The 72089-nt window shown below is 42.7% G+C and overlaps 1 protein-coding gene and 1 long non-coding RNA gene across 2 annotated transcripts; both read left to right on the top strand.

The window, feature by feature from the left end:
• The first annotated feature begins 11638 nt into the window (after nt 1-11638).
• LOC133271515 (uncharacterized) lies at nt 11639-20723 on the top strand. Its single transcript, XR_009744171.1, has 2 exons — nt 11639-17812; nt 20629-20723. It is a non-coding gene; the product is annotated as an uncharacterized LOC133271515 (long non-coding RNA).
• A 1956-nt stretch (nt 20724-22679) lies between these two features.
• Nucleotides 22680-51755, top strand: FGF9 (fibroblast growth factor 9). Its single transcript, XM_061457688.1, has 3 exons — nt 22680-24256; nt 30638-30741; nt 48830-51755. Exons 1-3 carry the CDS (start codon nt 23980-23982, stop codon nt 49073-49075), a joined length of 627 nt encoding a protein of 208 aa, XP_061313672.1. The 5' UTR covers nt 22680-23979; the 3' UTR covers nt 49076-51755.
• Nucleotides 51756-72089: the final 20334 nt, after the last annotated feature.

The following is a 72089-nucleotide window of genomic DNA, read 5'->3' as shown; positions in this document are numbered from 1 at the left end:
CAAACAAATAACAAGATGATGAGAGATCATTTTCAAGGAAGCTGAAATGCCTTCCTCTGATTAAGAAGCCTTAAGATGACAATGTGCTGTTAGTTTATAGAAAGTCCAGTTATTGTATAACATTTGGAGGTGATGGAAATAGCCCTTCCTGAATCTTCGTTAGTGAAGACAAGCCTCTTCACAGGAGAAGGAAAGCTCCTATCTTCAAACCTTGGCAGATGGAGCTCGTCTAGCCTTGTAAGGTCTTCCATCTAGGAGAAGGACACTCTTACAAAACCTACTACCTGTGGACTTTGCTGTCACCGTCCTAGCTAGCTAGGCCGTGGCAGTTAAACCTCAGGTGTAAAGGGTGGGGCCAGTTCTGCACAAGCTACGCCTCACCTAAAAAATCCACTGCGCAGGCTGGAAGGGCTCACTCTCACTTGTCTGTATGGACAGGTGAGGGTCGAAATGGTAGGTGAAAAGGTGCATGGGAAGCTGCAGATCCAACCTTGCATGCGGGCGGACCGGCGCATGGGTAGCTCGAGATTGCTCAGGAGTTGACAGTCCTGGTCGGACACTTCCCGATTGCCTAAGAACCCTTTTTTTTTTCCCAACCAGATTTGCATATCGCACATGCTCTTGGTCATCGTCCTTGTAGTAAGCGTAGTTAAAGCCCTTCCCAAATCTGCGCTCGCGAAGCCAAGCCGTCAATTACAAGAGAGTCAACACTCATCCACTAGTGAGACTGAAAATAAATGTGAACATTTGTGGCTAGGTAACACTATTCAGCTCATAAATAAGAGTTCACAGCAATCTTTGCATTTGCTATAAATATAGCTTATCTTTAAATATTTTCAACTTGCTAAAGTTACTTGAAAGCTTATCATGATAGAGTCCATTTAAAAGGAAAAGAATTAAAATTTATCTAAGATATGTGTTCCCAAATACCTCTCACAGCATTAATTTATATTGACCTAACACACTGTCTTCTAACACTGTTCCTATGTAGTTAGCTGAAAAACACCTTGCTGGCATACATAACAAGTTCCCTTAAGCTTCAGAAGAACTGCTTTCTTAAGTCAAGTTGAAAATTCAGAGAAGCAAGGTGAAAGCAAAATTCTTATTAAAATGAAAAAAAAATAATTGAAGATACTAGTAATAGGAAAGATTTGAAATTTCAGTTTTTTAAGTTGGGAGTGACCTTCTTGTGGTAAATACATAATTCATAAGAGAAATGATATACAGACTGTTGAAATACTGCTTTTATATGAATAAAAAATGCAGGTCAACCGGTACTCTCTTTTGAAGGAACATGCATTTTTTTTTTTTTTTTTTTTATTTGAGAAGTATATTCGTTGCAGCTCTCCAGGTTAGGCTGTAGGTCCCAGTTCTGTGATGAGTTACATATAGTATGCCTAATTTTAAGCATTTGAAATGTTCTGTGGTCTGAAGCAAGACTATTCCTGCTGCATAAAATTAACTGTATAAATAAATCTGAAGACTGGGGACTTTCTTGCTATTAGATGAGAACTGTGGTTCAACTGCTGTTTTATCTTTTGATGATAAGATCCCATGGCACTTTTGGAACAATAATAGAGGTTCCCTGAAAACATTTTAAGTAATGGAATTACATTATGTGCTTTAGTGGTTAATATTTTCCTCATGGTTCCAGCTGAATAAGTTATACTTCATTTTTCTTCCCTTCCAAGGATTTTTCTTTAGTGTTGCTAGCACTGGTTGAAAAGATAGAACACATCTAAGTGAAATCCTTTTTACATGTGTCTTTATATACATACATGTATATACACACATTTATACATGTATTTTGCCTATACTGTATTAATCATAAGATTTCTTGAAATGTTATTACCAGTGCTTTCCATGTAAATATAAAATTCTATTGTGGGGGCCTTACTGTATTTCAGGGAGCGTTTCTTCTCTTTTCTTCCATTCTCTGAAATTAGTGTGAGCATTGCTGTCAATTTTAATTATACCACTATTTTGCTCTAAGTTTTATAGGAAGAGTTGGCAGCAATAACTATAGTTAAGGTTGCCTAACACTTTCCACTGTATAGATTCTGTACTTAATAAGAAAGAGGGATAGAAATTGCACATAAGGGTACAATAAAACAAGTCAAGATTAGCAAAGTTAATTTTATCTGTGTTACTTGAAAAACCAGAAGGATTTATTAGGGACTCTGACTCTATATTTTTAAATGCAATTTGACTGGTATAATTGTAAATAATTATTGTTATGTAGTTCAAAAAATAAGAGTGGCAAAGACATTACTTCACAGTATTACTAAAGAAACAATTATAGAATTATCAGTATTGTAAGCTGTAAAATATATTTAAAATATATGTTTTCTGGAAATGTTGAAGTAGAAGCAGCACTGTATACCTTCTTTCTTGTTTCTTTTCCCACACCACTGTCTAAAGTTACTTTTAATAATGCTTTGTAGTACTACTATGATTTATTAATGAAAGTAATCTTAAATTATAACATTTTTAATACCACTGAAGATGGTGAAGTGTATGTAATTATTTCTTTGAAAAAGGAAAGAATTATAAAATTCTAATTACTGTTTTCTTTAGTGTATTTCATTATTTTAAGTAGCATTTACTTCTTTTTCTGAGAGTACTATTTATCATCTTTGGTTGCACATATTTTTTTATAAGCAGTAGAAGGCATGATTATTTTCCAAATATGTGTGTTTAGTTGTGTAGTAGCCAAAATTAGTATTAGGGTCTGATCTAAGCTAATAGCACAAGTGTGTGGTGGACACATACCTTCACTATAAAAGGTTCTGCGATTCTTTCACGAAACAGTTGACAGTCCTAATACAAAGTTCATTGTGGTCAGCAGAGTCTGTTTCCATAGATGCATTTGGCTCTTACAGAGTTGAAAAACAGCTGTAATATTTATGTAAATATTGTGGGTATTCATGGTATATTTGCTAGCAAGGGATTCTTTAGACATCAAAAGGGACTGTTGGAGCCACTCGCAAAGGCATAGTGATAATGGCACTAATGAAAATCCTTGAAGCAACTGTGGACAAAGCTGCTCTTTAGGGAACAGTCCCAACTTGGCACTGTTCAGGCAGGAGCTCTTGGCTGAGAGGATTTCCAGTCCATTACAGGACCCTCTTCTAGAAAAGGGAAGGGTCTTGAGGGAACCTGGGGGAGTTGGTTCTCTGCAGTATCTGAATTGCATGTCTCCAAGGAGGCATAAGCTATACCAAGAGCAAAAAGTCAGGATACACAGACTGGATAATGTTCACAAGGCTTAGGGAGTCTCCTGTTCATATGGCATTTGAAGTGTTTATGGGTCTTGTGTTCCTGCAGCTTAGGTATAGCCTGTCTGTATCTGGTCTGTAATCGAGAGATTTAGTTGGAGGAGCCCACAGCACAGCCAGGGCACCCATGTGGTGCTGGTTCTGGTCCTTGAGCATTCTCCCTTTCATGCAGCGCAAAAGATGTACCCCTACAAGTATCAGTCAGGATCTAGGACTTAATTCCTGAGGAAAGGGGACTCAGTGTTACACATGGTGAGACTAAACCATGTGTAACAAAGGTTTGTGTAGAAAGGCAAAGGTATGTAAAACAGGCTAAGATTCTTCCAGCTACACATAAATGTCTACATATGGGTGTCTGCACCTGAATTAATTGCCTTATGCTCTCATTATAGTCAACAGGGAGAAGTATGCATCTCTGTCATGATTTGTCTTACCCTGAGATAAATGTTCAAAGTGGCTTAGATGAATCTCAGCCAAAGAAATACCCATTTCAGTCCTTTGGCTGTAGGAGGAACTGAAACGATTTTAGCTCAGCTGTAAATATCTACACTGTAAGCTGCTTTTATTTACTGCTTATGGCTGTTGCAGAGATTCTGGAAAAGGAACTCCTGCAGATCTGGATATCAGACTTGCTGGGTACATACGCACTATGCTGTCAGAATTGACAACAAAGGAGATAGTCAGACACAGTTTCATCATGGGGTGCCACAAGTGGAAGCATGGATGTGTTACTTCAGTGTGCCACTGAGGAAAGAATGTCTTATTGCTGCTGCATGGGAGAAGTGATGTCCTCTCCACCTAAGTACTAGGTTGTTACTAGGCTTATGAACATCCGTATTTGGGAAGGCTGGAATTTGCATCTCCTTCGTGTGTTGACTTGGATGAAAAATACACATATCCTCTGTCAGTTCAGATGTCACTCCTATCTGCTGCAGAGATCGCTCACAAAGGTAGATGGCCCAGTGTTCCAGAGTCTACCTGTCTACTTGTCCTTATGCTTAGCTGGGTGGGGCTTTAAGAGTAAGAAGGGAGCAACTGATGAGAGCAAGCTGTTTATTATTCTCCACAGCAGCAAGAGAGAGTGCCATTTTGACTCAGAGGACCAAAGGTCAGTTTGGAGTCTCTCACACTGTAAGCCCTGAGAAGCTTTGGAAAGCTGTGGCAGCAGTGGAGGACTGAGGACCACCAGCAGAGCCTATAGGTAACCTGCTGGAAACCAGAGATTGTGAATGGTGTGATCTTTCCCCATATCTACCCATGACTGCTGTCTGTTATGCCTGATAACATCCTGGCACCCAAAAGAGCCTGCTCATCTTAACAGACCTGGATGGATGAAGTGGAAGGCAAGTCTGAGGAATAAGTATTGCATTATTGTATTGAATAAATTATAGGTTAGCAGTTGTTGTTACAAGGTGGGATCTAAATGACTTAACGCCCATGCAATCTGTGTCTCTCTCCTTTCAGTCTACTCAGATCCTTAATGTCTTTTTATATAAGCTCCATTTTAGTCTAAGTGATACTGTGTGTATTCATCATCTAGCTTTAATTGCTGATCACCAGAAGTTCAGCTAGCACCGGTAGTTGATGAGGTACCAGAGTCCCTGCAGGAGACTCTACTGCTCTGAAGGGTTAATGTACCTCATTAAGATCTGGGTCTTACAGCATCTGTGGAGGACCAATAGAGGTTGATTGCCTTCTTTGGGTACCATGAAATGCCATAGGCTAAAATTATTTGTCTAACATCTTAAAGCAAGGCAGTGACAGACCTGGAGATAATTGTTGAAGGCAAAAGTTATTTGTAACATTTTCTGCAAATGCTGCATTATTTGGATGGTTTCCAGTTGGTTATTGCAAATTTAAAAAAAAAAATTCTGCATTACTGAACTTTTGGGTTCCACATTTGATTTTAAGTCCAAGGATATCTGTGTCTGTCTTACACTACTGCTTAGCCACTGCCTTACAGCCACTTTACATATAATTTTAAAATTTTCCTAACTGTAAGTCCATGGGTTCTAATTTGCTGCAATTTGCATTCTGAAGAAACAGAACAAACTATGGTCCAATAAAAGCGAGTAACAAGAAGGTGTAACAAAATTATGGCTAAAGAATGGTGGGCATCTCTACCGTTAACTTTATGCCTTATTTAGTGCATCTTATTCTAGTTCCTTTGTATCTAAATAAAACAAGTTAAAAGTCCCTTATAGTTAAATGACACAAGTTAAGATTCCCTAAGATTCTGAGACAATCTCTAAGATTTTAAGATTAAAGTTTTAATCTGGCAAAACTATTCTGGACTTCAGTCCAGAACTCACCTTTTGTACTTCTATGTACACTTGATAGTCTAAAACTTAACCTGCTTTACTAATCATCTTTGTACCCCAGCCTTAGAAATAGCTTACCCAGAACAAATAGTGAATGCCCTGCAGAAGTGGTTTTAGAGTCCATAAAGTTTTCTCCTTTCTGTGAAAACTGTGTTATCCTTAGTCATAACCTGAACCATGTTTTGACCCCAAACTAGTAAAATGCCAGATTACACAGTAACATTAAAAAAACCACTAGGCTGCAATTGCCTCTTAAGGATTATGTTGAACATTTTAATTAGTAAGCATTTCCTTTAGTAAATTACTTTTTTCAAAGCTGTAAGTTTGTTCATTAGCCAGCATACCCCATACCTGGCTAATTTGGATGCCCACATGTAATTGATATTATGGGTATCATGCAGACTTTTTTCATGCAGGCTTTAGGAATTTGGGCCAGTTCTCTTCAATGTGATGAGATAAGTGACTAGACTATATGCTTATAAATTTCAAAATTTATGTCAAGATGGAATAAGTTCAAAATAGACAGGAAAAAAAGGATCAGAATGGTAAAATGATCCTCCCAAGTTGCAGACATGGCTTAAAATCAACAAGTGCAACAGGTTCTTGTGCTGATGAAGGAGGAATCACAGAAAAGCAAGACAAAAAAAAATCCCCACCAAAAAAAAAAAAAACAAAATCCCCAAAAAAAACAAACCCAAAACCTTTTGTAGGAAAGGAATCTTGGGTGAGATGCTTTCCAGAAACCTGAACCAGTTTACTGTATCCAAATTGAGACATAAAACTTTAAAAAATACAAATAAATAGAAGCGAGTTCAGTGAAGTGCAACAGTGACATGAAGAAAAACTGCAATTTAGTTTAGTCTAGACAGCAGAAAATAGAGGAGGGAAGTGCTGACATCTTCCAGTATGGAAAAGACTTTTCTAAGTATAGTGATCAGTAGTTCTTGATTGGCCATTTAGGGAAAAGCAAGGAGAATCAGCTTAATTTCCAGGTTAGAAAAAGCTTTCTCATTATGAATGTAGGGAAGCAGTGGAACAAGCTATGTGGAAGGGCTGCAGAATATCCTTAATGGGAAATTTTCTTCTGGACAAATCAGGTAACAATCTGTTGGACTCTTCTTTACATATTTCATTCTGCCCCGGTGTTGTAGTTTCAGAAAATGATCTCTTGAGATCCCTCTAGCCCTAAATTTCTGTGATTTGATGAAACCTGTACATAGCTGTGCAAATGATTTGACATTGATCTTTAAAGATTTCTTCCCTAATGAAAATGAAAAGAGAAGATTCTGGATGATAGTCTAGCCCTTAGTTTCATTTCTTATATTAAATCTTGAAGTATGAAGATTATAGTATTAGTTTGGTTTGGGTTTGTTGGGTTTTGTTTGTTGTTGTTGTTGTTGCCAGATATAGTTGGGTTTTGTTTGATTGTTTGTTGGAATTTTGTTTATCTTAAGGTTTCTATCAAAATGGCATAAATAAAAAGTTGCTCCCCCTAGATCCGCTGTAAGTAATTCCAGAACATCCATAAACAGAAGTCATACAGTTTGGTTCAGGTGATTGAGTTCTCGGCCAAAAGACAAGAATGCCATTATTTGCACTTTACATCTCTACTGGTTTATCTGAGTCCTTTACTGTGTCATTAAAGTCATAATGCCCTGCCTTCTCCTATGAATCCTGGAGTTATAAGATTGATACCTACAATACACCACCCAATTGTCACGTAGGTAATAATATTATGTGTTAAGTTTATGGACACAAAGTATGGGTTTGCTGTCAGCCACATCTTTCATGCTAGCAAATCAGGGAAATGGTAAGATGTTTACTTAGAGAAGGTATCTTGCCTGGTTTCTCCATACTTGATATTACCTTGGCAGTTATGAAAGTAGAAATTACTGCTGATGTTTTACACAAAAACAGATTCTTCAAGAGAAAATTTTACATACTTTGGAACACTTTGTAGTCTTCAGAATCACGCATATTTTCCCTGCCACCCAGATTATTTTAAATTGTAAGTAGTTCTGCAAAGCTGTTAGCATTATTTTCTCAGCTCACCCAAATTTTTTTTCACAAAACTTTATATATGATGAATCACAGCATCTTTTGTTAATGTGGTTATAAGAGCATTAAAGCTGTCAGGTATCATTTGCAACTTTTTCTCCTTTAGATTCAGCACTCTTTCTGAAAAGCTAATTTTATAAGTAGGGAATCTTAAGTTACAATCAAATTTATTATGTTTACCAGGCTTGAATTTCAGATGAGATACCATTAAAATGTACTTGAAGAGGAAAGAATGGAACTGCCAGTGGACTTTGAATTAGCAGCCTGAAAAATGACTAACAATGTTGTGATCAAGAGTGTTATGATGATAAGAGAAGGAAAAGGAATTCTGTTTGTCTTTCTCTGTATCTTTTACATGTTGTGCAAGATGAAATGGGGACTAGAATTTTAGCCCAAAGCTTCAGTTGAGGGGAAGGAGTGTCCCCTTTTTAGATTTTTCCGTGACTGCAGTTCTACCTACAAATCTCTAAATTGCTGCTAGAGAAGTAACTGCTGTTGATTATCTGAATATGGAAGCACTTGCCTCTGTGCATTGCATACCAGATGCTGGGTGAGGTTTGTGCTTGAAAGGTTCTGAATCAAGGTTTTCATGTCAGAAGGAGCTCAATAAAAGGCCAAAACCAATGAACAAAAAAAAAACCCCAACAAAAAAAATCCCCAAACCAACAAAAAGCAATCTTTTCCTGGTGCCGACATTAGTCTGCTCTCAGTCTTGGTCCCCCAGCCCTCTTAACCAAGTCTGTAGCACAGATCATATTTTATTTACAGATGTATATTAAGGCAGCCTTTTATTTTGGGATCACATTACTTGCATTTGTACTGTAGAGATTTTTAATTCTGAAAGCTGCTGCCAGCTTTTGTGTACACACTTTAAGCAGAGTTTTTGTTTTTCCCAAGTACTTGTACTGACTTTCAGATATTTAATATCTGAAGTTGTGGTTCTCTTTGATTCATCAGCTGTTAAAGCATGTTGGCTATACTAAAACTGGCAAAGGGGTTAAACAAGAACAAAAAAGCAGTATTCCAGAGAACCAGGATATCAGAAAATATTCCTTTCTTGAAGGTACGTTACCACCTAGCAAATACTGAGAATAATGGTCACACAAATAGAAAAAAAGGAAATTCAAAAGGCCTGTGAAATTTTGCTTGATTTTGAAAAGCTTAATTGAAGAAAGCGCTTGAGATTTGAGCATTCCTACCAAGCTCTTTGTGCAAAGGGGATTGTCTCTGTATGGATGTGGCACATCATCGGCAGGACAGAATAAGTCAACTGTTCAGCTGGCTCTGCTGTAGCTCTAACCCTCCACAGCTGAGAATGTTCACATCAGGAAGGGGAGTAGAAGGATGATAAATTAACTCCTTCTGACATTTCAGAAGATGTGTATGCTGCAATGCAGAGCCCTTGGTGCTGAAAGTAGCTTAGACAAAGAGGTTATGGCACAGGGGCCATAGCTGGCATGAAGATAACAGGGTTTTGCTCTAGAATGACATGTTCTTTTAGTCTCTGTTTTACACACATAATTCTTTGAGGAATCTCATCTTTTGAGGATGATGAATTTGGTAAGAAAAATGGAAGAGGATCAGATTGTTACACAAGAAGAACTAAATGAGCTTTCACTAGAAGGCTACGAACAACATGAAATAATGTAATACCCAGTGCAAAGTTACTCGCATTATTGTTAAGGGCAAAATGCTAGAATTTCTGCTGTAAATACTGAGTGATTAAGAGCTTGAAAACTCCATTCATGAATGAGTATTTCTTGCTCCAGTCATCAGACATCTACACCAAAGCATAAGTAAGATGAAAGGAAAGGCTGTGATGTAATGTGGAGCTGATGAGATAGCTCCATACTGAGAGCAGAACTGAAGATGAAATCAAAGATGACTGAATTGCATTGACTGCACCTCCCTGAAAAGGTAAAGAAGCACAGACGGGTAGAGCCTTTCAATAATTATAAGAAATTAGACATAAAAAACAAGACCCAGAAGACAAAATGTGAAAACAGCTCACGTAACATTGCAATCTCATGGCTTATGCTGTCAGCAAAAAGAGACTGGATTAATTTCTGCAGACTCAACAGTAACTGCCATACGGCAGCAGTTAGTACTATTGAAATGCTGGATCTGATGGTAACCAACTAGGCTGTAGTGACTCGGAACAGATGTCCTCAGAAAAGCATGAGACAGCATTCTGCAATGTGAAAGAAATCCTTGCCTGTAAGTCTAAACTGATGGTTCGTTTTGTGGACTGGGACATGTATCTCTCCTGAGATAGGAATTTTAGCTTTTCCCTTGTTTTATGTCAATAGATACCCAGTCTGGTCCTTAGCGAAGCTGAAACAGTCTTCGTAAATGCATCCTAGAGGATATTAATTTTCAGCAGTTACATATGTTCTAAATACAAGCATTAGGACTAGCAGGGACTAGCCTGCATTTTTCACTATATTCAAAGAGCGTAGTGTCATGAACAGCTCCTCTTTAGCTCATTGTGGATTCCTGTTTTGTCATGATCTAGGCGTAACTGACCTTCAGCTGAGCTGTTTGTATTCCCTCTTGGAGTAAGACTGTTTAAGCTCATGCAGTTCTTTACCATTGTGCAGTTACAACTGAAGCCACTTACGTGAAGCTTACCTCAGAAAGTTTGAAGTTGCTGCCTAATATTTGTCCAGGGGACAGACGTAGGATTTGAACTTTCAGTCAGCCAAGAGTGGCTGAAGTCCTGAGGGTCAAAGAACCCACATTCAACCCCAGTGAGGAAGAATCCTGGAACACACAATAGCTGTAAACTTTATCCCCATGTTCCCCACCTAAAGTGAGGGGGAAGGAGGCAGACTGTGATCTCTGTGTTTAACAGGGGAAGGAGTAAAGACTGTGATCTCTATGCTTAAATGCTGTTCAAAAGATGCAAAAAAAAAATTGTCATTTTACAACCTTTAATCAGAAGTAGTTTATCTAAGGACTACTCTTGAAGGGAATTGCTAGTAAGGTCAGGCTGGAAGGCCAGATACAGGCAGAATTTAGTATTAAACTAATGTTCCTTCTCTTGTGTTGTATATTGCATACAGGTTTGCTGCTGTCTTGTCTGAACCAGCTTTTCTTCTCACTTTGCTTAAGAAGAATCATGTGAATAAAAAGGTACCATGAATAAAGTACCATGCTTACCAGCCTTCTTGGCAGCTCACGTCTGCTCTCCATAACCTGGCAGGGCTACCCCAGTGACTACCCAAATACTCTAAAGCAAAGATCATAACTTTATATCCTATGAAATAGGAAGCCTTTCATGATTTAGATTTGGGTGATGTCATTTTCAGAAGAGCTAAGGAGGTATGAAGTGATGTAAAGCAAGTATTTTAAATTTTCACATGTTAAAAAAAATGCCATAGATCAATGAAAGTGTCATATCCCTATGGAAAGATGAAGCCAGGAAATTAAAACAGTGGGAGCTTAAAATCAGGCACTGAAATCCTTACCCTTACTTAGGACATAAGTAAGTAAATAGTTAAAGACATTGAAGAGTCACAACAACCACATAAAACACTGCACAGAGGTGGAAAAGGACCTGGGAGTGCTGGTCAACAACCAACTGAATATGAGCCAGCAATGTGCTGATGTGGCCAAGAAGGCCAATAGCATCCTGCCTTGTATTGGCAGTAATGTGGCCAGCAGGACTAGTACAGTAATTGTCCCCCTGTACTCAGCACTGGTGAGGCTGCACCTTGAATACTGTATTCAGTTTTGGGCCCCTCACTACAAGAGAGACATTGGAGTGCTGGAGAAAGGCAACAAAGCCTGTGAAGGGCCTGGAGCACAAGTCTGCTGAGGAGTGGCTGAGGGAACTGGAGGTGTTTAGCCTGGAGAATGCTCAGGGGAGGCCTTACCACTCTCCACAACTACCTGAAAGAAGGTTGTAGTGAGGTGAGTGTGGTCTTTTCTTCCAACCAACAAACAATAGGACAAGAAGAAATGGCCTCAGGTTGCGCCAGGGGAAGTTTAGACTCGATATTAGGAAACATTTCTTCCCCAAAAGGGCTGTCAAGCATTGGAACAGTCTGCCCATGGAAGTGGGTGAGTCACCATTCCTGGAAGTATTTAAAAGATATATAGATGTGGTGCACTTAGGGACATGGTTTAGTGGTGGGCTTGGCAGTGCTGAGTTAATAGTTGGACTTGATGATCTTAAAGGTCTTTTCCAAATGAAATGATTCTATGATTCCATTAAGAGATCTAAATGGACCTAATTTTCCATATGTACTTTCTGAAGTTCACTTACTGAGCCCTCATATGAGGCATCTGTGGAGTTTTTGAATTTAATTGCCCAAAAAGAGACACCAAAGTGCAGTTCTGAGAATCTTAGCCTTTCAGTCTTAATTTAGGCTCTGGTTTGTTGTTTGGGTTTTTTTTAATACTTGGCCTTATAAAAAGCATAATTTCAAATCATTTTAGTAATGGAAGTTATTTGATTCTCTGTTCCTGAAGAGAGAGACTCCACTTATAAAACATCCTTATAAATGACCAATTCTTTTCAAGTATATTACCAGTATGCTGTTATTTTTCAAGTGTGGCATTTGTGTGTCTTAGATTTTTTTTTACCTTTCAGGAATGCTATGAAATAAGCTTCATTCTCACTGTTAATAGACAACTGTAATGCCTTAACTTTTTAATAGCTTTGGAATGCAGTACATTTGAAATATTTGATAGACTCTGCATTATATAGACTTTGCTTACACCCAAGGGAAATTGCAAATATAATAATAGCTACAAGATTCACTCTTCTTGTCTGAATACTTTACATAGATGTTTAAAATGACTAGACAAAAAATTATGAAAGCAGCATATGACTCAAAATGTAAATAAAATATGGGAACTACTGGACCAAAATCTGCATCCCAGAAAAACTTAGTGACAGTCAAGTCTCCAGAGAGGATAATTTAAAAACATTTAGTAAGGACTTAGTCCTCACACTTACACATCTGAGAGTCAAGTATTTTGAGCAGCTGGGCTGCAAACAGTCTTTCCAGAAATTCAGTGAGTGACTCTCTAAATGTTTAAGCAGTTCTCAGATATTATACTCATTTCCCTGTGCTTGGTCTACCTGGGCTTTTTTGTTAACTATCCATGATAGTGATTTCCACAGTTTTCCATCGCTATGGAAGCTGCAGCCAAGAATGGCCCACAAATTCTGAGGATTTGCAATGAAGAACTAACTGTAAGGGTTTGTTTTAGGTTTGGGGTTTTTTTACATGAGAGAAAAAATGACCCAAATGCATGCTTATCTTCTGCTCATATCAATTGCCAGAGCTCCAGCAATGGGGTAGTGTTGTGGCAGTTTACTTGAGCTGAGAATCTGCTCCGTTTTTTTCTTTGAGGAACTGGGTTTGCAGAGTTGTCACCATTACTTCACTGGAAGACACCACCGGAAAACACGTACTCTAAAGAAGGAGGCAAGCTTACAGACTCTGTATGTGAGAGCTCTACTTAGCAACCCTCAGCAGGGCAGCAGAACCAGGTCCCAGATACAGAGCTGAAACAAGCAGATAATTACAAGAATACAAGCTATGAATTCCAGAAAGTTCAAACAAATTCCTTCTGCTTGTTCATATCAAGATTTATACAAATAGCATAGCGTGAGACTTGGCAAGATAATTTTCCTTCAGTTTTGCCATGTGTTTCTTCACAAGCCTGTCCCCCATTTAAAAAAGCAGGATCGCTAATACTAGAGGTCTGTCTGATGTCTCAACATGTGCATGTGTAGTTCTGTTGGCTGCAGTGCTACTGCAGTAAGGGCAAGGTAGTCAGAGCCAGTTTGTCTGTATCTGCAGAAGTGAGTTCTCAGTGCTTGGTTGTGCTATAAAGCCAGTCCCTGAGAATCCCTGACAGTAAATGTAATTCTCCTCAAATCTAGAGCAGTGTTTAAAGCGGAGGAAGCACAGGAGCCTCCTGAACAGTTTCTTCCCCCGTTGCTTGTCAGTGATTTCACTGCAATGCCTAGAAAAAGCAAAGCAGTTCAGACATCTATTTCTGAAAAGCTAGTTGTGGATTCCCAGTGCTGATGTGTTTTTCAGACCCTCTGGTGAATTTCTAAGATCTCTTGGAATAACAGCTGCTGAGGGGGGCGGGGGTACTGGAAATCCCCACTGTGGATTTCAGGTTTACAGACTTTGATGAAATCTCTAAACAACAGGTTGGGAAAGCTGTTTTTTATCAAGAGCAGCTATGAAGGCAGAGAAGCAAACTCTTGTCAGTAAAGAGCTTTTCATCTCCTTGTCATATTTTTCTGAGAAATGAAGGGTAGGAGAGGAGTAGAGACTCTTTTCTGTTCAGCTTCTCCGTAGAGAGGTATGCCAATAAAGATACAGCCTGATACTCAGAAGTGTATTGGTGGCCCTCACAAAAGCAGTGCCTTGAGAGCCACAGAGTGGGAGGGAGAATCATGCTGAGGGCTGGGTAGTAGCTCAGAACTGCTGTTGTTTTTTTCTTCCTTTTCTTGAAAGCCTATTTTTTTCACATATTTGAAACCTAGAAGAGACTACTGTTACAATTGGTTAAATCCCTGTGTAACTTCAAACATAGTTTGCAGCTGTGCATGACAGAGATCTGGAGGAGAAAAACTCCTTATCTGAAACACCTTAGTAGTTCCTAGGTCATAGGCATTTTCAGTTCCTCACCAGCATATGGGATAATATATAAAATGCTTTTCATGCCTCAGGACAGCATGTGAACAGATTACACTGATGTCAATTTGTACAGTGCAGAACCTTCTCTCCACCTTCACCTTGCCAATGTAGTAATTCACTAAGAGTTGACAATGTTAGGACTACAGTCTGACCACTGAGGAAAGAGTGAATACCATCAAGCATAAAAAGTCTAACCAACATCATTTAATGGCTTGTGATGTCTGAGCATCAACACTCCTCCATGTTAATGTCTTAACTATCATTTGATTTTGTACTAGGGTCAAACATTTTAGTTGCACACAGCATTAGCGCAGTTAGCCAAGGGATCAAGACGAGATAAGCTTGTGATGCAGTCTCTATGGTTAAAACTGTGTTCACGAGAGCTATATAATGGTCAACACCTGGATACCTCTCTGGTACGCTACAAGATCCATTATATGAATGGTCCACTGCTTGCTGTATCTGTGGTGATGGTCACATTGCAGGTATGAATGAATTTAGCATTGATTGGTTCTACAACACATTTGACATACTGTACACAAAACGTAGGTTCCTTGATCAGTTCCTGGAGAACTGGCCTGACAGCAAATAAAAGCATGCCCCTGGGATTCTTCTGTCTGAAATAATTTTGATAACCTGCCTCATGTGAGCTGCACATAACACACTGCATAAGCCCATTCATTAAGCCCATTTTCTATCATCCTTTAGTTCAGGTTGATATTGCCTAAGTTTCCGGTAATGTTTGAAATGTGTATAATAATTATTGTCTCCTCAAGGAGAAAATAAGACTTTTGCACCTGCTGGGTGCCTGATGAGAGGCTACGTATATCGAGACTTCAGTTTGGAGAGAAGTCTGAGAGCAAAGAGTAAGGTTTACAAAATCATTAATGGAGTGTATCAAGTGAATGAGTAACTGTTGCTCACCTGTTATTCAACAGCAGAAGGATTAGGATGTTTCCAATGAAGCTAGTAGGAGATTGGTGTGAAACTGATAGAAGAAAGTTCATTTTTATACAGAGAGTAATGAACTCCCACAATTTGTTGTCATAGGAGACTGTGGAGGCAGGGTCAAAGCAGGGTTAAGCAAATTCAGGGGCACCAGGTCTATAAGCATATTAACAAAGTATGCATATGCAGGGCAGTACCTTCTAATATCCCTCTTCCAGTGGTTGTGGTTGCTGGATGGGAATGAGGGGATCAGACTGCACAAAGTGGCCAGGAACAGATGTGTTCGCTAGATGGTGTTTCCCACTGCAGCTATCATAAAGGTAGTGACATAGCTGTGTCCCAGTCTGCTATAACTGTGTTCTTATATCCTTATATTAACTGGAGAATCAAACAGGTCAGACACTCTCTCAAACCAAAAATATGGCGTGCATTTTCCATGACCTTCCACTCTGTCCAAATGTGAAGCATTCATTCTCACACTTTTGCCTGGTTCCTTTAGAAACTTATTCACAAATAACTTAAACATAAAATGGCAGTCCTCTATGGGGAATGGCTTAGTAATCTTACACTCCCTCAGCTCCCCACAGCTACTGACTTCTCCAGAGCAGCCCCTTTCCTTTCCATACAAGAGGGAAGGGTCTCTGGTCTTACTGTAAAAGCAGGAAGTTCAGAAGGAAGAAGCCGTGATTCTAGTCAGAGATGCTTTTGATTTGGTCAGTCAAAAGGAAAACATTAGTACTTACCTAAGGTAATTATTTGAAGAATACGGTTATATTATTTTCTGCCCCTGCACATCACTGAATCAGAGTGCAGTTACATACTGTTGAGTTATTGGTGGAACAGCAGCAGAATGATTAAGGAAATCAAAAGGCAAAACTATGCAAAATATGTTAGTTATCAACAAAGTAATTGGGTAGCATTTAAATGAACAAAACGGACATAGTCATGCAAAATATTACAAAGGATTATAATAACTGTAGCAGAGAGTGGAGGCTTCCAAGTGACTGCATTCCAAATGACCTGATTACATTCACTACTGGCAAACAGGACTTTCTCATCACTACCCTACTTCAGGGAACCCCAACAAGAGGGGAAGGTCACTCCAGAGGTGTCAGCGTTTCCCAAAGAATGGGAAATTATAAATGAGAGTGAGAGGAGAAAAGCTTTAGAGAGGAAGAAAACAAATTCTGAATTCTGTTAGATGGATAACAAGCTGTATGTCATAACAAGGATAACTTTTAAGCCCACTGTGGTTCAGTGGTTACACCACCAGTCAGAGCAAAAATCCAGTATATAGTACTGAAAATAATTTTTTAAATGGGGAGATCACAGAAGTATAAAATTGATTTACAAAATGGGGAAAGTGATAGATTGAAGCTGAAGACTACAGTAGAAAGACACTACAGGTTTATAATGAAATGCAAATTTCCTAAAATATACTTGTAAAGAAAGAATTTCTAGTGATGGTATAAGATGTTTCATTAGATGGAGATAATACATTTTAAATAATGTAGGAAAAGACCAAGTTTTTACTGTTTTGGATATGAGAAGATGATGGAGATAGTGAAACTGAAATATTTTCAAATGCATTAGTAAAAAAGGAGAATTTTTAGTAAACACAGACTAGACAATTTGAGAACTGGTCTTCCTATGGTGTGCCAGAGTACCCTACACAAGCATGGATGTCCTCTCTTCCCCAAGCACAGCCTCCAGCTCCATTTCTGTCCCCACTCGGCCGTGGGCTCACTGCAGAGCTGGCTTCAGGTTCCTGCGTGGGCAGTCCATGCCTGAAGCACCCTTGTCATCACCAGTAGCAGGCATGCAATATCTGCCTAGCAGCTGGGGGTGCATAGCCCATCTGTTCCTTGGCCAGCACTGCACAACAGGGACATTGTCAGCCACCATGACCAGCTGAGGGGATCACACCCATTAAAGACCAGTGGTGCCTCCGACTGCTCCATCATGGTCTTGCTTATCAGGCCTTCGTGCTGCTTGTTGGGGCCGTGGCGCAGTGTCCATCTCCGCACTGCTGGCGGACTGGTGGCGGCGGTATCCTGGAAGGGCGCTCTGCGTGTGGCACTCCATTTGCTCTGCTCCCCGCCAGGATGCCCACCACACGCAGCACGCCCAGCGCTGGCTCGGCCCCGGCCTCCTGCCCCGTCCGCCCGCTCGCCGCAGTAGGGTGGCTGGGCCGTCCCCTGTTCGGGAGCTCGGGGATCGCTCCCGCCATGCGGCGGCGGGGCCGCCCCGCTGGCTTTGCCCGCTAGAGGGCAAGAGAGCCCCGCACAAGCGCGGCGGGGCGCTGCCCCTGCCCCGCAGTGCTCGGTCCCACTCCTGCCCCGGGGTTCCGGCGGGGACCTGCCCTGGGGTGGCAGCTACAGGCGGCCTGAGCGGACCTGGGGAGCGGAGCCTCCGCGGACGTGCCTTCTGGAGGCGGCGACAGCCAGGGGCCCCGAGGCCTTCACCTGGGGTCTGGTGACCAGCATTTCCAGCAGGAGATGACCTGTATGGCTATGGTGCCCTAGATGAAGAGGTAATCACTTCCATCGGGAAAGCTAGTGAGGCCTTCGACCATTCCAGAAAGCAGGCATGAAGCCATCATGGAGCTGGCATAGTCACCTTCTCTATCGGAGCAAAGGCACACCAGAATGCTGTATCTGCTGCAGTGCATGCAGAGTGGTAAGCGAGGCACGCACCCGGCTCCTGCTGAGCTGGGCAAGCACCAGGAGGCATTTTCTCCTTGCCCCCGGGGAGGTGACACCAGCTGGTTGCTGGCATGGGAAGTAGCATCCAGCAGATGTTCTGGGTATGCCTTGGTTGGTATATGAATGTCACCTCCTCTTTCAACTGGTGGACTATCTACAAAGGAAGTCTGTCAGGCAAAGGAAGCCCCTCAGGAACACCCTGCAGCTTGCTAGCAAACCCTGCCGAGCCTGCAGTCACAAATGAGCACCAGCAGTATGGGAGCATGAAGAAAGAAACCTCTTTGATGAGACACTGTGCTTGGGCAAGAAAAGTGCACAAGGCAAGGGGTAAGCAGGGGCAGAGTTGTTCTCACAGTGAGCAGCTCTGTGAGCTGAGATACACGAATCATTTGCCACGCGGAGGCCTCTGTGGTCACCTACACACATGGCAACTCTGATCTTTTCCCCTTTTCTCCTTCCAAATGGTACTTTGGCTCTTGAGCAGGAGGGACTTGCAACATCATGGATTATCTATTCATTACTAAAATGCAGATACAAGCCATCTCAGATACAGGCATTGGAGAAATTTTAAACATTTGGCAGCTTTCACACTTACATCACCCTGTCTACCTCCAAGTGCCACCACCAAGGACCCGCATTTCAAAAGACTGTATCAACATCTGTGTCGATGCACTTCACTATCTGATCAATAATGGCATTATTAATTCTATACTTAAATTAAGATATCTTAACACATGTAATCTGATAACTTCCTCCCTAGGATGGTCAGAAAGATCTGCTAACACTTATTTAATGTAGATTCACCAGTTTCTGTATGTGGCAAAACACACTAATGCCCTAAGAAATCCAGGTCAGATACCCTGCTGTGGCTGTGTATCACGTGGTGACACTGATGATGGCATTTTCTTGGAGGTTTCCATTCAAACTGCATGTTTTACACTCCTCTGGCCTGAACATTTGGTGATGGGGGAAACAGGCCCTTTTATGTTGTCTTCTGGGATTCTTACAGGTATTTTTTTTTTTTTGTCATAAATACTGCTGATTTTTCAACAGTTTTTGAAGTGAGAAAGAAAATGCATTTCTCTAGCTCAAGTTTTCTGAACTTGTAGGCACTTCTTACATTAATCCAGTTAGTCTGAGTCACGTGGCTACAGGTTTTCACAAACATTTTATTTATTTCCAGGCAATATCGTGTTTCATAATCATGGCTTTCAGTACCTTTTCATTGCTGAGATGACATGAATTTTCCTTGGAGGATTAATTTGTGCAACTATATTAATAGTTTTGTGCTCTCAGCAGCCATTCTGGGGAAATGCTGAATCACATGTATAGTGCAGCAGGTGGGATCCATCCAGTCCTATCTAGACCTCTGTCATGTAAAAGTCTATATCTAATATAGGCTCCCTTCATACACGAGGGAGAATTAAGCATCTTCAGAGCATGAGTCACGTCATCCTAAAGTAGGTGCACAGAATAGGTCAGATGATTTGTGCCCTAAAATTGGTCCTATTTTTCTGTGTTAAAGAACAAGTAGTTTAGATCTTGATGTCTCCACTGCAACAGCCTTAAGTGAGGCAAGATGAATTAATAGTTATTGTACCCAGCTTTAAATTATGCTTCAAAGTACCCTAAAAGATCTTATTTTTAAAGAAAACTGTAAATAGCATCACTTTCTATATTATTGTCAATTTATTAAAAAGCTTTTAAAAGTTTGATGACTCAGCGTCTTAGTAAAAGTGGCAAATGCCATGTGTGTCAGGGGAAAGTCACAGCACCTGTCTTTTCAGTAATGTAAGTCTTCCAGTTCTGCATCTGTGAGGCTGGGAAATAAATGAGTTAGGCACTTTGGTGAAATCACACAGCATGGAGGAATGAAAAAAAACCAAACCCAACAACCAATATGCCCCCCAAACAATCATTTCTTATAGCAGGCTGATTTTTTTTTTTTTTAAATGACATTCAAAAATCAATATGTGAAAAGTTCCTGTAGAGCTGAACTGGTCGACACAGTACAGATGAATCAGTGTTTACAAAAAAGAAAGAAAGAAAAAAGTCATAATCTCTAAGCCTTGCCAGAGGTGTCACCCTAGTGAACCTGTGAGGAGCACGTGTGCCAGGAACTCCCCAAGAAATGCAGGCTCCTCCTGACCCAGCTCTGCTTGCAGGAGTTAAAATCCTGCATAAACTGATGAGTAAGCTCTTGGTGACTCACTGGGGCAGATGCAGCCTTTGATTCCAGGAGGGTATAAGGGAAGTGGGTGTGAACCTCGAGTGGAGGGGAGCAAGGAGTAGGGATCTTCCTGCCTCAGTGTCTTGGGGATAAAAGTGTAGGTTTTTAATGAAGCCCCAGCTATCAGTAATGCCAGACTTGTGCAACGGGTAAGTTTGACATTACACATCACACATAGATTTTATGTGAAGCAGGGTTGGAACACCACCTACTCACAGATGGGTATAATTTTGGGGATGTCCTGCATAATTCATGTGTGGCTTTGATACTTATGAGTAGTTCAGACATCAAAGCCTTAACTTAGATAACACTTTTATAACACTACAGTTCCTATAGCAAATAATCTGTGGGCTTTAAGTATCTTTAAAAAAAAAAAAAAGGCAACTGTACCAATACTTTCTTCTTCACCTTCAGGTATTTTTCATAAGGTATGTTGCTGGGGAGTACAAGATGCAAAATACTGAAGCCTGCACTAGAACGAAAAATAAAATTCCATATAATACTTTTCACTGGGACTAGAAATGTAAATTTTAAAGCACTGAAAAGGAATTGGGAGCCTTTTTCCCAGTTGTTTCTGGACCAAGAGCACACCAGATAGCAGGCCTTTCAGTCACTTTGCTATATTCCTTCCATTTTGCCAGTGGCACAAACCTTCAATTTTCAGCAATCCAAGTGCCTAACAAGCAATTTTATGTTCTTTTCCAAGTTAGCCAAATTAACGCATGGAAAAAACTCTTCCCATTAATAACCATACAGCTACTTTATTGTTCTCCTTCAAATCTCCTTAAAACTTCTTTCTGACACCAAACACTTGTCATTGGCCAGGCCTGTTGCTTTTTATTCTCAAGGCTGCTTTTCCCCTTATCCTTCCCCCATGGGTCTGTGGTATACACCTGTTGTCTTTCATCATGGGTTAAGATCATAAGCTCTTTGGGCATAGACCATCTCTCTTATTACGTTTGTCTACAGTATCCGACACAATAGGACTGTGAGCCCTGAATGGGGCCTCTGGGTACTGCCAGGATCCAGTTGATAAAGAATAATGATTTTTGACATGGTGAGTTCTGCAGTTTTTCCCAAGTCATTCTGCAGATGTTCATGCTGATATAAGCAGTGTGTGTAAGAGCAGTGTCCTTAAACCCAATATACAGGGTAAATGCTATGGAACCAGAGAACACTGGCTTTCCTCCTTTTTGTTGGAGGCTCGTCTGCTCTTACACATCAAAATGGATGGACTGACATGCAGCAACTGTTTCTTTCTGTGAGTTTGTACAGAACTACCACAATGGGACTCTGCTCTGAAGCTTCTCCATCCCATCCTTCAAAAAGCAGCAAAGACTGATGGAGTCAAATAAAGGGAGGTGGTTCATGCACTACTGACATGGACTGTGTCAGTTCTTGAAAGGTCTGTGGGGGTTCAGGATGCAGCCTTTCCCTGCTGCAGTTTCCCAACTAGACATGGAAACTAGAAGTCTCTTCCCCCCCCTCCCAAGCGTAAAGTCACAATGGCAGCTGGGGCGGGGGGGGGGGGGGGGGGGGGGGGGGGATGGGGATGCAGAAAGGCTGCACCAGTCAGACCTGAGCTGCCTTTTTTTGTTGTGGGGAAAGCGAGGAGAGCTGCCCCCTGTGCCTCGTGCCCACTGAGCAGGAGGACATGCAGAGAGTCAATTATTTTTAATCAACCCCTTGCAAAATTTTCCTCCCGAGCTCTCTCTCCACCAGTGACCTTCCTGGGCCCCACCACCTCAGTGATGCACATCATCATTCACACCATACAATCTCTCCCTCCAGCCCCCAAGATACTATGTTTCTTCTCCTTTTCTCCTTGCCTCGCTCACTCTCCTCACCCCACAAAAAAGCCTATCTTTGGGTTTTGCGCTTAACTCAAGGGGCTGCCAGAGCCGTCCTCTCCTTCACACAAGCCTCTGCATCGTGCCGGGTCCTTGAGCAACCTTCTGCAAAGGCAGGAAACCCTTCTGTCCCTTTGCTAATTAATGCAGCTATATCAAAGCAGCAAAACCTCCGTAACACGAATCCTCAGCATCTCAAGAAAAATCCTCTCTCCCCTCCTCCCGCCGCCGGGTCTCTCTTGGCGGTAACTCCTTTTTTTAGAGGGGGTGGAGGGACAACACGTACTTGGCACAGGCACCCCCGCCTCCCCCCCACCCCGCGACACCTCCCGCCCGCCTCTCCCCTCCACTGCGCTCTTATAGCCCTGGGCCGAGCCGGGAGCCGCGGTTCGCCCCCGGAGCGCCCCGGGCGGCGGCGGAGGCGGCGGGGTCCTAGCGCGACCCGCTGCCGCGGCGGCACCTCCAGCATTACACCCCGGGCCGCGCAGGGGCAGAGCGGCAGGGCTGCGGCGGGCCGGAGTGGAGAAGGGGAAAACCGCGGCGTGGCCGATAACCCTCCTCTGCCCCAGCTCCCAAACTTCACCCGCCCCCCAGGTTTGCCTGCCCGGAGCCGAGTTTCAACCCCGTCTGAGACAGCGGCAGCCGTTTACCTGAGCCGCGGGCCGGAGCCGCGCTGCGGGGCGGCCGCGCCTCCGCCTCCCCTGCGGCGGGGCAGAGCGGGGCGGCGGGGCCGGGCTCCGCTGGTTGGGCGCTGCCCGCCTCGCTCCCCCCGCCAATGTCAAGGGCGACTCGGGCTATGCGGGCATCTCCCGAGGAGCCCGCTTCCCGCAGCGGGCGGGCTCGGTATATTTAGCATCGCGCCGCTTTTTTCCTCCCCCAAAGTTTCGCCCACTTATTTATTTATTTGCTTGCGTGCGCCGCGCTGCCGCAGAGCAGCAAGAGCCGCTCCACGCCGTGCCTGGCGCTGGAAGCGGCTCTGTATTGCAGCAGGTAGGGCTGAGCGCTAGGACCTCGGAGAATCCTTCCAGCAGCAATCAGGACTACCTTAAACCCAGCCCAATGCCTCTTCCTGCGCCAGTCTGCGTGCTGGATGGAGATCCACAGTCAAGAGCTGCAGCTCAGTGCTGGAGTACAACATTTCAGAGGGAGCCCTGCAGAAGCAACACCTGTTCCGAGCCAGCCAAGAAAGACACAAGCACTTGTATGTTGCTGCTTTGCTTGTGGATCGTCAATAATTCTAAACCAGTGGACATCTGCTGAGCCTCCTGAGAATTCTGGATAATAGATTTGGACGTCAAAAGTTGTTTTTTTTTCCTTTTTCTTTTTTCCTTTTTTTTTTTTTTTTGGATTTATCTCAGCCAACAACGTGAGATTTCCCCCCTCCCCCTTTGCAGGATTCATGCTGATGTATGCAGTCTGTTATAGAGTAAAAACAGCGCATGCCTTTCTGGAGTCAGAATCCATAAATCCTGACGTAGCCTGTGCATCTTAAAAAAAAAAAAAAATCCCTATAACGCCTAGGTATTTAAGTTGCTATGGTCATTCTTATCTTAAACCAAATGGAGAAACTACGGATTTTTTTTTTTATTACACTTGGATGGGCTGAAGACCGTATTGCTTGCTAAGAGCTGGGGATATATGCATTTATATAGATATACACATCTATATGTTTATAAATATGTCAGTGTGTGAGTATAAAGTGGTGGTTTCTTAGACTAACTGGTTTGACCTTGAACCTGTACCAGTCAAAAGAGAATATTACTTTTATTTATGCGTTTAATGGATTGAAGAAAGAACATTTTCTCTGTAACTGCGCTAGGGAGGGGAGAGGAGTGGAATATACCTAATCTTATATCTCCTGGGTTTGGCACCATCATTATTGTTTATTCTTATTCTCTAAAAGCAGAATCTTCTGATGGCTCCCTTAGGTGAAGTTGGGAACTATTTCGGTGTGCAGGACGCAGTACCCTTTGGGAATGTGCCCGTTTTGCCGGTGGATAGCCCGGTTTTGTTAAGTGACCACCTGGGTCAGTCTGAGGCAGGTGGGCTGCCCAGGGGCCCTGCGGTCACGGACTTGGATCATTTAAAGGGGATCCTCAGGCGGAGGCAGCTATACTGCAGGACTGGATTTCATTTAGAAATCTTCCCCAATGGTACTATCCAGGGAACCAGGCAAGACCACAGCAGATTTGGTAGGTATTATCCTTAACCCTTTAGTGGCCATGTGATGAAATACGGGGGCAGAACTCCGGGCGGGGGGACGGCGGGGGGATGGCGAGGGTTGCGGGAACGTGTGGGGGATGCTGCTGGCTGAGCCGCGGAGGGGAACACGATGTGTCCGGGGTTGCGGGTGGACAACAGCTGCGGCGCGGGAGCCCCCGCCGGAGTCTCCAGGCTGGGGTAGCGATGCTGTGTAGCTCCAAGTTCTGCTTCAGAGCAGGCTCGTACCGGGAGGCGCTGGTGGCGGCGGTGGCATTTTTGCTCGGGACGTTTCTGCTGGATGATTTGATTTCGCGAGTTTAAAGGGGGTTTAATCATTAACCACTACAATTTAAAATTCACCGAGTTTCCTGAAGGGAGTGGCTGTCGTCCTGTACGCAAATTAACGAGGGCTTTTCTTTCGTTTTCTCTGCCGATTACCTGCCCTAGTAACTGCTCGAAATGCAAACCAAGCCTAGTTCGCTTCTCGGCGCGGCTTCACCGGCAGCGTCCGCCGACCTGCACCCCACGGCCGGTGCCCGGCGCCCCGGGAAGGAGGGAGCGCAGGTGGGGTTCGTACTCACCCAAAACCCGCCGGGTAGCCTGCGCTAAACGCGGCCTTTCCCGAGCTGTGTGGCGTGTCCAGCTGGCAGGGAGTTCGCAAGAGTGCTCCCTGGATCTCATTTCCAGGGGACGCTATTTGTGACTCAGCAGCCAGAGCTGGAGAGGTCGTGGCTCCGGCCGCTCTCCAGGGCCTGTGACCGCTCACCCAGGAACCCCAAACCCGAGGCAAGGGGGCCTGGAGTTTCTGCTGCCAGGGACCCTCTTTAAGGCCCTGCAGACGGAATGCACGAAAGTAACTAAACCAGCCTGAATAAGCTGATTCTTTGGGTTACTGTTGAGGGTTTTTTTTTTTTTAAGGAGGGGTGAGGAAAACATGCCAGGTTAGCTCGCCACGCTCCCAGCTGTTGGAAGGAGTTAACTTGTGAGAGAACGAACCTGACAGTACTTAGATTCGGTCGTAAAAACAAAGTCCTGTGGTGATTTTTTTTTTTCTGTCTTCGTATTTTAATGCCAGATGTTGGAACGATATCTAAGCTGTATTTTATTGCTTTGTGAAGCTGTTTAGATAACGCCGGTATGGTAGGAGACGGATCTCCAAAGGGCGCAGACGGGAAGGGACGGGGCGTGGAGGCAGAGGGCTGAGGCTCGCATGGGCGCAGGTTTATACTCCATCCGCCGCCGGCCGCTGCTCGCGGATACCCTCACACTGCTCCCAGGCTCTGTCTCATTCCCACGCCGTCCGCCCAGCGTTTCATGCGGAGTTTGGGGGGGCGTCGAGGCTGTCCCGGGGGCGCAACATCCACGCGTGCTGACGAGAGAAAGTGCAGAAAGTGTTTGAGGCAGCCACGGAGGGAGGGGAGTGGGGGAGTTTTCGCATCCAGACATTTTGCTTGACACACAGGCAGACGCTGTAGCACAGCCGCAGGTTTGCCTCCGCGGGTGCGGGCACACAGAGCGGGCGCAGTGCGGGGCCGGCGGCAGGTGTAGGGCTGCCACGGCGCTGTGCGCACCGGCAGCAGGGGCTGGGGGGGGCGACAGCCCCGGGGGAGGGCCGCCAGCTGCTCCCTTCACAAGGCGGCAGCGACCACGTTATTCGCGGCGTCTATTTTTACAAATGGCTTTCCAGCTGCAGTTGTAGGAGGCTGACAATTCCGAGGAGCAGCTATTCCAGCCCTTGCAGCGCCTTGGCTTTAAATAGATGTATTTTGTTTTTTTTTCCTTCCCTGTTTGTTCGCCTTCTCCTCCCCAGGACGCGCCCCTGTGATAACTCCTCTCTCACAGAGCGCGCCGGTGATGCCCCTGCTCGGTGCGGGTCGAGCAGACGGGGCAGGGCAAAGCCATGGCATGTGCTGGGGCTCCCGGCTTGTCTGGGGGCGGAGAAGGGATCACGGTGCTTTTATATGGGTGCCTTGGCATTGCTGTTGAGTTTGCCGGGAGGTCACCGAATAGCTGATGCTGTTTGGGTTTCGGTGATCGGAAGGTCTTCCAATGATCCTGGGAAGGTCGGCATCCCAACTCGGGAGCTACCTGGGGGAGCCCGGGCTGACTTGGTCTCCTCTCAGCGTGTGCGGGAAAGCTGCATGGGGGGAGAAGGCGGGGGGGTAGATCTGGGGGAGCGAGTCCGCAGAACTTTTCCTCCAGGAATAAAGAGGACAAAGAGAAAATCCCGGGGGCTGCGAGTAAACTCCTCCCTGGGCTCTGCCCTGTGGGAATCCCCCTCCCCGCACACACACACACACGCGCGCACACACACCTCTAGAGAGACATCAGATAAGAGTAATTCTTTTGTGATGCTATGTTGGATGTGTGCCTATTGCATACAATAAGCCGAGCCATATTGTGTGTCTATACTCGCCCGGTTCTGGGAGCCCTGGCATTTCGCAATTCTTGCAGCAAGATGCCCATCTCTCAAAGAAAAGCTCCCTGGGAGAGCCCGGCTCGGTCTCCCCCGTAATGCGATCGCAGGTGATCAAAGCCTTATCTCTCCCAGGTCACAAGAGAAAGATTTTTGAGGCAGTCTCCTTTAGTCTAGGGCATTTGGAATCATTGTAAATTCAGGAACCCTGTAACATTGGAGAGGCGTGTCTGTGCGTCAGCACAAGTACTGCATGCACAGCATTAAAAAAATAGGAGCATGCAGGAAAAGGAAATAAAAAAAAAGCTTGTCAGCAGGTGACCTCCGTTCCCCGGGACCTGCTGCTGCAAGGAAGCGATGCGTTCATCATCCGCGGGAGCCGCGCAGCCGCCCGCCCTCCCGCCACTCCAGCACGCCCTGCCCGCCCCGGCCCTCGGGTTGGCAAGAGGGTCGACCGCCGAGCAGAGCACGGGGCTTAGCTCCGGCAGGAGGGCCCTTCTGCCGATGGATGCTGGGAGCAGGGGCTGCACCTTCCACATCTCCCGCATCCCCAACCCGTTCTGTCTTCGGGGAGAGCCGGCAGACCAGGGCGAGGGGGGGGGGGTGATGCATGCAGAGGGCTCTGACCCCCGGGAGCGGGAATCGGGGGGGGCAGGTTTTGGAGGGGGGGCAGAGCCCCCAGCAGCTCCCACAGTCTCTTCTGCTATTGAGCGTTGCGGAGGGGAGGGGATGCGTGCGGGTGAGGGGGCGAGGGCGCTGGAAGAGCCTCCTGGGGGGCCATGGCTGTCTGCACTCCCGCCTCCTAATTGGCATCCTGCGGAGGAGCGGGCGGAGCAGTGGCAGCTGCGAGCGGCGGGACGTGTCCCCGCGGCGCGCTCTGAGCGGCCGAGCGCCGCAGCCGTGGGCGGGGGGAGCCGGGGAAGCCCCGGCCCAGGACTGGCCTCCCGCAGCTTCCCAGCCGCGAGGGGCTGTGCGTCCCTCGCCCCTCTGCTCTCACCCGGGTGGATGGCTGCCTGCCGAACACACGGCAGCACAGCCCCAGAGACCCGCTCCGCCTGCGGGCCCTCGCCGCTTTCTCTCCGCTTCCCCTGGAAGTCGTACAAAGAAGTGGCTGGCAGAGATGCTCGTTTACTGTATTCGTTGTCTTGGATGGTGTGTTAGGGTGCTCAGCGGAAGCTAAACTCCTTCAATCTAGCAATACAAAGACAGCCAAAGACAAAAATGTGCGAAGGGCGGAACAGCAACAACAAAAAGATGCATAGCTGTAGAGATGTCTGTTGGTTAAAACCAAGGCAAATGCTTCTGTAGGTCTGTTGTTCACCAGAGCTAGACCAGATGGAAGTTAAAATTTCACATTGTGTAAGCGACCCACCGCCTCTCTCCTGTGACCCTGGCAGAAGAGCGCGGCTACCTTCATGGCCACACTGCTGTCCTGCTGCCATTCAGCATTGTCAAAGCTGCGTCATGTGGAGGAAGGTGCATGAAGGGCTGATGGGGACATGTAAAGAATAACTTTCCCCAAAAGTTTCTTCCTAACCCCTTTGTGGAGGAGGAGATCTTTGCCTTGAAGTGGTTTCATTAAAGAAACAGTGTCTGACAGTGTCTGACAAGAAGATATTCTGCATACTAGGTACTGAGACAGTTATTTCCTCTCTACTTTTTTCTCTTCCCCATTGCTTATAAATAGGGCCTGAGCTTCTAAAGTTTGCAGCTGTCCTGATTTTTGTTTGGTTCATCCTCATTTTGAATAGGAATATCTATTTTAATATCTGGTTCAGGTCCTAAGTGCCATCTCTATATTGCAGAAACCCTGCAGTGAAAATATTCACTGGAGTGTTGGGCCACATCATGCAGTCCTTAAACTGGCAAGATTCATGTAAGACTGCATGCTTGGCCTCAGAAAATCTCTTGAAGGACTTAACAGCATGGCACACACAACTTGCTGTGAATAGGCTTTTGAATATTTCAAATTAAGAAGTCTCTATTCTGATCTCAAAGATCATACAATCATAGAATGGTTTGGGTTAGAAGGGACTTTAAAGATCATCTAGTTCCACGCCCCCTGCCCTGGGCAGGGACATGCTCTTGCTCTTTGCCAAGTACCATAAATTAATTTTCTGCGCTTACAATAAGATGTGACAATGCTTTTTGTGTTCTTTTGACATGCTAGAGCAGCATGCACCCAAATATTTGAAATGAGGACAGCATTTAAAGACTACATTTATACAGAGGTGAAAGATGCCAGACTTCCTAACTTAGCTATAGTATGGTATAATACACACTTCACGTAAGATTTAACCTCAGCTAAAATTGCTTGGTAATATGTATCAGGTAATATGATAGTTTGGTAAAAGCTTTACAGAAAAAGCCTTAGTAAGAAATCTGGAAGTATTGCATGTCCAGATATAATGGGAATGTTTAAGTAGTTTCAATGGAGCGATTGTATCTGAGATACTACATATACCAGATGAACAGCATGCTACCACTTTTTATTACTTAAAAAAAATTCCTTAATTACTAAATATTTCCTCCCAGTATTTTTTATTTGTGCATATGTAGAGAATAATTTAAGATGCCCAGGCCTAAAACCAGGGTTATCAAAACAGTAAGAATATGGTGTTTGTAGTACTGAATAATATATAAGGTAATGATCAATAGTCCCTTACAGGGAATACATTTCATCTTTACATTAGCTTGGCTATAAATTTTCCCTATTGGCTTCAACTTGTGCTGTGTTCAATTTATGTGATTCATGCCTGTTATTGATTACTGCACAACTATTTTGAGGAAGATGCCAAGTTAATTGTTCAAAAAAGCCATGAAAGTGTTTTTTTTTTAGTGGCCATGTGAGGCTCAACAAATACTACATGGCTGGTTTATTATTTAATCTAAATATAGTTTCCATTAAGCTTTAAAAATAGTTACATGGTGTGCTTAGACATGCAGATTCACAAAAACATATTGAAAATGCTACTCTAGGCTTTATTTTGTGGCTCAGAAAGTAGCGTAACGCAGGAGTGTTCTTCTGAGCATTGCTGGCTAACTCCTGTGGAATCATTAAAGTCCTACACAAGCATTCCCACATAGGAAGCAGTTTCCATTTTTTCCACACGACTTGCAGGCTTATGCAAGGCTTGGCTGGTAGCATCCTCATTGAAGACAGAAGGATGCCAAAAAATCCCCAAACCTTCTTTTTGATACAGATACTTGCTGTACCATGCACATTGATGCTGAACCTAGGAGCTTTGTAGAAGAAGGGCTTCTCTGCAAAACGTTCTTGTCTCTGATGCACAAATGTCCACGTGAGCTTGTTGTTATGTGCATGGAAAGAATTAATCATTTACACACTATTACTTACGTTTAGAATATATTAATTTTCAAACTTGAGATGAGTTAAAAATAACACCAGAGGGAAGAGTTACTATCTAGACAGAAATGTGTGAGACTATACTAAGGATTTTCAGTTCTCAAGCCTCTGGAAGGTTATACTGTGAGTAAATATTTCCTCATATTCATGATGCCTGGAAGTAGATCTTTTGGTTCCGTGTGTAACGTTCTTTATCTGACAATTCTGATTCAAATGTATTTTTTCAGAATTTATTTTGCAAGACAAATTTCACAGGTTCTTTAATACTATTTTTTCTTTGCATGTATGACTTGTGCAAACCAGAATATGACCGACATTTAGATCTGTGTTTAGAAATGATGAGAAGGACTGAGAGTAATTTTTTAATTTGGTATTCATGCTGTCTGCAATGCATCATTCTAGCAGAGACTCAAAGAACTTCACCGGTCAACTATTGTACTTAAAGATACATCTATTTGTTCCTCGTCTTCCTCCAAACAACTCTGAAAATGGGAAATGTGAAAATAGCTGCTTGTTGCTCAGGGATCAGAAATAAAGTCTTTCAATGGAAACAGTATGTACATTGTTTGTTTTTCCTGCTTTTTATAGGTATACTGGAATTTATCAGTATAGCAGTGGGCTTGGTCAGCATCCGAGGAGTCGACAGTGGACTCTACCTTGGAATGAATGAGAAAGGGGAACTGTACGGCTCGGTAAGTTCCTGATAGCCTTGGGCAGTTGTGATCCTTATATTCTATGGGAAAAATACTTGCCAGCTCCTACAAGCTCCCATTGCATTAGATGTTCTATGAGCACTGTTTCTGTTCTAAATATCTTGCAGTCTAATTCACAGCAAGACCCTGTGGGTGGTATAGCAAATATGGGAGAACAAAAAGGGGACAACATCAGGAATGAGTAATAATGCGGATGAGCAACAATTTAGATACAAGCAATGGAGACTGGTGGTCAGAGTTGGTCGCTGAAGTCAAAAGGAAGTATTGTAAGATTTGTAAACATGTCCTTTCAGTAAAGACCTGAAGTGAGACCTTTTGTGTGTAGGTGGAGAGCTTTCTGGGAACTGACGAAAGTAGAGGTGGAGATGAAGGGTGGCATATGTGGATGAGAAAATGAGAAATAGGAGTGGATAAAAGTTGTTAAAAGGTATAGGAATGAGGACAAAAATTGATGGTCTTGTCCTGAAAGTTTAGCTGGTGGTCTCTGAGGGATGGTGGCAGCAGGAGAGAGTAACGGGTGTGAGGGATGAATAAAACTCCCACTTTTAGACATGGGAGTTAGGCTGGCAAACCAGCCTACCTGCAGCTGATGTCTGACTGTTCTTAGCAACATGGCCTTGTGGCAGAAGGGGGTGTGTGTGTGACCCTTACCTGGCAATAGTTGAGACATCTGATGTATTACACTGGGGTTCACACCTTGAGTATCATCATGAGGTCATCATGTGCAGGGAGAATCTGAAATCTGCTGAAACAAAGCAGGCAACTCCCCAAATAGTAATGGGCAGGCTGCCTCTTCTACTAGCAATATATCAGCCTCCAAAGTTGACAAGGACTTGAGAAGGAGTTGTATTTGAGGAAGAGGATGGCAAGTTTGAAAAGTAAGCAAGTGCCTAGAGTGAAGGGAGGCTGTGTATCCACTGGGGTTCAGTAGAAACATGGAGGAGAAGGTGGCAATAGTCAACTGATTGTGGAAATTTTGCAAAAAGGCTAAGCATGTGTGGCTGAAGGTACCTGTGTCAGAGGGGAGTAATTGTAACTGGGAAAAGGGTGGGGAGGAAACTGAGTGGGGCAGCAGTGAGAGTGAGAGGAAATGAGATAACTGGACAGGTGAAAACAGAGAAAGAGGGAAGTTCAGCTTCTGTATACATGATCTGTGGTGGAACATGAAGCAAGATCAGGAAGGGCAGCAGAAGTGTTTTTATAGGGGTGTCCACGTTCACTGATCCCTTCCTAGTAACATTTTGTGTGAGAAAGGGAAGATAGAGAGGAGAAGGGGACTGTCTTCTGAGTGAAGAACCAGCTAGGGGAGTAAGCCAGGAGGTACAGATCATGACAGTGTATGTGGGAGGCAGAAGAATAGGTGGTAGAATGAAGGTCAAGGCTGGGATGAAGAATGTGTGGACAGGGGAGAAGGGGAGATGCAGAGATGGTGAGAGCCAGTGAGTGGGAAAGGCCAATGAAAAGCCTTTACTAAATGGCAATATGGAGGAGGAAAAGGTTGGAAAGATGGAGCGGAAGAGAGAAAGCAAATGAATGCAATGACAAATGTGAACAAGTTGCCTGTGAAGAGTGAGTAAGTTGTCGTAAGTCACAGTCCTTGTGCAGCTGATGAATGGGATAAAGAACTGGTGAAGTCACAAGTACTTTTATAGCTCAGGCAGCAAGAAGGCAGAACAGCAACAGTAATATGAATCAATAATGTTGATAATCATCAATAAGAGTAATAATCTAAACAGATAAACATAGTAAATCAGTTACTCTGCACTTCAGATATTCAGAAAAAGAAAATGTGGGTATTGATAGAACTCAAATGCATAGATTTGGAAAAGCAAATGTTACATTACTTTTCTGTGCAGTTTATATTTTGCGTTTGCAATATGGTTGACTGTCAGAGTGAATTACTCAAAGCATTCTTTGCCAGGAAATATGCACAAGAAATCATTTGTAAATTACTAAGCTTACTGTATTAACAAACTAGTTGTTTCATGAACAGCAGTTCTCAGGGAGCCTGCTTTCCTAGGATTTTGTGTCTCACAGTCCAAGATGTGGGTCTCCCTGACTTTCAGTCCCTGCAGAACACAAATTTCTCAGGCTTTTGTGTTTCTTGTATGAGAAATAGACAGTGTTAGCTGTCCCTGCACACTAGATTCTCAGTTTGCAGGGATTGCATATCTCACCACTCCCAAGTGGGACCTGCAAATGTCCCTCCTTTACTCTGGCTCTGATTAGTTGTAAAACTGATAGGAACTTAATTTTCTTAAAGACCTTTGCCTCCTGATTGAAACTGGTTGAAAAGCTAGGGAAGAACAGACAGGCAGGCAGATGGATGTATAATATAATTGGATAACCTTTTTTCCCTAAGAAATGACACTAGAAATATAAAGCCATTCATAATGGAGAACTGGCAATCTACAGGGCCAGAATGCAAAGTTCAGGTTAAAATCTGATGGATGATATGGATTATTGTCAGCCTCCAGAGATGGGACATACTAAAGAGTGATGGTAATTGAATTACATTACTTCAAATGAAATATAACCTCTAATGGCTACTCAGTGTGATGATGCTTTAAAGCCCTGTCAACACTAGGAATCCTAGTGCCTATATTTCAGCAACTGTCAGCTCTCATAGAAACACTGAGATAAGCAGGCCTCAGAGCAGATTTTCATGAAAATTGGCTGGACATTTTTAAGTGACAGTGTTTTGTGTTTGATTTCGGTCAAGAAAATGCAATTAATTGAAAATAAAGTCCTGTGATGGGAATACATGTTGTGGTTTGAACCAGAAGCAAGCACAATCCAACACAGAGTTACCTTTCTGGAGAGAGAGATCAGTTTAACTGAAATTAGTTTTGAGACTGATAAGTGATAAGCTGAGGTTTAAGTTTTTCACCTGAATTAAGTAGAGCAGTCACTCGAGTTGAACTGTTCTGTAGCCCCAGCAATCTGTCCTTGTGCTGCCTGTACCAGGAGTTGGGTCCCTGTGTCTTGGTTTCTTCACTCAGGGCTGTCAATAGCACCAGCTTTGTCATGGAGCAGGTACACTTAAGAGGCTCTAAACATGTTGTCTAAGGTGGGAAACTGTTTTCTTAGCAGCCTAAGAAATACCTGGTCCTGCTCTACAATAGCATTTTGGATCTAAACAGGTGTGTTTCTGCAAGCATTCTGTATTGCAGCACTTGATGCCGTCAGAATGAATGCCCTGTGTCTACGACACTATCATATTTATATTCAAATTGCTGTATGAAAAATATGTTAGGTGTGAATCAAACCAGCATCCTAAAAGACTTCTATATTCGTGGTTGAAACATTTGGCACAGGAAGATTTTTCCCAGCATATTTGTGGTACCACTGTAGATGGGACATATGGTGAAGCAGAGCAGCCAGGACGGGTGATTGCTGCCAATTTTCATGAAAGGCAACAGTAAAGACAGTTTCAGCATATCTTCATCCAGACGTGTTCCCATTGGCCTTCTCAAAGTGCTGCTTTCCTCCTAGATTAGATGCTTGACAGCCTCTTCCCAACTTGTCACTGTTATAGCAGTTCCTACTGCATTTTCTGATTAAAAGAGTACAGTGACACTCCTGCTGCTCTCAGGCAGTGATGTATAACATAGGGTGGCTGTTGTCAGGTTCCTCCTCATCCCACAGATTTAGCCAGGGAAAGCTGAAGGTACATGTATATGGTACTGCAGCGAAGCCAGTGGTAGCGACGTAGGGATGTCTTGGAGGCTGGTTAGTGACACCTTTCCCTCTTGTCTTGCTCTGTTCCTGCTCTCCCTTTACCTTGCCTTACCCTTGCAGTCTGCAGCCATGATGCATCATATTTCACAACAGCTACTGTGCTTGTCACTGGAGAAGAGGGAACTACAGATAGGAGCCGAAGGGTGTCAAGACAAGACACAAAGACCCTTTTCCTTCTAGGGTGCCAAATGATTCTTGCCGACATCTCTGGCAAAAGTTAGCAAATATGTCTTAACTATGCTTCTTGGTGCCATGCCATGGAGTGAGGGAGGTCTTTCTTATAAGTCCTAGGACTTTCGTGTGCTGTCCCACCCTCATGCTGCCCTGTACTGCTGCCCTTGGGAATATTAACAGCAGGCAGTGATGCTGGTGTCTCCATTGCTCCTTGGGTCCTTGGCAGGTGGCAAAAGGCAGCTCAAGCTAGATGCTCAGAAGGAAATAGGGAGTTGGAAGATCTGGAGCAGCTACAAGGGGAGCTGTGCAGAGAGGGATGAGGAAGGCAGGAGTGCATATGGTGGAGTTCTTGGGGAAGGGGAGAGGGCTAGCAGTGCTTGGAAGGAGAGGGGAGAGGACTGAAGAGGGAGAGGCTTCATGTTTCCATAGAGCAGCTGGGAAAGAGCCAAAGAGCCCAGATCTGGAGTCAAGGAAGGACGCTCCTCACCTCTGGGTTTCAGACTTACGGGGTGTGTGCAGCAAAGTGAAATTTAGGACTGCTTATAATAGGGTAATAAATTGCTGTCCTTCAAAAAATCAGTGGAAAACTTGTTTGTCCAAATGTTTTTGGGACACTAAATCCACCTTTTGCTCCTAAAACTACGGGGGAGAGCGTGGAGGAGACAGAAAGAGTACTGTCCTTGAAGAAACATGTTTTCCCAGTAAGAGTGCAGGGAGGTGATGATATGCTGCTTTATTGTCCCAGCAGGGCTGCACCTGCAGTGCTTTGTACTTTTGTTTGGGTCTCCACAGTCCTGGAAGGACTACACGGCTACAAAGACAGCCAAACAGAAATTCTTTTGACAAAAAAGGGACAATTTTTCATAGTTTACTGAAAATTGGTTGGTGTAGGTAAGGATTTGTTTAGCTGCATTCTAAAAATATCTTTTATGTTCCTGTGCAAATAAGGGAAGGAAATTGTTCAGCCCTTCAAATGGTAGGTCAAGGTGCACAGAAACAACGTGAAGAAAAAAACAGGTTGAAGGTGCATGTTGGGAACAGCATTTGGGTCAAGTATACAGTTGCTACAGATACCTAAGAATAGGATAGATAAATAAATTACCCTGCAGTGTTATTCACACTTCCCTGTTAAACACCTCTGACCTAAAGCAACTGAATATGCCTCAGATTGATTGGGTTTTTTTTAATAATCTGGAATATCTGTCAGTGTACACACATGTACCTATGGGTGAGATGAAGCATGACAGTTGCAGCACACAACTCCCTCCAAAGGGAGAATTAAGTGCAATTTTCCTGTGTGAAAGTGCAGACTTCTAGGCTGAGAATGGTCAGATCCCAAGAGGAGTAATTGTTACAGCAGCAGGTTTAACATCCTTCTACTTGTTTGTAAAATAATAAAGTGCCTTTTGGTAAATGGTACAAATGGTGAAGGGGCAGAGGGCAGTTCCTGGGGGTCTGGGCTTCCAAGAGTGGTCAGACTTTCCACATGAGCAGTGTTGCTCAGGAGAACCTGACCCTCCTGTGATCAAAAACCCAGTGGTGTCTTTTAGCAGAAATAGTGATTTGTGTCTTCCTGAGTAAATCTGCTTTAAGCAGACGAGTTGCAAGAAGGAGGCCTGTAGCTAATTCTAAAGGGCAGACTTTGAGGTCTGAAGAGGCCCAGTTCAAAAAGGTGCTTATGGTTCTGAATGTGAAGGAAATGTGAAACCTTGTCAGAGATGCAGAAATCCTGTGAAAATGGTATCCCAGCAAGGGTGAAACTGCTGGCAAGCATCTGGAGACTAACAGGCTGTGGGTACTTGGAAGAGAGTCTGTGAGGAATGGGAGACGGGCAGGTTGTAGAAAAGCACATCTTAGAGGTGTAAAAGTACTGGGTTAAAATGGAAATTGCGACAATAAAGCTGACTGGGGCCCTAAAATATACACTAAAATATAAGGCAAAAACTTTTTAAGGTATGTAATCGGAAAGGGAACAGGAGTCTTTACAAACATGGTGCATTCAGGTAGGAGTGTAAATGCAATATGGTCAGAACGTGGCTGCTAACTGGGCTAGCTGGTATTTCTGATAGACTCCTTGGTGGTAAGGTGGGGCTGGGGGATTCCCTGTCTTGTGATGAACAAAGGGAGCATGGGCAGCCAACATCACTGTTAAGAGGCTATTTTCCCTCCACCCATAAATCTCCTCCCTTCTGCTGTCACAAACATTTCTGTTGCTACTTGGTGAACTGAACTGGGGAACTGGAAAATAACTTGGCCAAACAGAAAGGCTGTCTTTGGCCACTGTGGTCCCCTCCTAGGTCACTGCAAGATGCAGTGCAGAGGTGGGAGCAAGCCTGGGAGAGGGAGGGCTTACTTCCCTCCAAGGCAATGCAGGTGTTTGCCAGCCTTGAGTGTTTGTCGTCCCATAGCTGTGTGGTTTGTGATTGGCTGGGGCACAACCTAGGAAGCTGGAGGGTTATCAGCCTGATGTGGATTGTGCCTGGGGCGTAAGAGCAAGAGTAGAGGAGGACCTGGAAGTATGTGCGAGATGAGTTTATTGAAGCTGGATAAATAGTTTCAGGCAAGCCTAGCATTTTATTTTGGGTACGAACTTCTTTTTCTAGAAACAGGAAATACGGCTGTGCTAATCTGCAAGGCTGTGTTAGGTATGACCCATAGAAGAGAGCATTCGCTACAGTGAGTAAAATGGGTGTCAGTAGAACACTTTTGTGATAGATGGTGAAAAAATTGAGAGAAGACAGCAATGAGGTGTGTTGAAAAGTATTAGACTGAGTGGAGCTTAGTGGAGAGTGGAGCTATTAGTGGAGTTTTTATGGATTGGTCCTTGGACTGGTTTTATTCCCTGCTTTTATTAGGGACATTAAACATCTTGCCATAAAAAAAGTAGTAGTAGTGTTACTGAAATTGTTGCAAAATTGGGAAGGCAGACAGAAGGCAGTGTCACAGAAAAGACTTGCTGATCTGAAGTACCCAAAATGTTTACGCATGGGGCTCAGGAAGAGCTCAATTGGTGCCGCTGCCTATGGCTCTGGTAGGATCCAGTCTAAATGCAAAGTACAGTTGGTCACTTGTGTTAAAGAAGATGAATTGAAACTGAAACAGGTGCAGAAAGGGCTTAATGGAATGATCAGAAGGGTGAAAAGACAATCAAATGATGAAGTCTAAAAGTCTTGGCTTATTTAGCATGCAGAATGAAAAGAGAGGGTATGCTCTTGGTCTCTGTCAATGCGTTGAAGTTTAATACCAAGGAAAGAAAAAGTCTTTGAAATAGAGGACAAGAATGAATTGGTTTGAATGGGTCAGAAGAAAGCTTAGGTTGGATTATGAGGAACTGTCAGGTCATGAGGAAGTGCGATTTTGAGCTGGCCTGAGGAATTTTTGCAGGGAGGTGGGAGATGAAGCATAAATGCTTTTTCCCTGCACTGTACGGTAGGAGACAACTTCATAATTGTGGAAGCCTATTGTGTGGAAGGTGTAGGTCCAACAAAAGCCCTGAAACTTCAGTTACTTGGGAAAATTTGTCTAGAGCCCCATCTGCTTCACCTCTGCAGATAGTCTCTCTCTAAATTTGGATAGCAGCTTTGCTGAAAGCTGAGTACTGTAAATGGTTCCTCTCAGGCTGAGGATGAAAGCATAAACTGCAACCCACTCAGCAAGGTATGAAGGACTTTGCAGAAAATAAAGGTCTTCTGAGATGTGGGTACTGGTGAAGGAAGAATTGATGGGTGAATCCACACATTTAACACAGGTAATATGGGAAAAAGCTCTGTGAGAAAATGCAGCTATTGTGGTCTTTTTAAATCTCTGTTTTTAAAACCAGAATTTCACAGATTAGAACACCTGTCACCAAACAGAGACACCTGCTGATAGTTTTCTGTGGGATAGAGACCACACTTTTCCTCAGATCTTTGATTTTCCTCAGAAGACTTCATTCCAGATACTTACTAAGTCTGAGGATCATTTTATAGGAGAGAAAACTCTCAGTGATCTCTTTATCTTGGTGTGCAATTCTGTGCTGAACTTGGATTCTCACTACGTTCCTGGGACAGGAAAGTGTAAGAATATCTCCTACCTAAATTATATATATATGTGTGTGTGTTCATGTGTATGTGTGTATAAAGCTAAGCTTTGGTAAAGCGAGATCCTCCTCAAACCGTAATTTCATGTAATAATTGCTTTCCCCTAGTTAAAGGATTTTGTGTTCTTACAAAACCAGGGGATTGGAGGTGCTCCTTGAGGAGGCACCAAGGTGATCTGACACTTTGCAGAAACCCCATTTCAGAAAGGGCAGTCCTGGTTCCCTGCCTCTGCTGTGTGCTTCTGCTTGCTGCAACAGCAGTACTTGTCTGACCTGTCAGAAGGCTAATTTAGAGAAGCAAAGCCACAGAAGAAAGCTTGGAGTTGCTTTTTTGCAGGGTTGCTTCTCTGCTGGTTTAGCTTCCTGAACTGGCTTGTTGCCTTTGTGGGCAAGCACCAATGCTCAGTGGGGAGAATCAGCTGCAGTGTGGGGTGGGAGAGGCGTTGAGCACTGCACTGTCCGCAGCGGGTAGTTGTTAAATGGCATAACTGCATCACAAACCCAAATCCTACCCAGCAAGCAAGTGTAGGGCATGTTCAGTTTGAATGTCTTCAGATTAATTTCTTTGCAGTTGTGTAGCTCCCCAATCGTTGCAGCCCTGAATGTTTCTGGAGCTAGCCGTGATAATGATATGGAGGTGTGAAAAGGTTCAGTGTCTTCAGTTGATCTGAGAATACTATGTTGAAGTGACATGCTAAAAGGGCATCATCAGCAGTGACATACTGAGATATGCTTGGGGATTATTCGCTGCATCAGATAAAGATCTGATGTGCTCTGTTTCTGACTCAGGAGCCAGTGGGACGTGAACATGGCACTCTTCCCCACTTTACCATTCATCATTTTCAAAGGCAGAGTAGAAAAAAGTCTGCCCTGCAGGGACTTCATTAGGGATTTTGTCTAGGTTGAGATTTGCTTTGCAGTTTGAATGTGCTCAGGCTGATTTGGTGATGTGCAGTAATGCAGTTCATTTGTGTCTCATTCAAAAAGCTCAAGAAATAAAGCTTGTTACAGTGCAAATCCATCCATTCCCCCCCCCCAAGTCCTTTGGTTTCTTTTTCTTTCTTTTTATAAGCCAGACCTCTGCTGTTACTTTTGATTTGAAGATCAGATTTTATATTCGTATTCCATGACTGCTGCTAAAGAAGAACTTGGCTTCTGGTGTGAATGCTGCATGCTTTTGGGGTCTGGCCCAGGATGTGCATTCTTTAATCTGCTAAACTTTACTCTTCAAATGTTACACAATTATGGAGGCTACAGTGACTCAGGAGAAATTTTTACTTGTTTCTATTATTGTTGAAATGCCATTGACTTCAATGGAATCAGGATTGGACCTGGTCCTGTAAAATCACCAATTAATTTTATGATTGTGTCAGCAGACCCTGATCCAGATAAGAGCTTTGCTCAATTCATAATTTTAAAAACCTAAATCCAGACAAGGTTCCTGCCTGTGAGAGTCTGCAGTGTAATGACAGTCTTTTAACATGTAAGTGTTTATTTCTTTTGTATAGCAAGAGGGATTTTGGCCTGCCGATACCTTTGTTAGGACAGCATCTAGTGTATAATCTGGACTCAGAACAGGAAACTTACTGGGCAAGATTTAATGAAAATCCTTTGAGTCATTTTGGAATACATAAATATAAAGTTTTAAAAAAATCATAATTTTATTTTTGTCCTTGTACTTCAAAAATTAGAGTTCTTTGAAAGGTTTGTGTGCGACTGATACATGGTAGACCAAATGCCTGGTCCTTGAGCTCTTCAGTCACCAGTTCTGTTGAAGTTGTTATTATTTTTTTTTTTTTTTTTCAGACGGATTGACAACTTCTGTCACCAAAGCTGAAATTAACTGAATTAACTGCAAGACTAAAGTTTGACCCACTGAAAGACAGGTCCCCTGATGTGTGTGTGTGAGGAGTAGGGGGCTCACAGAGGAGCTTTGTCCAGCACTTTCCAAATGCTGGGTTAGATGTGTCACTGAAAACAAGTCAATGCACAGCAATACCAAAGTTAGGTGTTTTTTCCAAGAAATTTTAGAGAAATCATTTTTGTCTTACTCATAAACTTAAACACTAAAGATTTGTGTATCTAGATCCATGACTTTATTGGTGGGATTGCCTCTTGGAAAAGGAATAGGGGAAATCCAGAGTCATCTCTGGAGAGACCACTTATGAGAAATGTTTGCCAATGGAGGAGCACTGCTCTCTAAAAGAGCAAATGTGACATGTTTTCTTCAGCAGTAGCTCTTTGAAATGTTGGCTTTTCTTTGTGTCCAAAAAGGTGGGAGGTTAAAAGGCCTAATTTTTAAACAACTTAAACTGAGTATAGAATTGAGTCTGGCCAGGTAAAGATCTTAGAGTACCAACCCTTTGCTGTACTGTCCACCAAAACACTGTAGATTTTCAAATCTCTGACAAACTTATTGGTTTCCAAGACTCCAGTGCATGCTTGGCATTTCAGTGAGGAGGAATGGGTCTTCCCAAAATGTGATAGCCCATGATGTTTTGTTTGTTTGACAGCCCCCATCCAGAGTAACAATGTGGTCACTAATGTCCCTGTCCTCTGAGCTAGTATCTAGCAGGTAACTTTACATAAAATGAATAATAAAATATAGAGTCAGGCTTTTATTCATCAGTCCTTGACCAAATCATCTTGCTGAAAGAATAAAACATGAAGTACTTTCATAGTGTACATTTTTATCACCACATATGTATTATAGTTTAGTCCCCGTGGAAAAGTGTTTTATGAAGGACCCTGAGCATTCTGCTCTTTTTGTGATGGTACTTCATAGCTAAGGGATAAGGTGCTCCTCTGATGATGGATAAATACAGTTTGGGGTGTACTCACTGAGTGCAGAGACTCATACAGATAAAGTACTTTTTATCACCCACTTTGTACTCTTTCAGCATGTGAGTTTAGCTGCAGACTTGTGCAAAAGGCAGCACTTTCTGCTGAAGGAGTGCTATCTTTCCTTTGACCCAGCATTCTGTGCTAAGAGAACCACAAAACAAAGTAAAAAATACTGACAAAACACTGACTCTATACTCCACATTAGTTCTATTTAAGGAGAGCATGTTTTATTTAAAAATCTCTATTCACTTAGAAGCTTAACTAGTATTTCAGGCTAAAGAGAGTGTGTGTGTAGCTGGAGGATAACAGAGCTGGTTTGACACGCATGTTGTCTTTCGATAGAAGAGAATTTGTGGAGTGGGGAGTTGAGGTAGGTCAAATTACAGCTTTCAGTAAATCTGAGCATGCCTGAAATGGTTCTTTTAATGTCTTAAAATATTTGTTGCCTTTTTATCATTGCAAGCCTGATCCAAGTTCCATTTAAGCTGATAGGAACTTTTCTCCTGTCTTCTTTAAAAATTGGCTCTAGCCCTCGTATCAGATTGCATACCACCTTGCTTTCTGATTCTTGGAAGGGTTCAGCCAAGCGTTATGAATTAGATGCTTAGATAACATTGATGACTGCAGTTCATGATTGTGCTAGGAAACAAAAAATAAAAGAGGTTAGAAGTGTGACTAGTAAATGGCACAGTGTGGGCCCAGACCTGCTGGCGCAGGAGGGAGGGGAGCACACCTGCTTGTTTATCATTTAACAGTTGAATTTGTCCCAGTCCTGCTTCATTGTGGTACAGAGAGGGAAGGAAGCTCTTCAGCTTCCAAAAAAATGGTGTTGTGACAGCTTACGTGACCTGAAGCCTGTCCATGGAGCTTTGTCATGACTCCCAACAGCAGCCCAAGCAGACCTTAGGTGTTAGGTGAAAACACGTTTTTATCTAATGCACTTCGCTGGGCAGATCTGAGTCAAGCCTTTGCAGACCTAAGCATGGCTGCTGGTAGGCAGTCTGTGCTGGCAGATGAGAGCTCAGGCACAGTGGGTTGCTCTACCTATAATGGTTTCATGTCCAGGAAGGGCATGCTTAAAGATTGACAGATGCTGCAAACTCGAAATCTCAAAGGAGTGGATATCAGTAAGACTAAGAGCTGTAGATTTGGCAGTGGCAAAAATGGATGGAGATCTGATTGGCATCTCATCCTCCTGCACCTCATGTCAGAAGAGCTTTGTAAAAAACCCTGTGATAGCGTAGTGCTGGATTCCAGTCTGGTCCCCCCAGAGGAGGTCCATGATGGAGCGGATAGCAATGGAGTCAATAAAGGAGCAATGGGACAAAGGGGAGAATTAAATCCCTGATGCACTGATGGTTTCTTGGGATTTTATTCTTGATGTTGGAGTCCTCTTGCTTTGTTCAGGAAGCTCTGCTTTTCTGTTGCCTTCATCAGGATGTGTAAGCCATGTATCTGTGTAGCTACTGTGGCTTTTTATGATAACAGTCCTAAGGGAACCAGGTTTTGCTGGGTCTTAGGGACTTTGCAAGCTTTCTGTGTGGAAGATGTTAATCTCATAACTCCTCCATGGCAGCAGAACAGTCACACTTTTTGTTTTTTTTTTCCTAATTGGTGATCTATGTATAATAAAAACTTTATACAAAGTAACTATAAATTTAGAAGAAGAAACTAATATGAATACTCCAACTCTGTGAAAGTACAAAGTGACCTCAGGTAGAGAGAATGCAATTACCCAACTGTTGTTTTGCCAGGACATCTTGCCTAATTTCCCTCATTTTATGAAAGGAGCCACAGAATATGAAATGCGTGTGAGTGGGTATGTGGCTATTGTCTTGGTCTTCCGGATGTGCAGGGTTTCCCACTGTCTTTCCGAAGTGTTTGTGGAGAAGCACTGACACAAACACAAAAAAAAGCAATCAGCTAGTCCTTTTGACAGACTTTTTTTCTCATGTTCTGTCAAATTATTGACCAAAGTTTTCTGAAAGAGCACTGCTTGGAGAAACTGTTCAAAGAAAACTCTGTGACATCCACCAAGTCGGGCAATGTGCTCAGTTTGTCTCGCACTGCTCTCTAGCTTGGAAAGGAAGGTGATGCTGCTCAGACACCAGCATTTGGCTTCTCACTGTGGCTGGAAGTTGTCCACCCAGCCAGAGACTAACAGGCTTAGCATGGGAGATCTGACAACACCACAGCAAATGCTAAACTACACCTTTATTATGATAACTCTGGATGAGTGTTAATTATTAGCTGAACACTGTATGTTCTAGAGGCTGTTTACATTACAGCATGGGAAGGGCAAACTTCATGTAAAATGTGTGCGTTTCTTGGCAGAACACAAAGAAGACCAGAAAACCGCTTTGGAAGAGAATAGGTTTTTTTTTGTTGTTTCTCTTCACCCCATATGCAGTTTTTATTAACATCATGCAGATATAATGAGGGATTTTCATTAACTTATTTAGAAGACTACATATTTAAACATGATTTTATTAAGACAGGGTGGATTAACACAGTGAAAATGTGCAGCAGGTATGTAGGAAGTGCTGACTAGATCGAATACACTTCTTGTTAATAGTTGTTTGGACTTCAGGATTAGGCGTTTCCTTGTGTCTCTATTGAATCGATGGCATAGAACAGAATCATTTGCTCGACATGAAAAGTATTTGTTGTGATTTTAGGAATGATGGTCTGAAGAGGTTTCCTTTTCTCAGGTTACAAAATAAGTTACAGCCTTGTAAGGTTATTTAAAAGAAAGAAAGAAAAAAGGAATATTGATATAGGACCCTGTACTGTGCTTTCAGTCACTAAACAGCATAAAGGTCTTACCATTCTTTAGTGTCACGAAACTGTTCTCTGAGGAGTGCACGTGTGTATTTCCACTCACTTTCAGTTAGTTTCATCACAGGGATATTTATTTTTAAACAAGCTGGCAAAATTTTCATTGTGATGGCTGTAACTATGTACTTTATTAATTTACAATCTCACTTTTAATCAATCCACCTGGAAATAGGATAACATAACTATTTTTCTCCCTGGTTAGATGGTGGACAATTTAGGGAGGGAGAGATTCTGGGCTTGCTAACACTGACCAGGCAGCAGCAGACTTGTGAATTAAATCTGCCTTAGGTTTTCATACCTGTGACATGTGCATCTTTGCACAATTTAATTATTTGAAAATTCCAAGGTAAACAACAGGTTAAAAAACCCAGACAGACAAAGTGTGGAAATATAAAAATGAGAATCTATTACTTTGTAGTGCAGTACTGTATGAGCATTCCTCACAGAAAACATGTGGTGTGTGGTGCAACATCTTATTTATATAATTTTGAGGTCACCTCCTTATTTGGCCTTAGAATTAAATGATTTGATCAAGGCAGGCAGCCTCCCCTTTCAAAGGAATGTAGGTTACTTTCCATAGATGTTCCAGTTGGATATGTTTGGTATTTGTGTCAGCGTTCGACAAAGATTGTCTAGTGATGTTAAGAATGGTGCAAGTAAATATTGGCACTGGAAAAATTATAGAGAAGTCAGTTGCTGGAATAGAAGTATCCAAAAATTGCTGTATTCTAGGGCTAAATCTTGCTTTTCGACTGTGCATACAGGGACTTCCTAAAAGTCATAGCCAGGAGGGAAACTGCAAGTCATTTGTGATCAGGAAACACTATCTTCCCATACAGAGAGAGCTGGCTTTCAGCAAGACTTTCCCATTCTAAACTGGTGAGGCAAGAAGGTGCTTGTTGGCAGGGTGGGCCAGTCTCACACCTGTATTATGCTCATTTCTGGCTTGAATAAAGGCGTGTGTGCTCAAAACACAAGAGTAAGCTAGTGTTAAGTACTGCTGTGGTAGCACCTGCATGGTTTATTGGTGGACTTGGCAGTGTTAGATTAACAGTTGGACTCAATGATCTTAAAGATCCTTCCAACCTAAATAATTCTACGATTCTACATAAATGACTATCCTAGTGGATACTGGCTTCTGTCTGTCATGGTGTTAGATGAGCCATTATTATAAGTATCTCCACACCAAGGGAACAAGGGTATGATGGAATTTTGGTCCCCACATTCTTTATAGGGCCTGATCCAAGTCGCCAACACCAATTTACTCCAGTCAGTGGTCTGACTACAACCAGAATTTCTAGGCATCCTAGAAAGAAACAGTTTGATGGACTTATAAAGAAATTATTTCGCTTCTCTGAAAGTGTGATTATGTGTCCCTCTGCATCTGAACCTGAGTCCTGATTGCTCTGTCAAGTTCATGTTGAAGTATTTGCCTACTGTTTGTACACAAATGTTTGAGAATTTTGATGAAAGGCAAAAGAGATGTAGCTGTGTTGTGAGAGAATAAAAAGTAAAACCAGGATAAGCTTGTAAAAAAGATTGAGTTTGTAAGCTTGTAATCTATTGAACTCATCCAGAGCACAGTACGATACCAACCCTCTTATTCAAGATCTGCTAGTTGAGGGTACTGCAGCACTATTCATGATCCATCAAACCTGTCAGAGAGAGAAGCTATTTTAAAATGTCTCATCCAGGGCATGGGGAAGTACTGTTCTTGCAAAGATAGAAATTTATGAATGCTAAAAAAAATGCAGATGAAGTGAATAATTAATGAATTCAAGACAGAACTGAAATATCTTTCAAAAATGTTGCTATTTTTAGCAAGGAGTGCTTCTGCAGTGCTTGTCATGTGATCCTGTTGCCTTCTGAGAGCAGGAGAACAATTTGAATTAGTTTCTCTTTCCCCATGGACCTATAGGCCAAACATATAATATGACTTAGCATCTGCCTTGCAGCAAACAAAGTGATTTTAAACCTCATGCAAAATAGAGCAGTAATGAAAGCTGTACTTAAAGAAAGTCTTTATAGCAGCTGAATAGTTTTTATAGTAATTTTTACATTGAGGCCGTACAGGGGGGCTACCGCAATGTGTGTAACTTTCAGCTGCTGCTGAGATCCAGTAATACGCATTGTTGCTGCAGTTTCTCACTGTTGAAGGACATAGAGGCAATTATCAATAGGAGGTTACAGGATCTGGCCCATAGATAATGTTTTAATGTAAACAGATTTGTGCTTCTTTTTCCTATAACCTATGGAGTGCTGCTGTGTTTGAGCTACTTTGCACATTAAAAATGTTATAGTCAGAAACACCTCTAAAAGCAATGGTTATATACAGCTGGCCTGTGCACATGCTTGTGTTTCTACACGTGCTGCTCAGCTGGACCCACAGGGAGTGAAATCTCCTGGTCAAACTGCAGGAGAGGGTGCGAGGGATGGGACCACCACTGTTGTCCATCACAGGCTCCTCCTGTGACTGTGCAAGCTGCAGCCACCCTCATCCACACAGGGACATGGCTGCTGCCATAGTGAATACTCAAGTGTTTAGTGTCTGAAACCTGGTCCTGTTGTGGATTTCTCTTTCCTGAAGGGTTATGATGTTCCCAAAGCCGCAAAAACGGGAAGTTAGGAGCTGTGTGCTCGCTGCCTTTCTTGCCTGCTGGAGTTGCCGCAGGCAGAATTTAGAAACTCTCCAAATCCCACACCTTGAGGCACTGAGGAGGACCTTTTGCAGCCCAGTACCCAGTTCATAGGGGTGCAGAGAGGTGCTGGCTTGCTCTCCCCACTCATGCAGGGGTTGTTCTCCCCAGGATGATTCTTGGGTGGAATAGTTCCTGGGTGACTCCTGTACCAGGATGGTTCAGGATGGGTGACTCCTGTACCACTCCTGAAACAGGATGGTTCCTGGATGACTCCTGTAAGGTGCATAGTGCTCATTTGACCTGGCTAGGTTGCTGGTACCCAAACCTGCTAAGCTGCAGAGGTCTACACCAGAAGCGGCATACTAGCCATGCAGAGCAGCAATGAAAACATCAGGGCTGAAGCATGTTGCTCAGGGAAAGGGTTTTGAGATGAGTCCCTTTAGCAGAGGTACCCCCAAAGGCTCCTACAGCCCCAGGGCAAGCTGCAGACTTCTTCAGTGATAGTGGGTTTTGAGAAACTCGTGGGTTAAGCCATGGACGGTAGCTTCTTGGGTACACTGGAGCCTGAGCTGTGGCTCCTTGGTTGTGTTCAGGCACACATTTACAACTCTAGGTGCTGTAAATACTTTGCTGCATCTGGGCCTTGGTCTCCATTTTCCCTTCTCTGTGTATCTATCTAAAAGGACTGTTTTAGGATTTAATGTCTGTAAAGCACAGAGCTTTGTAATAATTAGAAATTGGTCCTCAGCTGGAAGCTGAATTTGGTCAATGTGACTGCTATTCAGCTGAGAACTCTTGTTATGAAAAAATATAATAAATTACCATTTTTGTGCCAAGTGAAAAAACTATTTCCAAGCTAATTTTTCCAAGCTTTCCATTGGCTCTCACATGCTAGAACTCACTACCTTTTTTCCAGTCTTTTTGCTCAGTCACTTATGTGAGTCCTTCCTAAATTGAATCCAGTTATCAGGTGGCTTCCCCTTAAGCAAACACCATCTATTTAGACCAAAGGATGTAGCAGGGTACACACAGACCGAGTAAGTGGATGAACTGAAAGCCGTGGGAATCTGTGGCAGGGTGATGTGGCAAATGGTTGATGTCTTCAGGAGATCCCATCAGTAGGACAGGGCACAAGGACAGCCCTAGTAAAGCAAGCCTGGAGGAATTTCCTCACCTAACTTCATTACAGCACATGGGATTTGTACTCCTGTTTGAGGCTGTCTTGGGTTGTGGTTCTGTGATAGAAATAATAAAGCAAATGAAGGGTAGCAAATTGTATCTTTTTACACTAATGAAATGCATTGAGTTCTCATGCAATGAAAGGACACAGAGATCTGAAGGCCCTAAATTGTGTTACAGTGCTGCAAACCAGTTCTAATTTTCTTTATTTATGTCTGTTTGTTTAAATGTATGCACTCATAACTGAAGCAGTTAGTTACAGAAGTCCAGCAATATCGAGGTGCTTGGGAATGATCAGAAATTAAAATATCTGGTTTTGGTTTTGCTGTTGCTGTTTTGATTTGGGCAATGATACTTGGAGAATCATTTTTGCTTCACATAGTTATCCACCCTTGTGACTGCTTAATGAAATACCAAGCAATACTGCTTTACTTAGCTGAAACTGGGAGTATTGAAATGGTTCATTTTGTAAATTGGGCAAGGAGGTACTGTGAAAACAGTAGTTCTTTCAAAAATAACTTTTTTTTTTTGTGGCTCTCTATCTCCTTTACTACTTATTCTTTTCTTTCCACAGGAAAAATTAACCCAGGAGTGTGTATTCAGAGAGCATTTTGAAGAAAACTGGTATAACACATATTCATCAAATCTATATAAACACGTGGACACTGGAAGACGATACTACGTTGCGTTAAATAAAGATGGGACTCCAAGAGAAGGGACTAGGACTAAACGGCATCAAAAATTTACACATTTTTTACCTAGACCAGTGGACCCTGAGAAAGTACCGGAACTATATAAGGATATTTTAAGCCAAAGTTGACAAAGACAATTCCTTCACTTGAGCCCTTAAAAAGTAACCACTATAAAGGTTTCATGCGGTGGGTTCTTATTGATTAGCTGTGTCATCACATCAGCTCCACTGTTGCCAAACTTTGTCGCATGCATAATGTATGATGGAGGCTTGGATGGAACATGCTGATTTTGTTCTGCACTTAAAGGTTTGTCCTCCTGGAGGAGAGCCTATGCCCACTCGCTTGATTTAGTACGAGAGGGAGCGCGAGAGAGTGAGTGCGAGAGAAAGGGAGAGGATGAATGGGAGTGAGAGCGCGAGAGAGAGGAGACAAGGGGAGGAGGAGGAAGAAGGCCTGATGCATGCTGGGGAATAGACACGCTTTTAAATTTTTGATCAGTTGTACTTTGTCATATATCAGCATAGCTGCCATTCTTTGATTCATCAGGATTTTTGGCTGGTGGCCTGCTCAAGTGTACGCTGCATTTACAAAGGCATGGAGGGTGCAGTCTTACTTAAACAAGAGACTTTTCAGTTAATTGCTCTCTGGGTCTCACCCCACTGAGTTTAAAGCAAAGACCTCTTAGTAAAAAGATAAAAATAAAAAGTTAAATTTATTTATAGAAATTCCAAAGGCAACATTTTATTTATTTTATATATTTATTTATTATATAGAGTTTATTTTTAATGAAATATGTACAGGCCAGATAGGCATTTTGGAAGCTTTAGGCTCTGTAAGCATTAATATGGCAAAGGCCACTATGAACCTGTGGTAAATTCATGCAAGTAAATATAGAGGTGCATGGATAAAAAAGAAAAACAACAATAAAAAGGTAATAATAATAATAAATTCTAGTGACCCTCATGTACTAAAGGCGACAATCTCTTTTGTGCCCGTATTATTGTACAATTATGCACACCACTCATGACACTGAGTCCTTACACTTCTGACTGCTTGTTTCATAGCTTACCCCCAGAGGATTAAAGAGAAAACTGGGTCTTCAATTTTTTTTAACGTGTCTGTAATATTTCATCTCTGATGAAGTGACTTCCTACATCGTTGTAAATTTCACGGCTGTGGAAAATACAGGAGTTGGAATATATTCTACTTGTTAAAACCTATTGCAGAGTATACCAAAGCTAAATAACAAATAGATAAATATGCTTTTTTTGTTTTTTCCTAAAGCAGAGTGTCAGAAACAGCATAAGTAATATCAACAGTTGTACTAATTTTAAGATTCCACAAGTAGCACATAACGGTTTCAGAGGGCAAGAACCAGGTTAACAGGATCACTCTTGTAAACATGTTTATTTTTGCACTTGGCTATCTACTATGAAATTATACAAGTTCCATAGGGGTCATTGTAATATCTTTTATGGAAAATTGCTTTCAGTGTGAACTGTCATAATACTTGGTATTAGCACCCTTCCTAAAGTAAAACTTGCAAAATGAAACTAATAAATCTCTATCAATAATAACAATGAGGGGGACAGTATTAGACTTGTTATTTTTTTTATCCTAAAGTATGTTTAAGTATTCATGAACCGTAAGTGAGCTGACAGTATGTAATATTCAAGGGATTGTAGCAGTTTATGTTAAGCACACAAACGTGTTGGTTAGCAGTTACCAGTTTGAAATTAATCCCTAGGAAGAGGCATTTTTTCCCTAGTACCCTGAAGAACAAAATAAAGTAGAGAAAATAAAACATGCAAGGTCCATATGAGAAATGCATTTTCTAGTTCTTCTATCCCTTAGGATTTTCATCCGGTGCCATTTAAGTCGAGGCATAACCTCTGCTGCTGGATGTGTAGGAGCATGGCTAGTCCCAGCACTCCTGAATGCCTGCAGAGGCGTGGAGGCTGAGTGCAAGTGTACTTTGGAGGAGCTACACGTAAGTTTGTAGCTTATTAATAATTAAGTAATTTTTGGTCTCAGGCACTCTTGTTCATGTGATAGATATTATTTGAAACTGAATTCTGTTCTGGAATAACTTCTGGTTTGGTGTCCTGAATGAACATGACCTTTCTGTACTTGAGCAGGTAGGAGGGCCATGTATCAAACCAGTGATATCAGTAATCTTAAATACAATGTGGCATTTGAATTTTATTACAGTTGTTTATGAATTACAAGGATACACAAATTACATTGGTTGATTTTTAGGATATAGTTAGACATACTTGTCTAGGGACTGTTATTGCCTGGGAATTTACAGCCTTCAATTGCAACCCATGAGTTTGTTTTCAACCCCTTGGAGCTGCTGAGACCTGCAGGCGCTTTGGCTGCTGCAGGTCAACTGGCTGCTGAATCATTTGTCTGGGTGGTGCAAAGCCATGTTGGACTGCAGGAGAAGAAAGCAAGCTTCTGTGGAAGACTAGGGCTCATTGCTCAGTGTTAAACAATCCTATCAAAAGGAAGGGAGGTTACAACTCTGATATTTCAGTAAATCTGACATTCACCAAGAAATTAATTGCAAAGGTTAACAATGCTATGAGTTGAGGCCACAATACTAGGCCGTGTTTTGAGTCTTAATCTTAAATTGACTTGGTTTTTTTAGTCATAGGCAAATCATTACTACTAGTTAACATGTTTTTTAATTATTATTCTTTTTCGTATTTTTCTAAAGAAAGGATTAAACCCAAGAAAAATGTTATGAGTTTATGACAGTCCATATGAATAAACTGTAACCGATTTACTCGAATTAATCCATAATGGTGTGTAAATACTGACTTTATGTAAATATAGAAACATGTAATTTAACATAGGCATCATTGCGAGACTGGATGATCCAGGAGCTGACAGTTTGCCAGTCCTTGCAGGTTCACTGGGTCATATTCAGCCTGTTTCAGGTAGAGAACAACAGGTTCTGCTCAGTCACTTGTGTAAAATGAGTTATTTCTGTTTATTTTCTGGTGGGGGATGCACAAAACCATCATCACCTGCATGCTGCTTAGCTCCTTTGCCAAAGCATGAAAGGGTACAGACGTCCTCCCACTCCTTATATGATTCTGTTAAAACAGGGCTGGAGAGAGCTGACATGGCAAAGCGTGGAGGCTTGCAGTGCTGCTCCTCCTGTGCTGTGGGCAAACAGAAGTCTTCATTTTCTAGTGCTGTTCATCTGGCACCTTTCTTGAGCACAGAAATTCACTTAAAGAGAAATCTGACGGAAAAACAAAAGAACAATTGGTGTTATTTACTTGATATTCTGTAATGGTGTGTAAATACATACAGAATTCTGTAATTTGTACAAATACATTGCTATAGAATTTTGAAAATTGGTATTACTTGATTGATGTCCCTTCAGAACATTTTCTTATAGCCATGCACATGTATAATAGGATTGCAAAAAGATGTCTTTTCTTATTTCTAGAAAGGTTGTGAGAGAGTTCCAGGAAAAGCGAAACAATATTTTCTGTGCCTTTTGTTAAGCTGGAAAACAGTAGGGGGTATTCTTTTGACAAGAACTGCATTAGCATTTCACCTGAAGCACATCTGTCTGGGCAAACAGCATTGGCAAAAGGTGATGCAGATCCAGAGCAATGATATTGTTTGGGCTGGTTTTGAGCTGCATCTGATCAGGTGTCAGGCAGCTCTCCCAAACTTAAGTGGGGTGGATGAAACCTACCAGAGCTGATCAGTGCAGAGAGTGGAGAATAAAAAATCAGAGGAAAATGGTCTTAAATTGTTACCAATTAGTGCAGAACTTTAATTGCCTGCCAACTGGAAGCTAAAAGCCTGACACCTTTCATAAAGGACTGGGTAACATCTTGCAGGCTGGAGATGGGACTTTCTGATATAAAAGGTCAAGCATTGCTATTATTCCCCTGGAAAAAGATGTGTTTAATAAGCATACAAATAGGAGAGAGTTGAAAACACTGCTTCTAAGGCAGTCTCTACGTTTCCTTGAAGACACAATATGGTAGGAGGTAAGAGAAGGTGCATCTGCAGCATGGCTTTCAGAGTCACTTGCTTCATCTTAGCTCATGCTCTCCTCTGCATATTCTTGTGTCAAGTAAAGAAGCAGAAATAAGGTTCAGCTCTGTTACCCATGATTATAGGAGTAGAAATAGATGGGCTGTGAACCATGCTGAATGCCTTTTTGTGTCAACTTCTGTCCCAGCTAGTTAATTCTCACAAGGTCCCTGTGAGGTACATTAGCAAACATGGAGACAGGGATATGGCCAGGCTCCTTAAAACTGCAGTTTTTTTTACAGAAATACAAGATTTTTGAATGTTTTAGTGAAATCTTGGAAACTTAATCCCTGCTGATGTAGTTGTGTATGTATAGGCAGCCATATTTGTAGGTAGGGAATTCAGGGGAAGAAATAACCAAAAACATCCTCCTCAATATGTTTTTCCACATGACATACTGTTTACTGATCTGAGAAGCCAGAAGACTTCTGTTTTCCAGACTTTTATATCTGTTCTTAAACTGTTTGAAGTCTTCATGGCTTTTTCACAGGTCAGTTCTGCCCTGCCTTGGTGTTACCTTTCACCTTACCATAACACTACAAGGTGGTTTTGACATTTGGCCTCTGAACATGTACCAGTAGGATAATTTCATTTCTTCATGTCAAGAAGCTGGAACAGCCTGCCCTGGAGTTTGTTGCTGAGCAGTTTGTCATTGAGAAGTGATCAGAGCATGGCTAATTAGTAGCTCAAATGTAGGACTCATTGAATTTATCCATCAAGTATAAGAAAGACAATTAGTGATTATAAACAAAGAAATGCTATTGCACAAGGTGTCTTGCTGGCTTGGTTGCATGAAGTTTAAAAGCAGAAAATGTATCTTGATGTTCAGAAAATTTAAAACAAGAATAATAATCAAGTTCCACCAGCAAAGGAGTTTATAATTCCGGTCTTGTTTCCTTTTTCCCTGGATGGTTATATACGTTTTGTAGCTTGTGTGCATTTTCTTCTACCTGATGATACTAGAAAACTTTTATTTTTCATTCATTATTTCTGAGGTCCAGCTGTCTTTGTATAATTGTTCAGAGTTATTGAGATCTAAGCCCTGAAGTAGGAAAGTCACCATGTGAGCCTGCGTTAGGACAGAGGATCACATGTGTTAGAAAGATGCTGCTGTTGCGCTCAGAGTGGCTAGTATAATCCATAGGATGACCTCATCTGATGGTAGCTATCACATGGAGCGTTGCAGTATTATTTGTGCCTTAATACATTATATGTTGTTGTTATCATAGGAGACATCTTTTCAAATGAGCCTCAAGTCATGCCAGCTTTATTAAACCTGTATCTGTCTGTTGAACACACGCTCACAAATATCCTGTCATAGAGAGCTGTGTATAAAGTAAATTTTAGCTCCATGTTGCTTAGTGATGCAGAGGGGCTTCACCTCATAGCAAATAAATAAATTAAAAAAAAGAACCTTTTTGTTTAGGTTAAGGGAAATTGTTTTGATGTGCAGCACTCACAAGTAGCTGTGACATAGTCAAAAGAATTCTGGAGTTAAACTGAACTGTCAACATGTTTCCCACATTTCTGTTTTCTTGAGAAATCACAGACCATCAAATTATGGTGATATGCAAAATATGCCCTGTAGATTTTTTTTTCCATGTCCAGAGGGCCTGTATTTATGTATATCTTATTATTGGAGGCAGTAAGTCTAGGTAAAAAGAGCATTGCTGTAATGTTGTAACTCATTCATTTTATTGACAACCTCCCCCCACAAAGTATAGCTTTAGTTAAAATTATTTTTATTTCTACCCTTGTTGAGAGAGTAGATGTAAACATTGAAACTATGTCTTGAAATATTTCCTCACAGCTGTGCTCCTGAACGCATACTTCTTTCTTTTGTATTTCTTATGTAACATAATTTTTACTGCTTTTTAGAGACTTTTATGCTTGTTATGAATGTCCTACACACATTGACTTAGTTACAGCCAAATTATGTACCTCAGTCTTCTTCGGTTAAGCCAATTTTCTCTTTCTGGACCTCTTATATTTTGGCAGGCAAGGCAGTAACTTCTCAGCTAGGACACTTATTTTTTCTTCTCTTCCCGCTTTAATTAGACTTTTTTTATTCATGGACTGTAGTTAGTTTCACAATCCTTCACAGAGAACATGCATGGTAAGGCTGTGCATGTGTGTTCTAGCTTATCTTCATTCCAGGGAAGCAAAATACTTACTGGGTAACAATCCTCCGCTCATTTTGATCTTTGAGACCTTATTTGGTTTGACTGCAGATGGGATCAGTGCTTGTATCTTCCTCTTCAGGATGGTCTGGGTCCTTATCTCCCCTGTATTCCTAGCAGGATCATTAGAAGGTTATTCCATATAATATATCAGTTTATTCAGATGTGGCATATCCATTTCCATTTTTCCTTCCACAGAGTGTTCTGTGTAAGCCCTTGTTTATTATCCATTAAGATCAGTTAATATCTAAAGTCTGTTCTAGTCATCACCTTATTAACTTGAAATCTCTTCATCAGCCACTTTGTATTACTCCATGTTTGCAAGTCATTTAATCATAATGATTTGACATGTGTGTTAAAGGTGCAAATTTTGGTTGCCGATCACTTTTCTTGTAAGATCTGAACTGTTTTCGGAAGAATGAAAGTCACGTACATGTCCCCTCTTCCAGTAAGGATATTTTCCTCAGTGGCATCAGTCCACCTTTTTATCCTTCAGAGGAAAGCAGTTCTTTTGGGCTCCTCAGTGTGCATGGAAATCACTCCCAAATGGCCCCCTCTCCTGTATTATCTCTTTTATTTTTAATTAAAAAAAAAACCCTCTTCCAACCAATTTTTGTCTGCTTCTTCCTATCACCTTAATCTTCCTAATATAATTTTGTGATATTTGGGTGTTGAGTCAGACACTGTCAGTGAAACCTGTTTTTTGTAATTACTGTGATTTGGTCCAATGTACTCTCATTTCTAAAACAGTCAGTCTTTATCCAGTAAACAAACAAACAAAAGATAATGGAAGAAGGAGTGAAGGAAAAGAAAACTAACTGTTGTTAACCCTTATCTCAAAGAGGTTTGAAGGAGAGCTAATGTGAATTTGCTCTTTCTAAGATCTCTCTTAAGAGGTTTCTGTACTCCTGGCTGTCTTTCTGGGGTTCTGTAATGTCCCATTATTTTCCAAGTGATATTATCTGCCATCCTAGCAAAAGCTTTTTATCCATTGCCTGCAAAGTCATGTACAATGAACCCCTTGAATGCTCTGCTAAGAGGGTGTTCTTACACACTGCCATGGTTACTGACAAATTCTGTTTCTTGAGATCAGGCTGTTCTTTTTGAAGCCAAGCGTCTCTCTGTGTTTCAGCCTTTGTAACAGTGTGCCTGCCAGGCTGCTGCTTGGTCTAGAAAGGAAGATTTTGTCTCTTGGTTTATTGTACTGCACAAGAAGTTTCCTCAGGAAAAGAGACCACCTTCCTTGTTCCAGAGCCACATGAAGGAGTTCATACTTGGCTTCAGTAGAATTTGAACCTCTTATCTTTCCCACGTCGGCCCATATTCCATGCACTTAATTAATATTTCAGTTTTTATGGTCTTCTTATCTATCTAAAAACTGCATTACCGGTGTACGCCAGCCGGCTGTTCTTAGCAGACACCATGGTGTTTTCCTCCTGCGCTGTGTTGTACGTACACACACAGGTACACTGCATCTTCTCTCAAGGATAGCCAGAAGCATCTCATGGCCTTCTTCTGTTTAGGACAGACAGAACTGCTTGGTTTGATTAAGGTAGGATACTCCATCCTAGGAGTATCCCCACTCTCCTGCAGCAGTGTTATGGAAAACAGGCAAAGTTTTTGTCTCAGTTGTCAGTAACTCTCTTCATTATATATACTTGGTGGCTTTGGCATACTTGAAAGATATCTAGATGAACAGCAGGCTTGAGGTACATGCCAATTAGTTTATTTGCAGTTTTTCATTACTTAAATAATCAGTTAAAAATCAGCTGAGATACTCTAAAGCCAAAATTTTGAATTCAAAGCTGTGTTACTTGTAGTCATAGTTTCAGTTGTGGCAATAGTCAGGTAACTGCTCCAGAGCTTGTGAAGCAATGTGCAGCTGAATGCCCATTCCTTTCTTGATGGAAAATGTGATTTGTTCACAGAAGTGTAGTCTTGGAGACCATATTCAGCTATTACATGGGTATGCAGAGCCTCTAATGCACAGTAAAAGTGCTTACTACGCACCTGCTGCAGATGCCCATTAAACCTTCCCCTCAGCTGCCTGTCACCCAGCTGCAGGGTTGAACTTCCACCCGGGGCAAAGTGCTTGCTCAGACAGGCTGAGGCACTTGTCTGTGCTGCAGGGAAGGTCCCTCTGAAGCCATGTCCCTGTGGGGGGGAGAGAGAGGCAGCAGAGAGAAGTAGAGAAAATGGGGTTTAACTAAGAAGGGGTACAAGGAGGGTCCTGGGCTTTCAAAGGGAAAATTCACACAGGCTGGAAGCAGGTACAGAGACATACATGTCACAGAAATAGAAATGTTTCTGTTTCTTCGCCTGGCTTTGGCTGTGTGCTGCCCCTTTTCTCCCAAAGCACACCCAGCCTTCTTCACTTTCCAGCTATCGTGTTGCAGTTAAAGTATCCAGTGCTTCTTATCAACTTTAAAAGACCATGCATTGCACACCTTTAATGAGTCATCCATCTCCAGGGTTAGTTCCATAATTAAAATGGCACTAGGAAGATTCAGATCTCAGAAGAGAGTCAGGTTTGCAAGCAGCCCTGCCTTGCTGGGGCTAGGGGCCTTCCTCTGAGGTCTGTAACAGTCTCACAGCTGACATGAGCGGGTGCTACAGAGCCTGGTCTGCTGAGGTGTGTGCTGGGCTGTGGTGGTGACAACAAAGGTGTCTGCTTGGCATAAAAGGAGATGTCAGTGCTCCTTCTTTTCAAAATCCCCAGGTGGCCACAGGCAGCTACAGAAGGTGCGGACAATTTGTTCTGAGTTTATCTTCATGTAAATGAGTTTATCGCTCAGCACTGGCTTGGAGGAAATGAGAATGTTTATAATCAGTATGACTGACAACTAAGGAATCAGGCTTAATAGTGAGAGAAGGTAGGGTAGCCTTGAAGTTTTCCTTTCTTTCATAGTGCTGTGCATCACAGGCATGAATCGGTGTTTGTTTAGAGATGTTCCTCTTGCTAGGGTCATGCTCATTCACTCTTTGGTCTCCAACAGCCAGTTAGGATGTATTATCTGAGTTATAGCCTGCTGTAGAAATAAATATATAGGATGAAAAATATATTGTGAACAACACATTAGGTGAAAATAACATCAAAGTTAGTAACAGTTACTTTTAGATTGGTGTGAACCAAACCCCAAATATCTTGTTTTGTTAACAAACATCTTGAGGTTAACAAACATCTTGTTAACCTCAGGCTTCTTCTACCACTGCTGTCCCCAGGACTTACTCTGTCTCTTTCGCAAGCAGCAGGCAGGGTACACAGTGCCTGATGGGGCATGCTCCCTGCCCATAACTCACTTCTGGTGTGCTGAGGGTAAGGACTGGAACAGGACGGATGCCATGGCCCTCTGCTTCACAGGAGCCAAGGACCAGCTCTCCCAGCCCCATGCACTCAGGCAGTGGCACTGGTGGGCAGGACCAGAGCTGTTTCAATGCTGTCATCAGTCCTTGAGCTCTCTCTCAGGAGCAGCTCTATGGATTTCAGAATTAACATCCAGTTTAAAAATCAGGGTTTCTTCTAGAGTTAAGATTTTTTATTAAGATAAATAGGAAAATTTATGTTGTAGAATTCTTTTTTCAAGCTATGATGCATGTCCCTAGATCAATGAGTTTTCCTCTTTCCTTTGTATTTTACCCTTCCTAGGTAAAAACAGCCAAACAGCAGCTGTCCATGAAGTCTGTTCTCCTTCCCACTCTCTAACAGAAAAATTGTGTCTGCAGGCAATTAGGGTGGACAGGGTTTTAATCATGTCCATAAGTCTAATGCCTAAATTAGAGCCTTTAAATGCTAACAGAAATCCACTTCAGTGTGTCTTTTAAGAACAAGGCAAGAGATATGAGGTTAAAGAAAAAAAACTGTCACTTTGACTTGCTTCTGCCTCCCAAAAGTCCCTTTATAATCTTCAAACACTTATCAAGATGTATACCAGTGTCTTATCGTCTGAAGTGGTAACCAGATATTGAGCTGGAAGCAAAATGCTTCTGCTTTCACCTCTTCCTTCTCACAGGTATTTGTTATGATGCTGGGAAATACCAGAAGTACCGAGCTTGTCACCTCTTATGTTTCTTTATAGAAGATCCAGACAATGAATTCACCTTTCTTAAATCAATCCTCAAAGCAAACAAAGAAACTACCATTAGACCTTAGCTGAAAGCTTGCGTTTTCTGGTATTGTTGCCTCATCAGGTGCTTAAATCGATCTTGTGGTACTTGTCACCGCTTTGTTCACCTCCCATAAGAGTTAGCACCCAAAGAAACCCTGGGCCAGGAGTCTGATGTTTAAAATGGTGGAAATACAAACTCTGCTGAGGTAACAGCAGGATTAAATCAAACTCCAAGACTGAGATTGTCTCAGTGTCTTCTACAGAGCTCAGCTGAATAGGCAGTATTTTAGCAGCTCACCTGCAACTGTTCTTGGTAAGGGAAGGCAAAGTGCAGCCACCAAACAGCCCCACACAAGCACGCTTGAAAATACTGGGTTGTCACCCTGCCTAGATAGGCTGTGACTCTTTGTGTAGCAACAGAGCTGAAGGGCCCCTGACCTCTAATGGGAAACTTTTGATTTTATAGAAATCTTAAATAGATCAGACTATGAGATTTTGAGCAGAACTTGGTCCTGAATGGCTTTGAAAATCACAGGGAACCATGTGAAATTGCCTGCTCCATTTTACTTCGAGGAGGAAGGATTGCACTAGCCAGGTTCTGGGAAGAAGTGGATGGGTACATCTCCAAAAATGAAAACAAAGGGGTGGTTCGCACTTTGTCACTATTGAGTTATACAGGAGTTTTGTAAATAACCTGCATAAACTGAGTCATTGTAAGCGGACTGAAATGTAGTTGATGAACCAATACTTGAATGCATATTGTAATTTTAGTAGGCGGCTGTTTAAATTTGTAACCGCACAGCCCATATTTGACTATATGCTTAATGAATACATAAAAAACCATTATATGCTTAGTGAAAACAGCAGAATATTTGATTTCTGAAACCAAACCAAATAAATCTAAAAAAATAACCCCAAACTGATATTAATATAAAGAAGCACAGGAACGAGTTATTGCCCTTTCAAAGTTTTGGCTTTAAAGTTTTTCCTAATATTTGGGGCGGAGCATTCAGTGCTGAAACTTTTGTAATATCTGTAAAAACCAGTTCACTTCCTCCTGAAGTCTCTAAGTCATTGGAAAACTGACTTAAACAGCAGCCAGTAAAATGAATGGCTAGTTGGTGAGCTGAAGCAGCGGAGTCCAAATGGCAGCAGCTCTGCTTTTTGCATATTTCTGCTTCAGCTCATAGAATCGTGGAAGCCCCTTGACTTCTCCTTGATTTATTTTCTGCTCCCATCTTGGCTCAGGTCTCATCATCCCTGTCTTTCAGGTAGCTCTAGGATGCTCATCTGCCCTTGCAGGTCATTTGTTGTTACTATCTTGGTACCTCTCCAGTTTAAACCTTCTCTGGTTTCTTGCTCTCTGTCTTGAACTGTATGTGGGTGGTGCAAAGCTGGGCACAGCATTTCACATTTTTTACGCACTGCAGACATCCCCCTTCTCCTTTACTAAAAACAAAGGGGCTCCAATAAGCCAAGTCCTTTTCATACCATGAGATGCAGTTATTGAACCGTCATACTTTTTCTTGTCCCTGCTTGAAAGTATTAGATTAGAGCATTATATCCAGTTATTTAAGAATATCAAAAGCTGGGGATCTGATAGAAGTGCTTTGGCTGACAGGACTAAATCTCTGCACTTGCTGCAGAGCCTGGTGCAGCAGAGTGTGTTCTTCCCAGCTACTTCAGAGCAAAGTGACCTTCAGTAGCGAAATCCTTTCTTTGAAAACAGTAAAAACCACATTCATTTGGAATGTTAATTAATCTGCAGCTAGCCTGGTTGGTTTTAATTTATGTTTATGACAACACATATTTGAGGAGAAGCAGTTGAAAAAGGGTCCATACTTACTGTGGAAACTGGATCAGGGGAATTTTAGGGGAATTTTTCTCATTTTGTTTCACATGCCTTGGTTTTAATGGAGATTTTGAACTGCCAGTTTTCAGACTGACCTGTCTGAATTGCATGAAAAGGTAGCTGAAAGGCAAAGTATGAAGAAGTAGATCAAAAATATAATTTCCATTCATGTGATACTTCTTGCTTTAGTGCTACAAAAACTCGCTCACTCCACATTGCAGCTAGTGGGGAGGTGGTAGCTGTGAGCCTGGGCACGTGGCACTGGTGGGCAATGCTGCAGCTCACTGGGGTGGGCAACACTCAGAGCCTGCCTGATGGGCTCATCAGTATGCAGGAAAGCCTGAGGCTCGAGGTGAGCGCACAAAATGGTCCTCAACACCCAGCCCCCCTGGACCAGCAGTGCTGGTGCAGCTAGAGGGCACAGAAGCAGAGCCTGCAGCCTCTGTGGTGGGGATGCATCTACAGCATCTTGGAGGCACTGGGAAAGCTCCTTCAGGCTTGGAGATAGCCTTCAACTCAGCTCCTCCTTAGGGCACCCCTTGATTGACTTTCTTTTGCAGCCAAAAAATACCGACCGAGACAGATATTTTGACCCTGGAAGTCAAACATTCTGGTAGCTGCCAGACCTATCACTGGGTCTTGTCTAATGGGCCGGGTTTGGTTTTCTTTGTCTGCTGCTGCAGTGAGTAAGCAAAAGTGGAGCTCCTGACCCCAAGAAAGACCAGCAGCATGAGTCAGGATTTGGCTAAGCAAGTTCCCTGCTGTTAGGTAGTTGCTGTTCTGTACACACAGCTTCCTCTCCAGCTGGAACACAAAAAGAGGTAAATCAAGCAAACTGTACAGTTCTGCTGCTGTAGGTACTGTGCATTTTCATAATTTCTCAGCCTTTCCAAAGAGATTTTTCTCCTCTCTAGTTTCTGATGTCCTAATTAAGACAGAGAAACATACTGAATGGGCAGCACTGCTACCAACCAGGTATGGCTTACCTAGAAACCTGAGAGAGCTTAGCCACTGTTTGGTTTTGCCAGGGACTGTCATAATTTTCAATCTCAGACAGCAGTGACTACCCAACCAGGTTTTAGCAAATAAAATACCACAAATACGTTCTGAAAAATGTGAACATAATACTCATGAAGGACTATTAATGTGTGCAGAAACTATGCAGCCTGAAAATACACCTTCATCCTGACCTGCAACATTCCTCTTACTTTAGTCCTAATGGAGACGGCCAATTATGGTTTTATGATACAGGTTACAGGTAAGCGCCTGTTGCTATTTGTGCCAATCAGGGTTTTGCTGTTGGCTGCAGGAGGGTCTGAGTTTCTCTTTTTTTGAATCTAAAAAGAGGGAAGTTATGCACGTTAATCTACCAAATACTTTCATTTTAAAGATACACAAGTCACTGTTACTTCAAACTGATACTTTTTTTTTTTTTTAACTTGACACATGTCATAGGAGTCCTCATTTCCTAGCAGTAGAACCACAATAGTAAAAAAATCTTCAGTGAGAAAACTTCAGCTTAGCTAGGCAGCTCCAGAGGAGAGTCCTGCATGGAAAATATATTTTGGATATGTGACATTTGGGCAATATTTAAGTGAGACATTTTCAGTAAGCCTGCAGGCTGAGCTCATGGAAGGCTGCACATGCTACTCTCATTTTGTGAACCTTTTTCTTCCACTGGGGACAAAACAAGATTGAGAAATTCAAAACGGGATTTTGGGAGTGCCTGCAATCCACAAAGAGATCTGGAGGACTGGGTTGCAAGATGCTGAATTGTCTTGCCATTCTTATTATGGCAGAGCAGAAAAAGCAAATCTGCTAGTTACTGTCTAATGCTACATTATTTAAAACTGAGGGAAACAGGAAATGGCATTTTCCCCTCACAGGCCAAACAGTTGTGTTACGGTGGGATCATTGAACGTGGCAGCAGTGTACCATTTGATGTGTCCTACTTTTATGCTAGTTCAGTTGCAAAAAAGGAAATACAGGGAGCTGATACCTGCATGTCTGGAGTCTGAAGAGCCCAGTGCTACAAACAGTCCATTCCTTACAGCTCCGTACTGAGTTTGATTTCTCTTATATTTTACATTTGGCAGTATCTTTCCACTTATTGTTAGCATAGGTATGGTATTTCCTTTAGGGGATCATCAATTTTTACCCCCGTTCACCCACAGCCTCCAGCTAAACAGACAGAACGATGAACATTTAGGGTGACAATTCGCCTTGCCTCATCCCAGTATGCATCATCCTGCATCCAGTGTTAGCAGCACTGTGAAATATCCCCAAGGGGAAGAGTAGCACTATGACTTTGTGGAGCTATTCACCCCTTACTTGTTTGACCTTTGCAATGCAAATGTTCCTCCTAGAATATCTGTCCCCAAACTGCCAGTAACACTTATGCTTTCAGAAGTGGCTGCAGGTTGCTATTTCTAAGAACACCACACTTGCAAATTCCTAGAACACTTTTGCTCTGTGTAAGTAAGCTGGGAATGGTTGTTTTGCTAGACAGAGTATGTGAATGACAACCTGGTGCCCATCTACTCAAGTCCTCTGGAATGTGAATAGATTTCCAGCATGCGGCTGAATACTCCTGTTTGTTAACTTAGTGGAAACCACTTGGCATAGGAACATGTTCAAATCATGATGCAGGTGTTTGAAATTGATACAAAACATTCCCACTGGCTGGGGATCCAGCTGCTAAAAAGACCCATGAAACCAAACTCATTTTTTTCATGTTTGTTCACTAGAAAAAAAATTTTAGAAGTCAGTGCTGCAGATTTTTTATTTCTGCTCTCTCAAACCTGATCCTGAAAGTTATTTGTCCCAAAGCACCAAAATACCTCTAGCCCAGACAGGTTATATGATACTGAACTTCAAAATGCAGGAGATGAGATAGATATCTAATTGATCAACATAATTTCTCAATTTTTTGCCATGTTAAATTGTGTCAACTATAAAAAATTTCTGGGAATTTAGAGAGATGAATATTCAGAAAGCTGCTATGTTTCCTCTCTCTTCAAACCTAAGTGGTTTCACTGAGACCTTGTTGCAGGCAGAACTTGCCTGTTCAAATGGTCACTGAAGTACAGACATGGCAAGAGCTTTCATGTGCAGCTTCCTTCAGGTTTACAATAACCTGTGGTGTTGTGCTTGGCTGGCATAAGGACAAAAAGCCAGAGAAATAGGAACCTTCCCAATTTAGGTTTTGTGAACTATTAAGTTTTATAACATCAAAATTCAGCACCATGTAAAATCTATTTTAATGTATTACCTTTTCTGGTTAAGAGCATATGCTTCAAAGTAGAACTACTCCTAGATCCCTTAAAGCTCTCAGATCCTGTTTTCAGTTTAACCCAACTTCACCTGCTACAGCAGCTACTGGAGCTGATGTCTGACTGTGATGTTCTCAGAGGACAGCCTTGGAAATGTATTGAGAGCTAAAGCTTGGAGTAGAAAGTGTGGTGATGCTGGTGCAGCATGAGGGAAATCTAGTAGTTAATGAACTGCTGGCCAAAGGGAATCCATTTTCTCCTGTAAAGGAAAAGGATTTAATTTTGCATCAACATACAGCTGATCAGAGATTTCCAAGGTTTTCAAAGATCTATATTCTTGCTTTAAATTTCAAGCAAAAGTGCATGTAGTTCCATAATTTTTTTAGATAAACAATAGAATTTTATATGTGGCTTCAGTATTATGAATCACAGTCTCAGAAAGTGTTTTTTTTAATAAAATTCAGTATAAAGAGGTGTTACAGTTTTTGTTTTCTTTTTTTTTTTTTGTAACTAGATCTAAAAATAACTTCACACACAGGTGAAATCATTTTATTGCAATTTAAAAAAGAAAGAGAAGCCTAGTGTAAGAACAGCATTCTGGTGGGGCTGGTCAGATGAAAAAATAAGGCTACAGAACAAGAGCAAGAAACTTATCTACTCCTTTCTTCTCACTGTCTTACTTTCTGGTTGCATGAGACTAGGGAATTGCAATAAAATGAGAAACCTGTCAACTGCAGGTTGTCCTATAGTTGACATTGATTAAACCTGAAGAAGGTTATCTGCAGTGCTAAGCAAGCCAAATGAGCTAATGAAAGGTAAGAACATCTAAGCACTTTATATCCTGCTTCTCTCCACAAATGGGTTTCAGGATAACTTTGGGAAGAGCCCAGGTTTGTCCTTATGGCCAAGCATGTCAGAAGCTACTGCAGTGGCTTAAGGGCATTTTTTTGCTAAGTATTTCTAAGCAGCTACATAAAGGAACAATGCAAGAAATTGTCTTGAAGGGGGAATGAAGTAGCAGTCCCTCTGCCACCGGTGTCAGGTGTGGGTTTGGTCAATTCCTGTGACTAGAAGGGGCACAGCTGAACAACCTCTGTGCTGCTGATCTTCTTCTTTGGACACATTTGCCCCTATCTTCGCAGCACTCTTTCATATGTAATTACTGAAAGGAAACTGAGATAGAGTATGTGCTTCTGCCACCTCAGATCAGTATGGTGTTATACATCATTCCCTTCTTGCTTATGTGCTGAACTGTCAGTGTAAGCAGTAAGTTGTTTTTATATTTAGAAAGCAATTATTAGCTGAGTGGCAGTTTGGCATGTGGTTTGCTGTCTTTCTTTGTCCAGCTTTGTATAATTTAATTTTAGGAAGCAGCAATTTCCACCTTCACAAAAGAATATTCAGGAATGTTTTCTTCAATTCCCACTTGTTAGAGGTTTTTGTTGAAGAAAAAGTTCCTGCTTCTTGTACACATCTTGCCCAGGACAAGCTTCGTTTATTGCCCTTAAAAATGACAGATTGACTCTGGTGGAGCTGACACAGCACCCAGTGTGTTGGGCTGTACCCAGCCATAGTAATGCTGTCCCCTTTGCCGTAAATAATGAAGTATTGAGAACTTCATTACAGCTCCAGTAAATGCAGCTGAGAGACATTGGGAAAGTAGAGACAAACAAGACAAGCATGATGGTATTTTTTTAATTGATAACCTGGGACAAGCCTTATTGATCCTGGTGGGTGTAACAAGGTACAATTCAATCTTAATGCTAGAAGGAAGTGCTTTTGCCTTATACATTGCCAAAGCACTGACAGCTGCCAAGGAGGGTTAACATCCCTGTTAGGCTAGTGGGAAGGAAGCTGATGATGGGCAAACCTCCATGGTGGCAGCTGCCTGTATGGAACAAGGAATAGAAATCAGATTGGGGAATCCTCTGAGGTACTGGGTCTTTGGGGTGCCTTATGGGAGGGGGCAAGCACTGGAGCAGTGAGCAAATAAACTATCTCCTGGAGTTAAAAGTCCTGCTGGGTTCAGGGCAGCAGGGCTTTATGTACAGTCTTCGAATAAACAGGATTACAGCAGAAAATAAAAGAAATCCTTGTTTGCGTCACTCTCTTACTGATGGAAACAATACATAGGACACTGAAGTTGGCTGCTCAAGTTGCAAAATGTCTGGGTGATAAAGAGCAGTGCAGGGAAAGGGGATATTCATATATGGCACATGGGGTGTGAAGCATAAATAATTGGTGAAACTACAGGAGAGGAAGGGGGATTATTTCCAGTAACTGTTGACCACAAAGTAAAATTCAAAATTTTCCCTGTATCTTTCGTACACAGAGGAGGGTTGGGACCAAGCTAGTGGCAGAGGATATTCCAGTTAGGCAATTTTCAAACCAGAGATACAATTATTGTGCAGACATTTGCAAGTCTGTAACCAGGAATGATGTTCAGCCTTCAATCAGAACAAATTCGTTTCCAAAATTAAATATGTGGCCTGTCACAGTGAGAGTTGAACTGGCACTGTCATCACAGAGAAAGACAGGGCTTTGGGAAATAACTTTCTCACATGCATGTGGGTTGTCTTCTCAAGACATGCAAGGTTGCATGTCTTGAGAAGAGCTCTATCCCCTGTGCTGGGTGTTGTAGGGAAGGCAGCAGACTGATCTGTGCTGTGACAGACCTGGATGGGTTTCCCCATGCACCAGTGAAGAACAGCAGAGCTGCAGTGCAGCACGGAAAAAGCTGCATTACCCAGGGAGAGAACAAGCGCATGAAATGACACAACCACGAGTAACCTGGCTGACTTACATTCAGCATGCCTGGCACCCATCCCCTTTTTGCCCTCTGTGGGGCACTTCTGTGGTGAGTTAAAATACTGCCATCCTGATGTGCTGAATGTGCTCTGCCTGCCGTGGGGGGTGAGATGCTGCAAGCTGGGCTGGACCACTAACACTTCCCAGAAAGGTGGTAGCTGTCAGCCTGCAGCAGTGCCAAGTGTTTTTCCTCACCCTTTAATAAAACTGTGAGATTCCTTTTACAGCTGTGCAGTCCTGGAGAAGCTGGTGGCTTGCATGAATTTACACGGTGGCAGAGTTTGTCCCTGGGTGTATAGGAGGGGGAACTGTTAGCATTCTTGTACAAAGAATATGACCAGAGACAGCTGGCAACCTATTTCTGGTACTCACCACTTCAGTTTCTCAGATGACATTTGAGAGCACCTACCAGCATTTAATTCTCATAAGTACATGCTCAAAGATTTTTGTAGCTTGCATGATGTGTGAATTCTGCACCTCTTTCCTTCACTATGCATTAGGAAAAAAGTTGTCATAGAAGACACCCATCCAACTATTTTCTCCAACCATGTAATTCCCATTGCTGTGTGCTTTGGTTTGCACACAGCCATCACTGCCTTTAAATAGACAGTGTAAAGATTACTCCACCCTCCCCTTCCTTTGTTTCTCTGCTCTAAACATAAAGAAGTGATGAATGAGTTCAAAACTGCCTCTTATGCCTCAGTATATAAAGGATTTGTGGCAGCAGTCAATAAACTAAAGTCTTGAATGCTATGATTTAAAGTAGTATAATAAGGGATGTCTGAAGTTTACCAATATATGATCTAGCAGAAAAAATAGGAGGGAGGTGGCTCATGCTGTCTGCTTTAGGCTTCAAACTGAGGTGCAATTCAGTCTGCTTCAAGCAGGTACCTCCAGGGCATGCCTGAAGTGAGATGGAGACCCATTCTGGAGAACAGCCCTACTTTGGAGAAAAGGATGGAGGCAGTGGTCTCTGCCAACTTTCTGAGAAGGAGGGGAGGAGAGACTGGGATAATGGATGATGTCCCCAGTGGTTTCTATCTGCAGTGAGATGGAGGAAGGCAACTCATCCTGGTGATGAAAGGTCACGTAACTGTGCTGGGGAGGAAGAAAAGGAAAGTCCCCCAGATCAAGAGGGAGGATAATCAGGTCAGCAGTGAACAACTGTGAGCGGGATGGAGGCAGCTATCTAAAAAGAGACTGAATGTATAACCAGTGCATGAAGGCTATCTGGCTTTCAGAAATAACCAGTTTTTCTCTCTGGCTTTCACTGTTGTCTACAAGGACTGTGCTTTCTCCGATTCTCCTTACATTTTACACTTTTGCTTTAGGCTTTCCAAAAATTCAGCTTTAATCTTGGAAAAGATAGAGAGGAACAACTCATTTCAACTCAAATGTGAGCTTGAGAGTGAAAGAGGTCTTGTGCAAATCTGTTATATCTCCAGATCTGGATACAGTTTTCCATTTTTCAGCCATTTCCTATACTGAGCCTGCCTTGAGGCTGAAGCCCTCTCATCTTGGGAACAAAGATGGGAACAAACAGGACAGTATTGCACATTGATATATATAACCCCCATTTTCAAGAAGGGGAAAATGGATGACCCAGGGAACTACAGACCAGTCAGTCTCACCTCTGTGCCTGGCAAAATCTTGGAGCAGATTCTCCTGGAAGGCATGCTAAGGCACATGAAAAACAACAAGGTGCTTGGTGACAGCCAGCATGGCTTCACTAAGGGGAAATCCTGCCTGACCAATTTGGTGGCCTTCTATGATGGGGCTACAGAACTGATGGACAGGGGTAGAGCAGTTGACGTCATCTACCTGGACTTGTGTAAAGCGTTCGACACTGTCCCACACGACATCCTTGTCTCTAAATTGGAGAGACATCAATTTGATCGATGGACCACTCAGTGGATAAAGAACTGGCTGGATGGCTGCACGCAAAGAGTTGTGGTCAATGGCTCAATGTCCGGCTGGAGACCAGTAACGAGTGGTGTCCCTCAGGGATCGGTGTTGGGACCGGTCTTGTTCAACATCTTTGTTGCTGACATGGACAGTGGGATTGAGTGCGCTCTCAGCTAGTTTGCCGATGACACCAAGCTGTGTGGTTCGGGTGATACGCTGGAGGGAAGGAATGCCATCCAGAGGGACCTCGACACGCTTGTGAGGTGGGCTGATGCCAACCTCATGAAGTTTAACCATGCCAAGTGCAAGGTCCTACACGTGGGTCGGAGCAATCCCAGGCACAGCTACAGGTTGGGCAGGGAAGAGATTCATAGCAGCCCTGTGGAGAAGGACTTGGGGGTGTTGGTTGATGAGAAAATGAACATGAACTGGCTTCAGTGTGCGCTTGCAGCCCAGAAAGCCAATCGTATCCTGGGCTGCATTAAAAGGAGCATGACCAGCAGGTCGAAGGAGGTGATCCTGCCCCTTTACTCTGCTCTTGTGAGACCTCACCTGGAGTATTGTGTGCAGTTCTGGTGTCCGGTGCAAAGGGACCATTTCTCCTCCCTGCTGGACATGTGGTGTGTGAGATGGGTTCTTGTGTCTCCTCTGGCATCCATGGTGGGATCTTGGGCTGCCATGCCAGGTGTCCGGCTCAGTCTCCTTTCTCACAGGCACACTTTCCCAACCCACTCCTGGAGTCCTCTGCATGGGAGTATTGTTTGGGGGAAATTCCCAGGCCCTGACACAACATTGCAAAACCCTTCACACTACAGCTAAAATGGTGCTAGTTTCCCTTTTCTCCATTTTTCAGCAAATAAAGAGAGAAATGGTGAAACATACCTAACAAGCAGCAGGAGCAGCACTTGCCTAGGTGTTGATGCTTATGGTGTGCACTGCCCAGCTTTGCTGGGGAAAACTGTGTGTAAGCTCCAGGTCCCAGGTGTTGTGTGTCCTGAATTCATCATGTTGGAGGAGGCAAGATGCCAGGCCATACACAGATGTCAGTGTCATTTACATGACAAGGCTCTGTAATGCATTTCTGCACTGTTTACACCCACCCTTTGTTTAACCCCCAGGCTGCATACATACTATGTATGATGTGTATCTTTGGTTTGGGGTCCAAGCACTTACAGTTGTTTTTGCACAATCTCCATCAGGATGCAAACCAAGCTCCCATTTTTGAGCTGGGAGCACAGGATGGGCTATCCCAGCTTCTGCATGGGGAAAGAAGGGCAGCACTCTCTCCCAGATCCTAGCACCAGGTTTGAGGAGGAGGGGGCAGAAGCTTTGTTGTTTCGTTTTTGGACATATTCTGGGGGAAAAATAACCAGAAAGCGTACAGTAGGAGTAATTCCCAACCAGGAGGGAGGAGCCACATAACCCCGACAGGTGTTTTCTGTCCAGATTTATGGAAGGAGAGTGATGGTGTACTTAGAACAACAGTAATTAAGACTCTGAGGACAAGTTAGGAAAACTGCTGGGTTTAATAAGGCAGGATTGCCCAGCTGTCACCTCCTGAAACTCCCTATAGGGCTGTGGTGAGGGTGCTGGTCCTCAAGAGGCAGGTACTTCGATGGCAGGGGCAGATGTGCTCCGGTGATGCCTCAGACCCCCTCTGTGCCCTCAGAGCAGCATGGAGTTTTCAAACCTGTCCTCTCAGGTGTGCTCCTGAACTGCAACAACACCTCCCCTTGCCGTCCAAGCCCAGCAGGGTTATTGTCCTGTGAATCAATTTTCCATCTTTCGTATGGCAAGTGCAAATCCTGGGTTCAGACAATTCCCAGGATTGGATACAGTTCAGATTCAAAAGGAAAAAGCAGAAAATTAGCCTACAATTTTCTAATGATATGAAACAATATCACAGAACCAAACCTGTCCTACCCCTGTCTGTAAACCATCCCCTACCATTCTCCATCCTAGCCTGTGTCCTGCAACCTGCTCCATATCTAATCTCACTATATTGCACAAGGTGTTTGCTAACATCCGAAATATCTTTCACTGTTCTGAATCATTGAATCTTAGCATCATACTATTATCAAAATCTTGGGGGGAGCCTGGTGTAAGTCTTGTTAAACAAACACTTTTTCACGTTAAGTTGTACTTAATATTTTACCAAAAATTCACCATCTCCTATTAGTAAAATGCTGAGCTGGAACCATCTCAGGCTTTTTGAGCACACCTTCTGAATATTTACATCTGGAGGGTACAGAGTGTTTACAAGAACTCATGTTTATTTATCCAAGAACACTTTCACAGAAAAGCTTCTTTATGACTAGCAGTACATTTTCCTTTGCCAGTTTATTGACCTTTAGTAATGTATGGCTATTTGTTTGGTAAAAACGATAGTGTTAATCTTAACTTGCCATGTGTAATACATCTTGTAAATACCTTCCTTTTTCAAAAAAAGACTGGGTGGCAGGAAGCCCCCCTGGGCACTGGGAGGAGGGTTTGAATCCAGCCCAACTCATCAGTAAGCAAATAACATTGGTATCTGATGACACTTGCTAAGTGGCTGGAGGAAAACGAGTCCATGCTGGGAGCTTACTTGTTAGGACATCCTTGATGATCCTGCTGGCACTTTCAAACCTTCTTAATAGTTTTTATCCTTGGGCGATGAGGCTGTGCAGCTGGGTGCCCCTCTGCCCCGGTGGCTCTGCCAGGTGCTGCTGGTGCAGCCCAGGCTGGGAGGCAGGCATGAGTCTGTCTTTCCTGGTTAATGGGATGACGTTCAATCTGCTCGCTGCCTACTCCGGCATTTCCTCAGAACTGGGTGTATTTATCCAAGAGCACTTCCGCAGAAAAGCTTCTTTATGCTTTGCACTGTGTTTTCCTTGCCAGCATCCTGACCTTTAGCACTCACCCACAGGTTCACCTCAAAAAAGTTCATTTCAGCAGTGTCCCTCCTGAGC

Source organism: Pezoporus flaviventris, unplaced genomic scaffold (assembly GCF_033815535.1).
Source record: "Pezoporus flaviventris isolate CSIRO_AGI_PZ_B2104156 unplaced genomic scaffold, CSIRO_AGI_Pfla_v1 ptg000025l, whole genome shotgun sequence".
NCBI classification, from domain to species: Eukaryota; Metazoa; Chordata; class Aves; order Psittaciformes; family Psittacidae; genus Pezoporus; species Pezoporus flaviventris.
This window is presented reverse-complemented; position numbering and strand designations above follow the sequence as displayed.

Bases quoted from the DNA above. Each gene is read 5' to 3' on its own strand.
- FGF9 (XM_061457688.1), top strand. From the start codon at position 23,980: ATGGCTCCCTTAGGTGAAGTTGGGAACTATTTCGGTGTGCAGGACGCA. The intron at 24,257-30,637 runs GTAGGTATTATC...TGCTTTTTATAG, and splicing joins GCAAGACCACAGCAGATTTG to GTATACTGGAATTTATCAGT. The intron at 30,742-48,829 runs GTAAGTTCCTGA...TTCTTTCCACAG, and splicing joins AAGGGGAACTGTACGGCTCG to GAAAAATTAACCCAGGAGTG.